At 45.1% G+C, this 71,920-nt stretch overlaps 1 protein-coding gene across 1 annotated transcript; it reads right to left on the bottom strand.

Moving 5' to 3' along the window:
* Positions 1–46,416: 46,416 nt before the first annotated feature.
* Positions 46,417–68,108, bottom strand: TGFBI (transforming growth factor beta induced). Its single transcript, XM_085073577.1, has 17 exons — positions 67,893–68,108; positions 63,565–63,663; positions 57,221–57,285; positions 56,064–56,221; positions 54,969–55,133; positions 54,128–54,274; positions 53,302–53,443; positions 52,521–52,733; positions 52,258–52,395; positions 51,873–52,018; positions 51,594–51,730; positions 50,950–51,080; positions 48,939–49,063; positions 47,939–48,041; positions 47,663–47,742; positions 47,268–47,292; positions 46,417–47,152 (listed from the first exon to the last, which is right to left on the bottom strand). The coding sequence occupies exons 1-17, from the start codon at positions 68,000–68,002 to the stop codon at positions 47,097–47,099; spliced, it is 2,040 nt and encodes a 679-aa protein (XP_084929703.1). The 5' UTR covers positions 68,003–68,108; the 3' UTR covers positions 46,417–47,096.
* Between the last annotated feature and the right edge of the window lie 3,812 nt (positions 68,109–71,920).

The following is a 71,920-nucleotide window of genomic DNA, read 5'->3' as shown; positions in this document are numbered from 1 at the left end:
GACTTACTCCCTTCCCTCCAATACACCCCATACCATTAGGCAAACATAGAGATTTCTGTGTGAATTCTTCAATGCTATCTCCTGCACAGTCCCAGTTTTTCCTAGGGGTTTTCAGTGCCCAGCCCGAGCACTCCCTTCCAAGCATGGTCCCTTCTGGTGGTCCCTGGCATTTGGGTGGGACAGATTCCCACTTCAGGTCAGTAAGCAGATCTGGCATGTGGCCTCACGCTCAACATAATCATCTGCTGACACAGTCATGAGCTGGAAATCCATTTCTTGCAGCAACAGTAGGGACCAACATCCACAATAACTGTGCACTGAAAACTTGTATTTGTGGCTCCATGGCCAAAACCACAGGAAAACTATTTTTAGCCCAACGGAGCTCTAAATAGTGGAAGCACTGAAAATTTAGCTCACATCATGGGCCAAATTCTTCTCCTGGTTACACCCACTCTATGGAGAAGCTTGAGTATAGTAAACAGAGACGCTCTGAAACAGAAATTAAATTTTTTAAAAAGTGAAGTTTTGCTTATGAGTCACGTAAGTATTTTAAACTTGAAATGAAGACGGCTACGCATCCTCCAGCGTTTCCCTTGGAAATAAATGACAGCAGAAAGGAACAGTTGGAATAGAAGCTCTCCATTACAATAACTGTACCTGTTGTGATAAAGGTAATTCTTCCCACTGTGTATGTGAGCCATACCCAGAGCTGCCATCTCTCCATTCATTACACAGCCACTTTTGGCTTAGACCAGTGAAAAGAACACTGACTTTATCTGTACCTTGAGAGAAGGCGACGCAGATGAGTGTAACCTATGAGTAACAAATCAGGTTTTAATAGCTAGACCTGCACTTAATTACTCACAGGCCAACTTTCTAACAGCCGTTTTATCACCTCAGGATTTCCCAACACAAAACAATTAGTGATGGCAGTGCAGAGCACTCAGGCTTTCTCATGTATGAACTGACAGGACCTGACTTTCTCCTTCTGGGTGTAATTCCAACGGAGTCACCAAGTTACAGGGTGCTGGGCCTTTATAACTTACATTTAAATTTTGTGGCACACTTAGGGACACAATTTTTTTTTTCCAGCCTCATGACCAAATAGTTGGGTTTAATAATTTCCTCTACCATATCAAGATCTGCATATACAACCATAACCATGTTTATTGTAAATTAAACTGCTTTTGAACACAGTGTAGTACAGGTTTGCAATTTGGACAATGGGTTGCAAACTATTTCCCTTCTCTTACCAAAATTTTCACAGAATTTTTTCGTTCCTTTTTTTTTGTTAAAGAGGGAACTGAATCATTTTCTAAAACAAAATTTTAAAGTTTTTTGAAAAGCCAGTAAAATGAGAAAATCACAAAATAGTAATATAGTAATGATAATGTTATTTCTCATTCACTATCTTATTGTTGATGAGTTTTCTTGCACTCTTTAGGCACTGCCCTATGACATATGCTTCAAAAGGAAGTACAGGAAGGAAAATCAAAAGGCAAACAACACATTTTCAATTTGGTTACATTTTTTGTAATCTGAAACAAATTAGGATTATTGTTATTGTCTAACTACCTTCATATGTAACACAGTAAAGGGCAAAAAATAAGTTCATAAATATTTCAGCTGCTTAGCTGGGCCCCGTGTAAGGCACTGCCACTAAAATAGTTCACAACCCTAATTACAATTCGCCACATCTTGGGAATGACATTTAGGATTCTCGAAGTGCGTTTAGATAATTTTTAGACTCCGTGTAGAAGTTCAGCTGTCACAAAGTCAGTTTTATTTTGTAACAGATTTTATCCTTTGGAATGTTATGTTTGGAGTGAGCTGAAGATATGGAAAAATACATGCAATATCGTTTGCTTACCCGACTGAAATATAACTCCTAAAACAAAGCTGAAACTTTTTTCCCCCTTAATGTTCATATTCCAGCCTGTGCTTGTCTACAGCTATTTAGATTTGGAAGTGGGGGCGGCAGGGAGGGCAGGAGAAAAAACTCTCCCCTTGTGTACTATTGCGACTCCATTAGTGTAGTCAACGAGAATTCCTGTTCTCTGTCCAGTAATTAAATAAATATTTGACATTGCGAGATTTAATTGGAATCCCAGAAGTTAACAATAGCCTGAGCTATCGGTGTCGCTATCTCAGGGGCTCTGTTTTCACAGGGGTATATTTAGATCTCGGCCGGATCGCCCACTTGCATTACGAACAGTACAACAACTCCCTCTCTTAAAAAAATTAAAAAAAAAAAAAAGGGAAAAAAAAGAAAACAAACAAGAAGCTCGGTAAAATCTGGAAACTTTTCGAAAGTGACGCCATCTCCGCGGATCTCCTTCCCCGGCTGCACAGCCAACTTCAAAGCGGAACAAATGCAGTGGCCGGTAGGCTCGCGTAAAAAACAAAAAAACAACCAAAAACCCCAACAAAAAAAGCAGTAAGGAATGAACACAGCATTACCTTCTAGCAATTACTGCAGCTGCATTTTCTCCCCCTTTATTTTTTCCCTAGCTCCCTTGCAAGGGATCCCCAGTGCCCCTCTCTCCGTGCCGGCGGGCAGGAGCCCTGCGGAGGGTCGCGGGGAGCAGGGACGGGCGGTGACACCCCGAGCTGCCGGCAGGCAATTCACAGCCCCGCTGCAGAAACTTGCTGCGAAACTCGTGTGTCAGGTCTATTTTTGCTTCCTTCTTTCATCCTGTAATACCGCTCTTCGCTCGATGCAACGCAGCCATCTTCTGAGCTGTGCCTCTCCTACAATCCCGAGATTTTGCCAGTGAAAATCCTGCCTTTGCCAGAGCAGGCTGATCCTTTTGGTGATTAATTTATCTGGTTTGCAAAATGGGAACAACAGCAGTCACGGTGTGTTGACTCTTTGCATCAATTCTCTGCACAAAAAGAATACAATCTTGAGTGCATTAATGGAGATTTAAATGTGTATATGCATGTACAATACATATAAACATCTATACACATATTGAAGTTATTCACATGCTATGTCTGTGCTCACATCCACACACACCTCTCAAAATTGGGAAGTTTAATTAGGATAATGGTGCTTTTCATGTAAAAATTATGATTGTGAAGTATGAATGATCTTTATACCAGGTCTTCTGGGTTTGTTTGCATTTTACTACTCTGTGTGTATAACTAAGATGGCAGAAATAGTAACATTTGTAAATGGTCTGCAAAAGACAGATCGTTCTCTGTGTGTCTACTGAGCTAAACACAATAAAAGCTGATTAGTTGTGTTGACAACAGAGCTCACAGAGGTTCCAAAGTCCAGTTAATAGGAACAGTCTGACAGCTGCACCACCTAGAAGAACCACTTAAAACAGAAAATGAAATTTGTGCAATTAGATGCTTGCAGAATCAAAGCATTTCTTATTAAAATAATGACATTATTATGTTTATGTCTAATCATTAGCCCTTGCTCTTCATGAAGATGACTAGAGCTGTGCATGAATGACCAGCTGAACTCTTTCAGGCCCTAGTTTGGGAGAAACCTTGCCAGAACACCAATGCTCTGACAAGATTTGAGCCAGCAGTAAAAAGGAGGGTTAAAGATGCCCTGTAAAGTGTTGGCTTGTCAAGGAAAAGTCAGACTTTGCAGAACACTGCTGGTTTTCTTTGAAGGACTCAGCCAGAGTGTGATGAAGATAATATTCTTCTTGATATATTCTACCTGGATTTCTAAAAGGCTCTTGGCAACATCTCCTACTTGTCTTAGGGAAGATCATCTGCCAGGAGGTAATGGTCTCCTAAAAAGTATAACTGCTCAAAAGAAAGGCAGCAAAGAGCAGCAGTTTCTGGTTCCTTTTCACAGCAGAGGGAAGTGAAATTTCACAGAGAAGAGTGTGCCCAGTGGTGCTGCTCAGTGTGTTACTGGGTGAGCTGGAAAAGGCACTAAGATGAGCTGTGAGTAACAAAGTCAGGTGTGAAAGTGAAGATGAGGACTTAGGGTGAAGAACTGAAGGATGAATTTCCCATGCTGAGTGGGAAGTAAAAGGTAGATGAAGTCCAGTCTAAGTATAAATGTAAAGTAGCACACATGGGATTGAAGTGACATCCAAGATTACATGATCTAATATATTATCACCCACTAACTATATTTTGTAATAGTTCAGTGCAGGTATTGAATGAATTTTTTATCACCGAGGAGTGCACTGAATATCAGGAATTGCTACAAAAGGAATTGCAATAAAGCAAAGATTGATTCCATGCTGGGAATTCCTGGTGCACCTGCATCACAGGTTGCAAGCCAGTTCTCCATCTCAAGAAAGAAATGCTATATCTGGTAGAGGTACAGACAAGGCCAAAAGGAATATCAGATGGGTCCCATGCAGAGCATACCTAAATAGTCTCTTCCATCTGGAAAAGAAACAGCTGAAAAGGGATATTAAAGACATCTGCGCAAAGCCCAAATTGAAAAGGTGAAAAAAGCCTTTATCTTCAAGTCCTGGAGGAAGATAGCTTAGCTGCAGGCTTTTGAGAAGAAAAAGGCAGTTCTTCACTCAAAGTGTAATAAGGCATTCAAATTTCTGCAACCAAACATTGTGGATACTAAAAGTTTACATGAATTCAAAAATCAAAACTGGTGCCAGAGCCAATTCACAAAAGAAAAACCTATTAAAAGTCATTAAATACACAACACTGGTCTCTGGCTCTGGAAGTCCCGTGGTTGCAAATCGCTGGGTGAGGATTCCATGCCATCACTGTTTTCCCAGAACATGTGTTCTTCCTCTGGGCATCCCTGTTGTGGCTGTTGGACAGGACACTGAGCTAGGCAGGGCTTTGATCCCACCTGCAAGGGTCATACTCGTGTTCTTCACATGCTGTCAGGAGAGCTGTTTTTCATCCTCGAGCTCATCTCTCACTGTTGTCATATTTTATTTTCTGTAATGTCACAGATTCTGGTCTGCATTTTTTCTAAATTGTGTGATACCCTAGTTCTACCTCTCCACCATTCTACAAATATTTTACATCTATATAAATTACACATATAAATGCATCTTTTAATAGAAATAAAAGTCTTCTGTTCAAAAATTGTGAATTTGTTTTTGTTTATGTACCACTCTGGCTTTCTCAATAGGCTCGGAAGCAAAGCTTCCAAAAAATCACTAGTGAGTTTACACTCTGAGTTTTGAGTTTACAACTCAAAAATGCATCAATTATTCTAATTTACATTAAGAAACTATTATTAAGAATTCCACATTAAAGGTAATATAAATAGAAACCTCAAATTAGTGAAGCTGCAGGATGGTAGAGCATGACTAGGAGAGCTCATAGCTCCGTGCAGATATGGACTGAATGAACCCTGTTGCATCTTTCCTTCCACATTTTTCTATCATTATGTACAACAATGAATGTTATGTTTTGGAACAGGCATCTGGACTCTTCCAGTGATACCAGGGCTGAGTAATAATGGGAAACTTCCCTTCATGCCAAACAGGAAAAAAAAAGGCCTTTTTGCATTTACTGTGAAGGGAAAATGGTAACAGGCAGAATGGTCATTTGGCATTTGAAACGTTTTGTTTGACAGGAAAAAAATCCTTTTGAAACAGTAGTGCCAGTGAGGAACATCTAATGGAAAAGCAACTTCCTAAACTTGAGTTTTGACAGTTATGAGATTGGGATTGCAGCTGAACTTTTCCTTTTGTCCATTCTGCTCCTTCTCTAAACTAGCAGTAAAATGCAATGTATGTCACAAGGTATTTTAACAAATTTATATAGGCCAGTGGAATTTAGGCCAGAGATTCTTTGGTCCAACTCAAAAAGATAGCAAAATACTGTATGAATATTTGATTACACTTCCTAAGAAAAAAGCATTTGCATTCCTATTAGAAATACAAGGGAAATTAAGTTCAGCTAGGAAATGCCACATGTCCAAAATCAGTCAGGTATAGCAGTGGCAACTTCAGAGCTCAAGCTTTTAATTCAACCCCCAGTTTTGCATTCCAAAGACTACTCTGATGCAGAGGGTCTTGGGTGTATGAACACAGAGCAGTTATAGTTGCTCTGCAATTCCCCCCATCCCCTAAATACTGACATTTGGGGGTTTTGTAGAGCAAGCAAGTTTTTCCATTCTAGATTGCCAAGGAGCTGTTTCTGAGAAAGCCACACAATTCGACTTGCACTAAGCTCTTTCCTGCCTTTCTTATATGTAACTCATCACACCCAGATTTTAATATTTGTGTCCTTGTTTCAAACCTACTCTCCTAATTTATTGTATGAGCAGCGCCTTGATTTTCATTCTGTTGAACAGATTTGTTGGAAAAATTCTGGTTGTAGTGCCAGGTATTATTAGTGGGATACCTGGAACTGCTGATAGAAGGCTATAAAATTCGGTTTTAGGAAAATACTGATTAGTGCTTACATTTAAGCATAAGGATAATCTCCCTTTTATTCAGTGAAGTATTTATGGCTGTGCTTTACTTTAAGCACACGTTGAAGTTCAATTAACTTCATTTTAATAATGGACTTAAGTGCTTTGCTCTCTCAGGATAATAAGACCATTGGCATTTCATTTAGCTGGCTGAGCTTGTTTTTAAGTAAATTTTGTACTCTCAAGCACAAACTGACAAACATGCAAATAAGAGTTACCTTTTTGCCTAAAGACAGAAAATGATAAACCAAGTAGTTTTCCAGTCCGTGAGGGGAAACACCTAGGCATGGAATAGATTTTCATTTCCCTGATACTATCATATTAATTGTCTGGAAGTAAAACGCTGTCTTGCAAGGAGGCTTTGTGCCATCTTTGATCTCCTTCTGTACTTGAGCAAGGAGAGACCTAAGTGTTGTTTTCCATTGAAATGAAGAACATTTGTTTGCTTGTTTTCTAGACAAAAGCAAATGTCTTTGAGACGTTGTGGGCCATAGCTCCACTTGATATAAACTGGCACGTCTCTTTCATTCCAGGGGAATTACACTAATTTTGCACCTCAGAGTCTATCTCGGAGACTTTCCACGTCATGTATAAACTTGAATAGAGAGATTCTGTATCATGAGGTGAGATCATAATATGCAAGTGTTTCACAGACAGAAAACTATGAGGTCTGGGAATGCTTGACGGTAGCTAGTAAATACAGTATGGTCTAGTCATTAAGTGGGACCAATTGTTTATAAGCAGAATAAACCAGTTGGTAGGCAGAGCCAAAAAGCAGTTTTCTTTACCATGGCACTCCTAATTAACAGCTTTTCCCCACTGAAGCAATAAAATGAAAAATTATGGTTTTATTAAGTCTTACGTGGCTCAAAGAAAAGCCCTTTCAAATGTCTTTAACACTTGATCCGTTCACCAGAGAAGCAACCATTTTAAAAAGAAGTAAAAGAATAATTGAAAAATCTGAGCATAAACCAGCTTACACCACTGGCAAGGTTATTTCTGATGCAAATTGTGAACTGGTTTAATACAATGCCAATTTTACCACCATTCAATGTTAAAGGAAATAAATTGTGTTATGTTGTCATAGTTACTTCAATTAATGGGACATAAAAGACTTTCAGTGTTTTCTAACACTGTTAGTATTTATGGAACCAGACCAAAAGCAAGCCCAACAAAATTGGAATTTATGTTTTTCATACAATTACTTCTATGAATAATGATATTAACAATGGCTAGGTATGAAAAAAAACCCTTGAACACATGTAGCATACTTCCACTTTTATATTGGGAACATTACTGCAATTATTTTCATTTACAGGAAAAAGTATCCCTAGCTAAAGAACAGCAATACTGAATGGATACTGGGAGAACTTCAGACAGAAAACTTGGTATCTTCAAAACCGAGTTTTTAGTGATTGGCAGCCAGTTTAGAGCAGCTCACCTCTGCAAGAACTGGCAGGTGGCTGTGGGTTCAACCACACCTGAGCTGCTACACATACCTTGAGCATACCCATGGTGTACCCCAGGGAGCTGGTCCAGAGCAGGGAGGTGGAAGTAGAGTGGGCTGTCCCTCCTCCAGGCCAGTAGTGCTACAGGAAATTCATAGTAATTATAATGAAGTGAGACTTTGAGAAGTTTGTGTGAGCACTTCGGGGTTTTCTCTCAAATTACTGGTACTTCTAGTGGCTCAAAAATTTACAGACAGCATAATGCTAAGTAGGATGGCTTCCCTACCTCCTACCCTTCATCTGACTGACAAATACCTTTCTCTAACTTGAAGAAATAGTGGGCTTGGTTTGAAGAGATCCCTCTGGCTGACTGCTCTCCCTTGCCTGTCTTTTGTCCTTTCCACTTACTTTCAGGCTCTGCGTAATGCTGTGTATAAGCCCTAAAGGTATTGTTTAGTCCTTTCTTCTAAAAGGTAAAAAAAGTCTGAGGACAGGATGATTTCAGGATGTTCAAATTCCTGACAGGGAAAACCCTGTGGTTAGTCAAAAATAATCCTGTTATTTCCACCAGTTTTACAACACTGTAACCATCACTTCCCGTTGGGTGGTTTTGAAGCTACATCAATGTGAAGGGAGAACAAAGCTAAATCATCCCATCTTCTGAGTACAGAAGGGATTTGGAGCCTCCATAAAAGTTCACTTCCTTGTTGTAAATGATAATAATTGAGGACAATTCTTCATAGGTTCTTTGCATTTAAACATCAAATGACACGCAAGGCTTCAGAAGCACTCACAATTGGTGCTGCAAATCAGAGAAAAAGAAAGCAGTAAGAGTTAGTAACTTCTTTGGAGCAAATCATCATTTACAGCTGGTTCACCATTAACGTGTACCTGAGCAACCACTCTGAGTTCATAAAGTTCAGTGAATTCAGTAAATTTAAATGAATTATTCCATATTCAAGGCCAAGTCATATATGTTCTTTTATGCAGGCAAAAGCCTTGGTGTTTCTTTCTGAATAGGGCCTGATTAACAACAGCAGAATTCAGCTCTGTGTTAATGCACCATTTAGTGCCACAAATTTGCACACTGCAATGCTGCATCTGTGCCCATTTCATGTTCTCAGCTAAGTTAGAAGCCAAAAAGAATAGATTAAAATGGTGCATTACAAGTATCTCGCACACAGACTTGCTCATAAGCTGAATGGCTTTTTTTGTAACGAAAAAAAGGCCTCCTTTCCCAACTGGAGGTCTTTTCTAAATCTGAATCTGGTTTTTAAAATTCTGGATGGTAGCAGAGAGATGTGCTTACAGATTGTCCTCCTTGCACGGGGCACAAAGCGCTGCCCTGGCTGGTGCGCGGTTGCGCGGGAATCATCCATTTTTATCACTTTCGGTTATTGTTTCCTTCCCTTGCCACAAATATTTCCCACAGTGCCTCTGTTTTCCCTTGGCCTCCTTACTCATCCAAGCTAATAGTTAGGGGCACACTGGGCATTTTGTTATGCTTGTTTTTTTTATGTTCTGGTAAGCATGAAAACACTCAGTAGGGATTCCATTATGTTCTAGCACTTGTGTTGAAGGGTGAAATAACTTCACCAGCCTGTCAGAGGAGTGATGCATCATGAATAGTTCTTTCCTTTATTCTACATATTTTTATTTAAACATTCTTAACCATGTTTTGTAACAAGCTGCTTTCACTGTACTAGACTGTCTGGAGGAGGAGGATCTGTTTTAACTTTCAAATGACCATGAAAGATTGGAGAGAAGCAAAAAACAAGAACATCTCTGTGTTAAGGTATCAAACTTTTTGCAGAGATCTGAGGCTGGAGAGACAAATGTTATAAAAAGAATTTTTACCTTTGTTCAGTGTTTTGCTGCCCTTGTTTTCAAAATTTTTATTGTTTTCACCTGGGTATTGATTTCATTCTCAAACTGTGACAACTTTGTCTCTTCTGTGATTTCTTTGAAGGCTGAGTGTGTCAGAATTTACATGGAGAGAGCAAAGGGCAAACCAGTGCCAAAACTCCATTGGCAACTTTTTGCTGATAATCTTCAAATTTTTGTCAGGAAATCCTGTTTCAAGCACTAGAAAATGTCAGCTTTGCCATTTTTTCTCTGTTCCAAGAATTCATCTCATTACTACATTCAGCTAAATAAGTGCAAATGGACATCTCTGATGAGTTAAACACCCAAACCTCTTTCCACAATATCAAATATGTGAAGGTCACTTAGCCTTAGCTTAGGTGGGCCTGCCTAGAAGGGACTGTGACATGGGTCAAAGTTGGAGCATCAAGGAGAAGAGGGAAGGGCATTTGCCTCCCCTCAAAGCTTCTCACAGTGCAGTTCAAGCCCAAAGTTACTGAGTGTCCCTGACTCTTCCTCACCACTTTAAAATAAGTACATTAACAATGGAAGGATTTTGTATATGCACAAGTTGAAGTCAAGTCACAAAAAGTTTGCAAAATCTTCTCCATCTGACAGTGTCCTTCTGGCTTACCCCAGCTCCCTTTTGAGTTTGCTTTTGGAAATTCTTAGGGGTTGACCAAAACCACCAACTCTTGATGGTACATGAAACCAGGACGACACATGAGCAGCAGTACAGCCTTCATTATCTTGCCTTATGCACTGTTAACATTTCTTAAATAAGCCACAACATTATATGTTCCTCCAGATGTTCACCTTTAAAAACAGTCTAGATATAAACTCTTGAATGCTAAGTTGGAAACACTAAGAGAAATTTCTTCGCAATACTTGAGTCAGGAATATCTGTTGTCACTTCACCCTAAAGCCCACTGACGGTGTGCACGACATGTGCTGCCCAGAGGCAGGCTGAGACTCAGGTCATGACTCAGAGTGTTGTTAATCTTCCTTCCTTAGGGTTTCCTTCCTCTCTGTGTCCAGGAAGTTGGTCCTACACCAGCTTTCTGCCTGGAACAAAGCGTGGCCTCGCAGCAGCATCTAGAGCTAACCTCTGGCAAAGGAAAGGAGTTCACTGCACACACAGCCCCATCAGTTCCTGTGACATCCAGGGGAGGGACAGAGCTGCCCTGCTGAGACTGCTCACTTTGATGCTACTCCTGGTAGTAGTATCAGGAGCATCAAGAGCATGGAGCTCATCCAGGGATGTGCTTAGCAAATCCAGACCTGGCCAGGTTTGAGCATTCTGTGCGAGTTCCTTCATTTCACTCAACATCCACAGCCCCCAGATGCTGGCAGCCAGCAGCTGTGAAAAGCAGCATCATGACATACAGACTGCAGACTGTGCTGGCTGTGCCTTGCCCAAAGTCACAGGGACTTAGAGATGGATCTGACAAAAAATCAGTGGCCTCATGTCCTCCCTCACACTGAAAGCACAGCTCTGCTCCTCAGCTGATGCACTGCAGGCTGCCCTGGATAGTGGACACCAAGGCACTTACATGCAATGTCAAGCTTCCCATCTCATCTTCTGCTCCTAAACTAAAAAACCGGGGGGTGTGGGGAAAGCAGTTTTTAAGTCAGTCTATTACTCTTTGGAAAAGATGGCAGTGAACTGGACATATGCATCCTGCACAGAAACAGGAGACTGAGAAACCCCTTCCTAAATCTCTGTAGTTCTGCACTGATTTGCAAGCCCTAAAGACAAAGTTCATTAACAATCTTCCCCTTATGACCTGAACTGGGAAAATTCTTTTTCACCCTTGGCTAGGAAGATAACCTCAGAATGGTCACACAATATAATTGAGCCCTGAAAACATTCAGGACCAATTAAAATAGATGGCTGCAGGGATTCAGTGGCATAGATGTAAAAACTAAAGAGTTAGCAGCAAAATAATACCAGAAAGCTTTAGAAAAGCAGTAAAACATTTTAGATCTGTCCTGAAGCTGAATTGTCATTGATTTACTATAATGGGAAGAGTTGAAAGGAATCTTTAGTCCCAAAACCCAAAGGAAGCAATAACAAGATCCCTAAAATATAATGGCAAATTTACATAAAATAAGGAGAAATTTTTGGGAAGTTTTTCACCATGTAACTAGGCTGCTCTTTTAAAGAATTTCACACAGTGGTTGGGGTTTGCAAAAGCAATTCAGTAAATTTAGCAGCATGAAGGTAAGAGTAACTTGGGGTTTTTTCAGTTCCACAATGTCGATAATAAATCTCTTTTCTTTCATTCTGTTTTCTGAGAATTTTTAGAAAAACCTTTTTTCCATTTTTTTTAAGTCAACTTTTTTTTCTGATCCATTTGTTATGGATATAACTGTGAACTGCAGGATAAAATTGCTGGCTGCATGCAGTGTGTGCTTAAACGACAGAGACCAGACTTTGGGCTCCCTCCTGCCTCACAGACATTTTATCAGTTGGAAGAAAATCCAGAACTGATTTGCATTTGCAAGCTCAGTAAAAGAGAGGGAATGCAGAAAAAGTATTCACATGGGAATGTACAGAACATTAAAACCAGCAGCAAAACATAGTGTATAGTCAAAACACAGGTGCTTCATCACCATATTTTCACTCAAGTACCCCTATCCTCAAATAACCTGCAAAAAAATCCCTGGAAGAGGTGATGGGAGGACTCTGGAGGATGAAGGAAACAGTCTGAGGAGAGCATGGAGCTGGTACTGGGGGATCATAGGCAGCAAGAAATTTTTGGGTTAAACTTCTTCACATCAATACAAAGCTGCCCAGTCACAGGCTGGGCTCTCTGCTGGGTGACCTGATTTTATCTTCCCAGAAGAGCAGACAGGACCTAATAAAGAAAATATATGACGTTTTAGATGTTCAGATCTTCAGATGTTCTTAGTTGTGAATTTTATAATTAAACACCAGGTTGAGAAGCAGACTCTTGCTGAAGAGGGGGAGAGGAGAGGGCAGGGCTGGACATCAGAGCTCAGCAGTGCCAGCTGCCATAACGAGTGGTGTTCTTCATGCTGAGTGTGCTGAAATGAATCACAATGAAGCAAATGCTGTAAGTCTGGACGTGTCTCAGTGGTGTCACTCTGGTCACACACTCCTCTCCTCGGGGAGGAAAGGTGCTTGGACAACCAGAGCTGTTGGAGAGATGTCTTGTAACACTTCTACCATCTCTGGTCAGAAGAAGGAAGGAGAGGAGCCATGTACGCCCACAGTTCCGAACCAGGGGCCTGATCCAGGGTCTGTTGAAGTCCATGGAAAGGTTTCCATTGACGTCAGCAGTGCTGGATGGGCCCCTAGAGCTTCAGTCGTGCTCACAACATCATGACTGATGTCAGCTGGAGCTTCGCTGGGCGAATTTCAGGACTGGCTCAGATGCCTGGCTTCCTCTCCTCTCATGATGGGTAAAAGGACAGCCTGCAAGGACAGGGCTGCAGGTTTTTAAACGGCTTCTAAACAAGGACCAAGATCCAGCGTATTGTGCAGCAGCCTTGGGCTGTGCTAAATTGATGCCATCTGCTCCTGGCCTTCCTCCCCTGGCCTCCTCCCACCTCCTCCCTCAGGGGGCTTCTGACAGTAGAGAATAGCTGGAGTACAGTCACAAGCATCACGCCTCTTCCTGTCCCTAACACACCCTTTACACCCTTTGTTTCTCTCTAAGTGTCATGGGTGGAGTAGGATCCCAGTATGCTGGCTTCAAACCAGCTGTCAGCATCTGGCCAGGCTCAGCCCCATTTCTCCCAGACTTAGAGGACCTGCAGCAGGCAGAGCCTCAGCTCTGCAATCTCCACGGGTTAATAAGGTTTTTTTTCACTGAGGAGTTATTTTCAGTGACGTCACGCGCGGCTGAAAGCTTATGAACTTTCCAAATTCAGAGGAGAATTGCAAATACTGTGTGAAATCTTTTCTCACCCGGGGTTGAAACCTTTGCCAAGAGCCCTCTCAGGGCAAGGATCCCACCACTAGTCTGAAAGTTCAAAAGGTAGGGGCCATTTCTCACTATCAGTGCTTGTGAAACCCCATTGAAAGGAAAGATCCTAATTACATTTGGCATTTCTAATAGTCAGTCTCCCGCTAAACAAATGACATCATTTGTGGCATTGGCAGTAAAAGAGCCCACTGTAAGGGACTGTAAACAACAGTCCATCCAGCCTCATTCTACTCCAACAATGGAAAGGGAAAGGGGGGGAATCTCGCTAAATGACCATGGTGTCCACAGTTTTTTCCAAAGATTAGACATGTCCTGATACCTCTGCAAAATGGTTTTCAAACGGTGGATGAAGCACACTCAGAAACTGGAACTGTTTGCAGCCCTGAGGAAATCCCTGCACTGAGCAATGTGCAGCAGCTCAGGCTGGAGGATTTCTGGATCTGAATTCTGTGGGTCTTAAAGACCTGTGAGGTTGGTTTGAACCTTCCCCGATCATGGAATGCCGTATTTGACACTTCTATGGGATGCATTTTTCAAAACAGTACTTATATTCACAATTCCTCTTGGGAAAATGCGTGCTCTTTCCTCTTCACCTGCGGCAGTCACAGCTCACCCCTGTGTAAAAGAGGAAGGGATGGTTGTATTTAAAGCTAGAGGGAGCTCCCCCTAGAGAGGAGCAAAGCAGCTCTTTCAGGGATGAACTCTAGGGATTTTTAGCAATGAATCAGCCTGGCCTTACCGAGGAAATACCACGGTGCAGGAGCTGTGCACCAAATCATAATCAAGGGAACAGACAAAAATCGCTCTATATAATATCTAAGACTGCTGAATTTCAGTATCAAGTTGTGTATTTTCTTTTCTATGCAGCAGCCTGTCCCATGGCTGTGCTGGGAATCAGGACAATGCCAGCTCAGAGTGACCTGTGCTGCCAACACAGGAGGATTCTTCAGAGCTCTCCTTTCCTTGTAATGATCCCGCTCGAGTCTGCTTAGTTTGTGATATTTGAGGGCATTGCAGCATGAGGTGGCATGAACACAGCCCATTAATGGTAACAGGATGCGGGTAGGGGTGGTTTGATATCTACATGCCCTTAACTGTAACCTGCATCCAGCTATTTTCAGCTCTTCATGCAAATAAAAGCAACATTTGCATTCAGATTGCCCTTAGTGCATAGATGTGATGGATGATAACTTAAAAGTGCAAGGGCAACACACATCTGTTTCACAGCAAAGAGATACTATTTCTTTCCTTGCCAGGTTCTGTATATGGATACCTTTTGCCAGATTTCTTTTTAGACAATTGCACTCGCCTCTGCAAATCAACTGTTCATTTCTGCTAGGAGTTGGAGTATTTTCCCACTACTCAATTTTTGAAATCTTCTTCCTAGCCGTGCTTCTGTAACCTTCTTTTTCCTAAGGAAATAGCTTCACTTTGCTCTTTTCTTTTTCCTTTGCAAAAGTATGGGATACATTCTTGATCCAAGCCTATGGGAAAATCCCCTCACTTGTGAAAGGAGATGCCTTCATAATGTTCCTTTCTCTTATTAATTTAGTTACAAGGCGCTCTCTGAATCCTGTGCAGTATCACCATGCAAACCCTTTCACGCTAGTTAGGCTCCATTCATAGGAGCATTCGCCTTGTGGAGTGTGAAAGAGGCCATTTATGCTTAATAATGATAATAACCAGTAGTTGGAGACTGGGAAAAGAAAGGAATATAAAACCCCGCAGAACTTTACAGGAAAGGACATTTAGTGTTGCCAGGAGGGTGAGGAGGTCAGACATCTGGTGGTTAGTCTCGCCCTGGATTACAGGCAGGAATGCTTGGCTGTGGAGGTGGGGCTGGGCTGGCCACTGTGGCAAAGGCACTTGTGTCTGATGGGATTTTGGGGTGCCCCAGTGCCCCCCAGTTGCACCAGACCTCTTTTGTTTGGGGGTGCAAAGCACAAAGTGAGCTCATTCTGCATAGTCAAACTCCCAGGGAATTCACGGCAAGGAGAAGTTAATGCCCTGGGAAAATTTAGGAGATTAAGTTGGGGTAAAGGCTTCCAAGGAAATATTAGGTTATGCCTCTGAAATCAAGTTGCATTCATCCTTATTAACCATGAGAATGCCCAACACACAGGATCACAGAGATCTGTGTGCCCTCACGGGGTGGTCCCAAGCTTTCTGGGCACAGAAACCAGTGACAAACCATCCTCCCACCTGTAGGTCCTTCCATAAGGAGCCCGAGGCATTGCTGCTCCATTCACTCCTGTAAGGAAGAGACACTGCAAGAGTGCTGCACTTGTGAGTATCAGAGCCCTGCAGAGTGCCCCTGAGGGAGCAGTGGTATGGAGAGCTCCTAGGGACAGCTCTCACTTGGCCAAGGTCATTGAAACAGGGAGAGCAAAGCCTGGAATAATGCTGAGCCCACAGGTTGTGTCTTAGTATCAAAGTGTAAGATCTTACAATGTTTTTCCTTTGGTGCTGCAATTTCAACACCCCCAGCATTTATTGTAAGTTATCTCAGACATAGACTGTGTTCAGTTTATGTTCATCTCCATCTATTTTTAACAAAAAGTAAACTCAAATGCACATTGGAGCAATACCATATTTCTCTGGAGTATCACGAGACTGCTTGATCACATCTTTTCCTGGCACTTAGTCCATCAGTTTATGAATTATTTTGTTACACTGAGTACATAGTTGATAGTTTAATGGGTGGGAGTGATTGTTCTCAAAATATGGATGGAGTTGTCATGAAAATACATAGCTAGGGTTGCTAAGGCATGGTTAAATTAAGGCATGCATTGAATTCTCAGTTGTTTTAGCTGCTCTTTCTTTGCCATGTTTGGAGAACATCCTATCTAGTGCAATCCTCCAGGACATCTCACTGGGTTCCCCATCAGGCAGTGACTAACCCAATGCTTTGAGTCACCAATTTGCCATCCCTGGGCTCAGGCCAGGCCTCTGCAGCAATGGAGGGACAGTGATTGGTCTCCAGCACTGCCTGTTTTGAGGTACCAGGAATTCCTTCCAGCCCCCTTAAACTAAATTCTGAACAGATTTGCACTTCAACAGAGCATTTGGCTCCATGATACACAGGAAGGTTTTCAAAAGCACAGAAAACTTCAGACAACAGTAAGAGCTGGTTTTCTATAATTTGATTTTTAAAGGTTTTAAAAGCACTGATAGCAACAGATGGGGTCTGAGGAGATTTTCAGGAACACGTATTGAAATCCTCACCCTGGGTTTGCCTCCCACATAGCTCAATGCAGCCGTTTGTTCAGAGAAGGGCACCACAGCAATTCCAATTAGAAACTCCAAAAAATGAGATTTTCATGGAGTATCTCAGTCCTTTTGATAGACCACAGCATTTCTGGCTTCTTGTGAGAGAACTCAGCTGACACCAGTTACAGCCCTGGTCACCTGTGACCTGTCACTGGGGATGTTTTTCATGCAGCTTTACTGACAGATCACGTGCATGGGTGCAATGTGGGAAGCATAATTACCCTAAAAGGGGCTCCCCATACCCAGCCCACTTCAATATTCTCAGTAGATTTAGTCTGTGCCTCCCCATCTACCAAATCCTTATGTACCAAATCCTCATTTTTGAGCAAATATCTATGGGGAAAGAGCTTTACTGGCAATTCCATGCAGGGTCTCAGATCCATGCCGGTGGTTGAAACATGAGCAAAGAGAAACCTTCAGACTGAAACTCAGGGAGAAAAAAAAAACCAACGAAAAAACCAACAACAAAAAACACAACCAAAAGATAATAAAAGGCCAGTCTTTGAACATGTGGAAATACAATTTTCAGACTTGCTAAGTGAAACAGAAGCCCTATATTTATCTCGGAACATCCTATTGCTCTGGACAAAGGAAATCCACAGCAATAAGAGCTAGAAAAGAGTATAGTTTATCATCAAATCCAGTGACATAGATGAATAACCATTCATTGCAACTGCAGTCAACACCTTTCTTGTAAATCCAGCAAATAAATACCCACTGCCCTGTACGTGATCTGCAGCCTGCTGCAAAGATGACCCCAAGTACATCCCAAGCACATGGGAAAAGGATCAAAACAAAAAGCACATGATGGTTCTGAACAGAAACGACATTATCCGTGGAAGGGACAAACACACATGGCCTTCAGATTTGTGTGAAACAATACCAGGGCTGCAGCAGGGCTGGGTCTGGGAAAAGCAGATGCTGCCCAAAGCAGGATCTGCTGGTGGAGTTTAACGTGCACAGCACACATCAGGAAATCAGAGCCCTTTCATGTGAGTCAGAAGAGCTCATGCAAAGTGCATTTCCAGAAAGCATCAATGAACCAAATCACAGAGTTGAGAGGCAGAATTCAGCCCAGTAACCCTAACTTCCCTCAGTTTGGTTGAGTTTGCCTGTGTGTTCAGCTTCTTGTGGAGACAGAAGCCAGCTATAGAAACAAGGCCTGGCTTAAGGTCAGGAGCTACTGAAAAATGTGGGAACAATTCTGCAGCATTTCGTCTTAGAGATGCTGTTACACACAGCAAGGAGCAGAACATTTCAGCTGGTGTTTGTTCCTGTAAAATTAAAAACTCACACAAAGCACAAAGGTCCCTGAGACACACAGTGAGGAGAGAAATCCCCCCCAAACCATATGTTTTTGACTCCTCCAAAGACAAATTCAGTTTAACCCTCAAACCTAGAGCTGCTTATGCAAATGTTAGAAAACTATCTCTAGCTTTAAATATGTGCCAAATCCATTGTTTTGGCTCAAGACTCAAGTTAGATTTGGGCCAATGTAACCGTCTAAGTGATTTACCAAAGTCACCTTCACAGTGCCTGCCACAATTTTATAAACCAATTACAAGATGCAAAGAGTTTTAGAAGCATCCAAAGGCAATGTTTGCCTCCTCATGCAGTACAAAGCTGTGCAGACTGCATGGAAGTTACCAGCATTGCTTCTGACAACTAAAACATCTTAATTCTTTTAGCATTAATGGGAGTTTGCAAAAACATTTTAATTCTTCTGCATTCAGAGTAACAGCCGTGGAAAATTTAAGCCATGTTTACAGCTGAGTTAGAGCTGAGACACGGCTCAACCATGAAAAAAAAGATAGAAAAATCTTTCTAGATAAAATAGACAAGTATTGGTGGTGTTTATGTTCATAGCATTCATGAGTATCTCCAGAGGGATTATCTCCATGAATGGTCCTGGTGGAAGACCATGGGGCTTCCTGTGTGTGTGGAGTTGGGAATTCACTGCTTTCTGTGCTTACAGCTGGGAGAGAAAGAAACCTCCACACTCAGCTACAGCTGCCTACAGGAATAGGAAAGGTCAGGTCATCACATTTCAGATCCTCCATTCTTTTTCCACAACAAGGTATTTGCAGTGAAATCCTGGAGCTCTAATAAGGCAGCAGAGACTGAAGCTTTTCCTCGTGTCATTACCAGGCACAAAGAGGTGATGCTCAGAGTCCCAGCGAGGAGGTGCAGGCAGCTGCCCACACCACCACAGCACTGCCAGCCTCCATGGATGTCCTGTGGGATCCTGCAGAGTCACTGCTGTGCCGTGTGAACAGGGTCAGGTAAACAGCAAAGCTCAGGCACAAGTGACCTGGGAAACAGCTGGGTCCTGTGCAGGGAGGTGAGCGCAGCTCTGGTGTTGCTGTTGGCTGCCTGCCCTGCCCAGGACATCCGAAGGGCTGGGGCATCCAGAGGGCGTGCAGGGAGTGCAGGGGCTGCAGCTGCCTGAGGTTTAGGGTGTGAATGAGGCTGTCAGGGTGAAGGAAGAGCAGCTTGTGCCCTAAAGCTGTTCTTCCCCTTCCTTTCTAAACAAAAAACCAACTTAATCAAGGCCCAAAATATTGTGAAGAGCGCATGGATGACATCTTCTCTAAAAGGATTTTTAAAAGAATCCTGTGCTTTTTCAGAGTGCTATCTTAGGGAGTGTTATCCCATGAGCATCACGTGAGGCTAAAACTCCCCTTGCTCTCAGTGAACCCAGCCCTGGCACTGGCACACGAGCTGCCAGCCAGGGAAACATGCAAAGCAGCCACTTGAAAAACAAAATTCCCCACTTTCTTGTGCATGTGGAATGAGCATGATTTATCTGGGAAGGAATTTGCCCTCAGTGTTGATCTCCTTAAAAGAGACTGTAACTAAAATAGCTACAGGCTGCTCGAAAATTAACCAGTTGTCGTGTGCAGTGGCCTCCCCATTATTTCCCCTCGTGCTAACCCCAGAGTCTCATCCCAGTATCCATGTCAGCATGTCCTTAGCCCCTTTCCCCAGCAGACAAGGCAGAGATGGGTATCCCTGCAGGGTGGTTGCTAATTCCACAGAGGAGCTGGAGCACCAGTGCCACTGGCAGCTGGAGCAGAAGAGCCATTCCCAGCCTGCCTGGGCAGAGGGCTTCCCAACAGTGGGAGAGTTATTTGGGAGGCAGGGAAGAAGCCAACTGACACAAATTGCTCACCCAGACAAACAATCAGGATTGCAAGTATCAGGAAGCAGGATTAGAATCACAAGTTGTTGGCACAGACATTATTGGCTTAATATTGTTTGTGAAACCTAAAATGAATTGATTTGGGGGAAGGAGGGGAATCAACCAGCCACCAAAAAAACCTTGCAAACAAAACAGTCTGTCCTTTGTAGGTTCGTGTACAAACTCTCCCACACAGCCTGGGCCCAAGATTTGGATCAAGGCCTCAGCTTGGCTTTCATTTACTGGCCAAAAACAACGGAGTGGATTTACAGGGGGGGCAGGGCTGGGCGATGTGAGGGAGGTTGTCATCTCCTTGTGTTGGCTGGGCTGGTTCATGTTTCCCTGTGTGCATCCCAGCTGTAGCAGCCTTTGCAAGGAGGAGGGAGAAAAATCCAACTCACTTTAAAAAGGTCCTCATTCCTATGAGTGGCCAGAGCTGTGTGGGATTTAACCCCTAACACCTACAGCTGTCTATCATCGAGAAGTGATGCCAACTCTGAAACGCCTGCAGTGATGGCACAGCTTGGGCAGGAGAGCTGCTGAAGGCAGTGAAAGCCTGGGGAAGCTCCAGGCAATTAGGTGCTGTCCCACATGGAGGCATCATCAGGATGTTCTTTCCAGCATCATAAGGATGATGAGGTACCGCACGATACAACAGTGGGTTTACAAAGTCTTTTAACTCAGGTCATTATTCACAGAAATCTTCGGTTTTGTCTTTTGTTTGGAAGAAAACAAGAGGTTTTAATGACCCTTTAAAGACATCAGTACAAGGACTGCCAGATTAACTTGCCAAAACAGCATTATTGAGCTCCTGGAAATTCATGGCAAGGAAATGTGGGTTTAATGTACCTCATTTATCTCCTCCTATTCAGAGGAGTCAGCAGGTGTATTTCTGTGAAGCACTCGAGATGCTAATGGAGACAGCATGCAGTCAACAGCCTGTGCCTAGCTGGAACTGGAGTAACACAGTCAGAAAGAAAAATACTCTTTTTATCTTCTCCCCAGAGCCCTCCAGAGGCAAAGGGATTTTTTCAGTTTCTCTTTCAAAATCCAGCATTTTTATTCCTCTTCAATGCTTCAGCATTTACCCCCACCTCGCTGTGCAATTCACACAGTTCAGATACCCCATTCCAGCAAACTTCCCTTGATGGACCAATGCCTAAATATAGAGGCACTTATTTATGTACTAGTCTTGCAGTGTCAAAGTAAATACTAAGTGGTTTTCTGGAACAGAGCTCGAATATCTGCCTTAAACAGCGGATTATTGCTCTTTGTGCAAAGCAGCACAGCCTGGCTCAATTGAACCAACATCCACAGGAGCAAAATCAGGATGTCACAGGTGAGACAGGACAGATCTGTGTTTGAGGCATGGAACAGGAGACCTGGATGCATCCCAAAATATGCCAGGGGCATCCCTGAGCCTATCTAATGCATACTCTGCTCTTGTTTTGTGACCAGGCTGTGACCCTGAAAATCCCTATTGCCCTGCTCACCACGGGAACTACTTGAACACCTCACCTGGAGCATCCCTGCGCAGTTTCTGCACTCACCCCAAGCTGTTGCAGTTCCCATGACCCAGCACAGCCTCTCTCCCCCATTTTCCTTCCTGCAGACCCAACTCCCCACGAGGTGCTGTCCCTGCCAAGCCCACACTCACAAAGCACTCAGTGCTCCATGCTGAATTCGTATTTTTTTGCAAGAAGAAACAGAAAGCTGCCTCTTGCACTTCCCAAGAGAGCACCAGGGCTACCAAACTACTGACAGTTGCTTGTGAACACACGGGTTTACCCCACAGATAAAGGCTCTCAAACAACTGAAGATTCAGTGATGCTGAGAATGGGATGCTATAGCACTGCTTATCCTGGCCGCAGGCAGAGTGAGAATTCTGGTGTTTGCTTCCAAAACTGCTCCATCTGATGGCGAATTGATGTAAAACATATCCATAACCCTAGAAGTGCCCTTTGCTCTAATCTTCCACCCCAAGCAGCAGCTCCTTTGGCAGCCTCGCAGCAGGCTGCCAATGCTCACACCCAGCAATTCAAACATCTCAGCACAGAGGCTCGAGTGCTCAGGAAGGAGGTGTTATGAAACTGCCCAGCACAGCTACCTGAGGAAGGGATCCTGCAAACCACCAACTCCAGTCCAGCATCTGCAGGGCAGCAGACTGGCACCTGTGGGAGAATTTAAAGGGCAGTGATATCTACCCTCTCCTCCCCAAACCCCGCAGTGCTCCCAGATGCAGCCTGGCCCCATCAGAGGTGCTGTTGGTGAGTGTGCAGAGAGCAGCACCATCCCCAGGTTTTGCCAGAGGGACATCCTGTGCTGCCAGGAACATAACAGCAAGGGAAGAACAACAGGAGAGGAAGAGACACATCTTACTACTTGACTTTGAGCACCCTAGGGAGAGCAGTGCTGGGGACCTCTCCCAGCTGGCCAGTGCTCATTTTCCCACTTGCTGCTGGTGCCAAGGGCATGGCAGCCAAAATCAGGTTTGCAAACAGTTGCTACTGGGCTGGGTGCATCTTAATGCAAGATGGGAGAGAGCTGGAGGAGATAAAAAGGAAATTATTCTGCTATTTCCCACAATGGAACTCTAGATTGTGCTCATGAGAGATGAGGCCACCTTCTGTAAGTAGAGCAGTTTGAAGCAGTGATGCTGTTTCCCTTGTTTCATTAGACCTTCCTGTGTGGTGCTGATGAACACAGCCCTTCCTGATGTCCTGTATCTGCTTTGTTCCATATCCACGTTCCTTTTTCCCCACTTATTTTCATCCCCATGCAGGTATTTGTGGAGCAGTGCAGCCAGCAGCTGATGGGCACGAGCTCCCCAGCCCCTCTGCCCTCCATTTCCCTCTGTGGGTTTCTGGAAACAATGTTGGATTGCTACTGCTTACTAAATCAGTCCTGGTTTTTACAGCACCATTTAAACTACTTCCTCAGGAAATTTCACAGGCACACTGGCAGGCATTGATTTCAAGCAGAAAATATCCCAGCAGGAAACTTTAAAAGGAAAGATGTGCTGTAATTATATCTGTTCTGGGCTCGCAAGACAGAGGGAGACGAGATATAAACTAACGCATGCACTGGAGCTATAAGGTGCAGTAATGCTTTTATTAATACAATCAAAGCACTCCAGAGGACAATTCAGAGCAGTTTTCTGGCAGACAAAGTTTTGAAGCCGAAGTGCACAGCTTTCTGTTTGGTCACACATGCAATTCCAGCAGCATCAATATTGAGTGTCACAGACCAGTCTCTCATCACTCCACAATTTGGTTAAATAGGCACAAAAATTTAAATACCTGTGACAGCTTCTGGTTCACAAAAAGAGTGGACATGCAAGTCCAGGCTTTCAGTCAATTTCTAGAAACAATAAATGCTTTAATAGAAGAAAGGAAACTGCACAGTGAAGGGGGTTAAAGGTGTTGGGAAGTATGAAACTACTTCACACATTCACAACAGACATTAATTCCACACAGCTTCTCTAAAACTGCCTTTTTCTCAGCCAATTTAGGATCTGCACATACAGTCTGTCCTTTATATAAACCAAAATTCATCTGTGGTGTCATGCATACGTGATTTACAAAGTATGTGTGGGTTTTAGGGTGATCCTCATTTCCAAGTGAAATTCCCAAATGAAGAAATGAGGGTTGGGATAGGAGAGGACTAGATTACAACTCCTTTTGTTTCAGATAGATTCATTTCAGGTCTCATCTCTGAAAGGAGAACCCTGTTAGTAAAAAAGGATATTCTGCTCTTCTAGTGTCCCAAAGGCAGCCTCTCATGCTGGGCGATAGTATAGAAAGTCCAGAGCCAGACAGGATCAGAAAAAGGTTTAGAGAGGGATTAACCCTGTTAGCCAAGATCATTGGGGATGAGATTGAAACCACAGACCACCCTGAACAGGCTGCAAGTGGGCACCAGGAGTCACTGAACAAGAATGTTTTCACTTTTAATGTCCTTGAACTTGCACTGGTGAAGCAGCCAGCCCTGCAGAGCCAGTCCTTCTCCAAAGTAGCAAAACCAATAACTTCAGTCAAGGGATTAATACAATGAGAATGTTTGCTGAGGTTTAGCCATACTATTGGAGAAAAACCCCAAAACCAAACTACTATGTCATTCTTGTATCTGAAAATTTCTCAAATATAAACTTTTTTTTTGTTTTTTTCCCTGAACCTGATTTTGAAGTAACATTGTCATTTGTGACATAAAAATACCCCATTTATTTTTAATGGGGAAAACACGCTTATTATTTTACATCTCGGCTCAGAGCAGATTTACCTCTTGTAGCTTGCAGGGAGGAAAAAATCTTATTATTGCTACAAACAGGAAATTCGGGCATAACTTTATAATGCTGTTCTATAGATCTGCTTTTGGGCAGGGCATTCCTGGAGACGCTCCTTTCTCTCCTGGTGACTTGTTCCACCTTCCTCACTTCGGAGCTAAAGCAGAAATCAAGTTTTCATTTCCAGGCTGGGTTTTGCGTTGTTCCAGCGCAGCTATTTATACTCGCTGGAACAATAGGTGACCTTGGCCCGGCGCGAGCAGCCCGTGCCTGCATTGTCCCGCAGCATTCCCACCCGCTCCGCGCTCCCTTCCCTCCCCCGCCTGCCAAGCCCTTGGACGCAGGGTGGGGACATCACAGAAATCATAAACAAAGCGAGGCGAGCCACCGCACTCAAGGCTCGACCGACAGCGTGTCCAAAGCCGGCGAGAGGTGATTTCTGCCTCCCACGGCAAACGCGGGGACAAACTTCCCTGCTGACCTCTGTCATGGGATCGTTTCTGTTCTACCAACAGTGCAAGCAAACTTGCACTGTTCTTCCAGTGCAAGCAAATTTTCCCTGGTGGATTCTTTCCTTTCTTCCCGGCAAACAAGGCAGGTGTCCTGGTTTTCCTGCTGCGCTCTTCTCGCACTGAGGAAGCTGCAGTTGGAGCGGCGCAGGGCAGACCTTGCTGCCTTCCCCTGCTGTCCGCTTGCTCCTGGGGCAATCAGTCCCTGTGCTGCAAGGCAGGGAGATGCTGCCAGCCCTCCCTGCCCTCGGACAGAGCCTGGATCCTCCCTGGGACACCCGGGGCAGCCTGGCAGGGCTCTGGGGCAGATCCCCGGCGCCTTTGGGAAAGCGGAGCCGGGATGTGCCGAGGCCAGCGAGCGGCTCAAGGAGCAGGGAAGGAAGGGGTGTCAGGAATCCTTCCCGCAGCAGGGTTTGCCCCACGGTCAGAGGGACGCACTGGGTGCAGCCGTGCCCGGGGCAGCCCCGGGAATCAGCGGTGGCGGTGCCGCTCCGGGCTGGCTGCGGAGCCCAGATCATCCCCAGCAGAGGGACCTCTTGCTCAGAGCTGGGAGCTCTCCGGGCTGAGGCCACCCTGCTGCGGCTGGACACAGCGGCTCGGGGCTGTCCTGGTGCCCCCGGGGCAACACCCGCGGCCAGCTCTTGCAGAGGAGACGCCAGGGGTTTGTGGGGAGGGTGGGAGGCTCACGCTGGCAGAGTCCCAGCTCCCGCAGGTACAGGGGATGGAGAAAGAGGGCAGCCCCAGCTTGGCTGAGCCCCCTCAGCTCGAGGCTGTCCCCTGAAATGGGACTGTTGGATGGCGAGGACCAGCAGCCCTCGCTCTGAGCCCAGGCTTGGATGAATAGCTCAGGATACAACTAGCAATCTCCCAGGAGAGCAAAGCCCTGTTCTCATTTTCAAAGACACATCCTCCTGTTCCAGCAGCAGCTGCCACCGGTGCACACGAGGGAGGTGCAGCAGTGACAAGGTTCTTCAGGCCTCACAGCTTGGCAAAGCTGCTCAGGAGCCACCACTGCCAGAGCACGGGGACTAAAACATGTCAGCAACTTCTACCCTTCCACACGAAACCTTGGTGAACAAGAGAAAGTGCACATCACATCAGACAGACCAAGATCCAGTAACCATTCACCAGGAATCACGGTCCTTTTCTACCTCGTTTAGACCAGAAACTTGTATTTGCAGTTTAAATCCAAGGAGGGAGAGAACATTTCATGCCCCACAGTAACGTTTGCGTAGGGATTTAATTCTGATTTTTGAATTTCCCAAGCAGAGTGGAAGTGAATCAGTACATTTACATACAAGACTTTAAGTAAATGGATTCTTCATCTCCCATTAAAAACCACTTTCTTATGGGATCTTCCCATCCACACCCTGGAGGAGAGATGGAACACCCATCAATGCGCAAAACCAAGAAGCCACGTAAAATTAACCTCTCCATGGGTAGACTGGAGGCTGCATGGACCAAGTGGACATTATCAGAGGGGCTATTTAAGCCTGAACATTTTTCTCCTCCCTCTCCTAACAGGATCCTCAGCTGGCAGGGTGCCCAGGGGCAGCAGGAGCCTCTCAAGGAAGCAGTCCTGAACCCCAGCTGCTCTGGTGGGAGACTTTTTTCTCTCTAGCATGGATCTGAGCATAATTAGGCTCCTACAACAATTGGATTAGAGGTTAGATTGCCTCCCAAAATCCCCAGGAGAGCTGCAAGAACAAGGAGAGGATATGGAGCTGCAGTTTGTGCCAGCACACACCTGCAGCAAACCCCAAGGAGCCTCACAAACAGCACCCAGCAGGTCATGTAACAGGAATGTGTGACCCAGGAGCACCCACAGCAGCCACTGCCTCCCCTTTCCCCTGAGCCTGGCTTAGCAGGAGCAGCCTCAGAGCAGGAATGCTGGGATGGGGTTTAATTGCTGACAATATTTGCAGAAGAGGTTCAGGGGTGAGTAAACACACACAAACATTTATGAGTAGAAGTCTGTGATTAAGCCCAGTTTCCAGATGGCTTCCTTGGAAAGGCTCTGGGATTGCTGCTCTGTTGCAGCATGTGTGGTGCTATCAGGAATAACACTTTAAAACCTTTCTCTGGAACTGCTCAAAGCACAGAGGTTTCCTTCCAGACCCACATTCCCAGCACCACCTGGTTCCTCCATCCAAACTGCATCTCCCAACCACATCACCAAATTTTCAGAATTTCATTTTAAAAGCCCCTTCTTCCTCACATCATCACCAAAGAGATGTTTGGCAGTTTCAAATTTTATTTCTGCTGTTAAAACATCCATCAATTGTTGGGAGTTTTTTCTCAAATCTGATGGCAGCACAATTCAAACATACTCTGAATGCACCACAAATCAGATATAGGTTTTTAAATATATGAATCATTTTGCTGTGGAACAATTTTCAGTGGTGATAGAAATGATAGTTCTAAATGGTACCTCAGAAAAGTGGTAGTCACCTAAATGCACAACTCTGCCTGTTGAATAATAAACTTTGTACTGTTTAATAGGGAGATGGCAAAACTCCAATCTCCAAATTGCCCCCAGCCTTCCCAAACATCTTGTACTTTCTTGCCTGAATAATAAGGTTCAAAATGAGCAGCCTTTCCATGAGTGGGAAACAATGGCTGCAAGCAAGAATCACCAGGGCTCTGAATTATGTGCAGATTAATTCTCATATTGATGTTAAGGGGGTTTCCTCTCCTGATATGATAATTTCCTTTAACTGCTGAACTTGGAAGGGAGCCATCCCTGTGCAGCTGGGCAGGGCTGCACCGTACTGGCCATGGAGATGGTGTTTTTGGAGTGGGGGGGCTGCTCCCAGCTCTCTGCTCCCCAAATTTTGTAGTGCTGCTGCTCTGTGAACACAGCAGCCCCATGCCAGCTCCAGAATTTTTCACTAAAACGCTCAGGTGCTGTTTACTTTTAGTTTTCAATTTTTGGGCAAAGGGTATCTCCTGCCCAGCAGTGCCTGGTGTCCTCAAAACACCCCATCCTTTCCTGGCCCTTTGATAGTTTAAAACCAGTTTAGGACCCTTTGATAGTTTAAAACCAGTTTAGTACCCTTTGTCCTAAAAAAGGGTCGATTTAGGTTAGATGTAAGGAAGATTTTTACAGTGAGGATAGTAAAACACTGGCACAGGTTCTCCACGGAGGTGGTGGATGCCCTATCCCTGGAAATATTCAAGGTGAGATTGGATGAGGCTCTGAGCAATTTGGTCTAAAAGGTGTCCTTGCTCATTACAGGAATGTTGGACAAGATGACTTTTACAAGATCCCTTCCAAGCCACACAACTCTATGATTCTATGATCTGTCACTCATTGCCTGTTCCAGCCTTTTACCTTTCCTCCTTGGCACCTTCCAGGTCCCTCTCCAGCCCCACAGCTTTCACTCAGTGGCACACATGTGCAGATGCTGTTTTGATGGGTGATTGAGCAACATCTCCCTGCAGCAATCTCCAGGCAGCCCTGCACCAACATCTGCTTCAGACCCTGTTTCCCCAGTGCCCCAGAAGTGATTTCAGCACAAAGTTGTGTTTCATTAGTAGCTGAAGCAGCAATGCTCTAAGGATTATGTGTCTGCCTCATCACACTGCTGCCCATTAGCACTCCACAGGCTTGAAAGAAACAATTCAACAAAAACCAAAGAGCTACAAAGGGGAAAATATTCCCTATGGCCAAGTTGAACTCCCACTGAAATCCTGTAAGTGTTTCCACTGACTGCAGGGTGAATTTGCTCCAGGGCCAGTCACTATCCGGGAGACAACTATAAATGGATGATATTTCTGTGTGAGTCATCTATATGTACAGCCAAATTTAGCTCCTTTCTCCACTAGGGCTTTTGTCTTGTCATTGCTGTTTGTGTGAGGAGCTCTGCCCTTCTGTCACCTCACCACTTGAATGACCAGACACTTGGCATCACACACAGGGTGGTGACCGTAGGCTGCAGAACATGAAGCATCACCTCCCAGCTTTCTGTTTGAACATGAATTAATTTCTTCCTTCATAGAATCATAGAGTTATTTTGGTTGGAAAAGACATTTAAGATGATCAGGTCCAACCCAACACTGCCAAGTTCACCACTAAACCACATCCCCAAGTGCCACATGTCTTTTAAATCCTTGCAGGGGTGGTGACTCTACCACCCTGCATAGGCTCTTGCAATGCTTTACAACATTTTCAGTGAAGAATTTTTTCCTAATATCCAATCTAATCCTCCCCTGGCACAACTTGAGACCATTTCCTCTCATCCTGTCACTTGTCACCTGGGAGAAGAGACTGACCCCCACCTGGCTACAACTTCTTTTCAGGGAGTTGTAAAGAGCAATAAGATTGCCCTGATGTCATTATTTCCTTATGAGCATCACCTTGTACAATAAAAATGTAAATAAAAAATAAAAATCCCTCCATTCTGAAACAGCACATTGCCATGAAAAAGAAATGGGTTCAGAAGGGTTTCAGAAGACCACACTAGTTTGTAAAGGCATTTTTTTAGATGGCATCGAAATAATTTCTTGCCCAGACTGACTTCCCAGGGAGCACACCCGGGAAGAATGGTGCTCCCCTGGCATCTCCAGCAGTGCTGTGGTTGCACCAGCTGCAGTAGTTGTCAGTTATTGCATCCTCCCCTGCTGATAACTTTGTCTAACCAACAACATAAAAGCATGGAGTCTGGAAAAAGATGTCTGGAAATCATGCTGGGAAATGGCTTTCAAAGCCATAACACAGCACTCAGCCGTTACCTGAAATCTGATGAGCAGCAAGGGAGCAGGGAAGGAGCTACACCACCAGCTTTGTAGATCCAGACACCAGAAAGTCATTAACCAGTACATTGTGTGGCTGGAAATCTTCAAAATGTTTGAAAGAAATAAGCAGCCTTATCTGTTAAAAGGGTTTAAGCAAAGTGAGACCAAGACAGCTCTTCAAAAACACCCAGAAAAAACAATCAAACATAGGAAGTAGATCTTTGTCTCTTTCACCAAACTACCACTCAAGTCAGTTTAAAGGGATTTAGAAGCACCTGATGTGTTTTGAGAGGGGATTGCTGAAGACACTGGCAGGGACGAGTAATGTAGAAGAGAGAGAAACCCCTAAGAAGCAGTGAAGCCTCCCTCAGACCATGGGTTTGAGACAGACGAAGAAAAGAGAGCTGTAATTACTCAAAGGAAACATTTCCAGAGCCAAGAATTATCCAATTAGAATAAAGGCAGATAAATACGGGACGAGCCTGAAGACAAGAACCAACTCCATATTCCCAGACTGGCTCTCTTATAAACAATGTTTTCTGCCACAAACTGGGCTTTCTGGCAAGACACAGCCAACCCCACTTTGAGGGATCTTTCTGGACAAACAATCTGTGCCCTGAAAATACCATCCTCTCATCTGTCTACCTGTGTACTGCTGACCTGTACCTCAAGCACATCAGATCAAAGCCAAGGCTTTTACCAGCCATGTCCCTCCCCTCTCTGGGGCTCCAAGAGGACCTCAAAGACTCACAGATCCAATGCAGAGTGGGAGGATGTTGGGGATACTTCAGGCAGTGGAACAGGATCACATTCAGAAGAAATGCAGAAGGTTCATCTGCTCAGTGTGTGTTTTTCCTGCAGGAGCCAGGAGAGATGGGCTCGGCTGGCTGCCTGCCATGCCTGGAACACAAACCCTGCCCCTCTGGACCTGCCCAAACTCCACTGGCTGCACCACACTCCCACATGACTTGGCTTAGAATCCTAGAATTGTTAAGGTTGGAAAAGACCTCCAAGATCATCAAGTCCAGCCTTTGGCCTAATTCCCCTGAGCTCACTAATCCACGTCACAAAGTGGGTTACTTTGAAAAACTTGTTTATTGGACACATCCAGGGATGGTGACTCTGCCACTCCACCTAACAGCATCATTGCCCAAGTGTAATCCTAGGTAGTGTTAACTCCCATATTTTTTATAGGCTACAGCCAGTGGCTCAATATTAATGTCAGAGATGGTCAAAGTAATTTTTTCAAGCTGTGGAAACTGGGTGTGTAATGGCTCCTTCCTGTCACCTTCCTGGATCAGCTTCCCTACACATATCAGTGCTTTTGTTCTACATCTCATTTCTTGGTGTTAGAAGTTAAAGTGTCCTCACCTTGAAGAAGAGAGCTTAGATTTTCTCTGCAGGTAGAAGGAAAACATATTAATACATAAATATTAATGTAATATTACCTCTAAAAGTGTGGTTGAACGACAGTTCATTTTTCCCCCTTAAATGTAATTTTCAGCTTTGAAAAATTCCACTTAATTAAATTAATTTATAGCAGCAAAATTAGAATCTAGATAGCTGGGGAGATTTCCTTTCATTTACAATTTTTCCGCTTTTATAATTGCTTGGCTCAAAAGCAAGCAGAGCTTTTCTTATCAGTCTTCCATGTTTATTGTTAATTTTCTTCTATAAACGAAACTCCAGACATCTTCCTTGTGAAAGCATGCCAGAATTTACAGTGGCACCAAACTAAAGCAATAATTCCTGCAGAAACAGAGCAGGTTTCATTATTGTCAACGTGTTTTTCACATCACAGGAAAAGGTTGGACAATTCAAATGTCATATAAAAGGTGGGATCATTTTACTAGAAAAGACTGGAGGATCTCAATCCCTTGATATTTTAACAGTTCTAATTCTTCCTACAAGGCAGAAATCAAAACCACAGAAATACATGGAAACAAAATACTGAAACATTGTAAAATAATTTTAATTTCAGCAGAATTTGGACCAGCACAGGTATGCAGAAATAAGCTTATTTTGCATCTCTTTCAGCTCTTACAGAAGGTTTTTGCATCACATTTAGCTGGAGAGACTATTGCTGCATAAGACAGGTCTGCAAGGAGGTTTTTTAAACTGGGGGAGAAGCCAGAAGACCTTCAAGAGAGAAATCCATCCTGTAGGCCAATATCTAAATTCATCTTTAATTCTCTGTTCACCTTGTGCAGCCCCCATGAACTCCAAGAGCACCGGGGAATTTGGCATTTATCTTTAAATCCTCTCAGCATCCCATTGATTTTATTTTTATTTTTTAAGGAAGTGTCATTTGTTTGTCTCTCCTTCCTTTCTCCTGCTATAAATTCGTGTTTGAAAGTTTAGGGACAACGAGGTCAGGTCCTGGCAATGGACAGTTCCTCACTCTGTGCAGAAGATTGCAGCAAAAGAATAGCAGATGTCAAGGGTCCTTCTTTCTTTAACCCTGAAATACATTGTGATTTGGAGGATCTGCAGGGCACAAAACCCAAGAGGTTATGGGAGAAACTGCGTTACACAGGGGAACACTGAAATGAGTGTTTTACCTTCACACAAGAACAGAGGCACTTTCAACCTGCAATCATTTATGTCAGGACAGGCAAGTTCCAGAGCAGCCCTTAAAGCTAAAAGCCCACTGTTAAAATGTGAAAGGGTCCAGAGGAGAAGCAGCAGCCCCAAAAAAACCCCAGAAAAACTTGAAGAGCCTCATACCTTTGGGCTGTTTTCCTCCAAGAAGAGACAGAGAGGGTGATGCCCAGAGACCTACATGTGCCCACACCAGGACTCGATTTGTTTATGTGCATGGATGGTGCTGCTGAACTGGTGGCAGAGGAAGGATTTAAGAGAATATTTTTTCCATTTACCAGCCCACACCCAGGTTGTTCCACTTTTCAGCAGAGTAACAGAAAGTCCACCAAGTCCTGACACTGTTACATAAATTAAAATAATCCTAATTACATGGCAACAGACACGTATTTGTGCTGATGTTTAACAGATGATAAAGAAATTGAAACTTGAGATTTGTAGTTGATTTTTGAAGGAATTCTTGACGAGACCATCAGTGCTGACTCCAGAAGAGGCCCAGTCCCAGAGAGACTAAGGCTCCAGTGTGCCTTAACATCACTACCAGTGATTGCTAGAAATGTTAAATCAGGATCCAGCTGGTGGGTGCATGGGGCATGCCTGGCTCTCCGTCAGCATCAGCATTCCAGATTGCATAGTGGAATAACAGAACCACACAGAGAGCCACAGCCTTGGAAAACCCAGCCAAAGACCTGAGCTTTTTGGTTGCAATAGAAACAAAATATTTTGTGAATAAAATGAGAGATGAATGTTTTCTTCAAGACCTTAGGGTCATGCTTAGAATTTAACATGTTGACTACGACCAAGGAGAAAAAAAATGACACTTGGTAGAGCAATAGTCAGGAATCCTAATGGCTTTGGTACCTAATGGTGCTATACTGGTTTTGTTTTCCATGAATTACTAATCAAGTAGTGCTCCATCAATTTATGTTTTTTAATTAAAAATTAGCCACATCTGAAGGGAGAGGACTGACAGCTCTGGGGTTGAGGCTCAGTGAAATGAGCCCTGACTCCCCACGGCAGAGCAAAGGCACTTCTACTTACAATGAAACATTGGCTATTGAGAAAATGCATCACAGTACAGTAGCATATCTAAAACAACTTTGTGGATGGTGAGTAGGCTGCAAAGGCAAACCCTGGACACACAATATTATAGACAGAATGAAAGCTAGAAACAGCAATAAATTTAAGGAAATGATTTCTGAAATCCCTGGGCTGTCTGTGTTCAGTCTGACCATATTAAAACTACTGTGCTCTTTCCACAACTGAAATACTTGACGTGCCTGAAGGAGCCCTATGTAAATAGGCAAATCACTTGCTTATATTTCCTTTGGTAAAGCTGTCATTTTTTGTGGCACTGTGAGCATTGACGTTTTTGACTGTCATTTTTGTGTGCTGTGAGCATTGGCACAGCAAGGTGTTTTCATTTTCAAAATGGAAAAGAGGAACAGGTAGTGTGAGAGATCATCCCAGGAAAACAACACAAAACTATGCAAAACCCCCTGACAAGCAACATTCTGCAACACCTACCTCCCTGCCCTGCTTCTATAGGAGAAACTTTAATGTCTGGAAAGAACAGTCAGTGCAAAGCAATAGGCATTTCCAATTAGGAATTCCAGTTTCTTTACCTGCCACTAAAATTTTCACTTTTGTGTGAAGTACCTTCCTGACCTCTTTTTCCAAGTGCTTCAAAAGAACATTCTTTTTCCATTAGCTGCTTACCCTTTGCAGGAGATGGTCACTTTGAAGAAACCAGCCAGAAGCTTATCCAAAATGCTACAGTTTGGACATGAGTGCAAGAAGGAAATAACTTTCAGTATTAAAAAGACATTTTCCATTAAAATTTAGATGTCAAGTGAGTAATTCAGCATGTGGAAGCTACTGCTGGGAAGAGATGTTCGTGTGGTAGTTAATGAGCAAAGGTCGTCCAGCCCTTAGAGCCTCTGGAACAGCCTGGCTGTTGGAGATGGGACAAGCAGAGCTTGACTCCAAACCATGGCCTCAGCCCAGCCTCTGCTAATGAGTCATTCTGATCTGGGAACAGCTCTTCAGCACAGCTGCCTTCAGATCTGAGTGCTGACATGCATGGATGAAGCCTTTGGAGACACAGGAGAGTCAGACTCTGTTTCCAACATCCCCTCCAGAGCAGGGAGTTCAAATGCTCCAAGCTCCACTTACAGAACCTTCTTATTCAAGTCATACAAGTGCTGAAAATGGACAAATCATCTCTACGAGTTTTTTCTCCTTAAAAACAACCACAGATACAGAGCAGCAGATCAGCTTGAGGGAATCCCAGAACAGCCACTTGGGCAAGTCTGTCTGTAGGCTCTCTTGGGGGACAGGAATACCAGACACCTTGACTAGTGCCAGCTCTTTGCACCAGGGACAGAAGGGAGACTGAGGACTTGCTGCCGAGCGGCAAGAGGCTCTTGGAGACCAGCATGACCTGTTTTAAGAAAGTTTTGCAGCTACACAACAGTTCTCAGCTGCCCTGTGGCAGACCAAGGCTTGTTCTACCAAGCATGACTTAAATAACTTTACCTTTATTCCCGTGATTTAATGAATTCAGGACAAGCAGGGAAAAATCTAAGTAGCTCCTATATTCAGCTAAACCTTCCATTTGCTTCTGACATTCCTTATTTCCCTTCTCCCCTTGGCCTCCCAGGGCCAATAACATTTTCATGCCATAAGCTGGAAACAATTAAGGCAGAGACAACAGAAAAACATCCTTTACAGATTAGTTCACGTAAGTAATTGCATTAGCCTTTTCAGCAAACTGTGTTAAAGCCAAAAGGCTCCTGGCTTCAGTGGCTGCAGGAGGTTCCAATTATAGTCACCCTTGAACAAATAAAAACACAGGCTTGCTGCAAGTGACAGCAATTCTGTTCCTACAGTAATGGTGTGACACAGTTTGGATATATCTGACTGCCAGAGGCATGGATATCTATTCTCCAGAAACAAATTACTAGAACCAGAAGAATGTGGATGGAGTTAATAGTAAATATCATTACACTACAACCTTACCCTGGTGGTAGGTTTTCTACATAAGGCTCATAAAACGCAAGGCATCTGTCTGTGCAAAATGTAGAGTGATGGAGAAAAAAAATCCTCATTAAAATCCAACAGATGAAACACAGAACAAATTCCAGAGTCTTTGCCAGTCTGAGCTAGCAGCAATTGCAGTCACTGGAGAGCAAGTCTTTATAGATGTCTGCATCCCATCAGTATGGTTGTGAGAGGATGAGTGATCATTCCCAAATAGATCTTGTGCCATGCTTTGGAAGGCCACACCAATGTGAACATGCACTTATTACATGGATGGAGCTGCTGCTGGAGGTATTACAGTACTGCATTATATACCAAACAACATAGATTATCTGTCTATTTATTTAAAGTTTATTTGAGTGGAGGAGCAGATTGCCCAGGGAAGCTGTGGCTGCCCCATCCCTGGAGGCATTCAGGGCAGGGTTGGACAGGGCTTTGAGCAGCCTGGTCCAGTGGAAGATGTCCAGGTTGTTTGCAACCAGATGACCTTGAAGATTCCATCCAACCCAAGCCATTCTGTGATTTGCTGGTCTGGCAGCAGTAGCCAAAGTACATAGGGCTGAGCTGCAGCACCATGGGGCTTCAGCTAGGTGATCTTCAAAGGTTCCTTCCAACCCAAACTCTTCTGTGATCATTCCAGAACAGTAGGGGTAGGGAGGGGCTAAACCAGGAGCTGTCTCACACCCACAAGTGGCAGGCAGGTGTCCAGGGCTGTCACAGAAAGGCTGTGAGCAGGTGCTGCACCATCTCATCTAAATTCTGGACATGGTTGAAAATAACAAGGGAAACAGAAGGTTTCCAGAAAGATGTGGGCTGAAGGAGACAACTCAAGGGTACATCTATGAATAGATCCCTGGTGGGTGAAGCTCTTTTAGAACAGGAATACAAGTATTTGCTTTTGGATGAACGTGTGGCACATATAAGTCACCAAAGGGCATGACTGCCAGGGATAAGTCAGCCCAGCAGGATATATGTGCTCCAATCCATGGGTGAGCAAACCCAGAATTACTCAAGCATGGGTGCCCAGGCTGCTGGTCACTGTGCTCATCTCTGAGCCTGACCTTGTGCTGCAGCCTGAGCTGTGTTGTTGTTGCATGGATGTGCATATATTCAGTCACAGCTTACAGATACAGCAGGGTCTCCATCCTTCTGAAATATCCAGTTTTAAGGGTCTGATGGGAATTTTGAGGTAATAGTCATAACTTTTGTGATGGAGTATCAGAAGCAGGATGTAAACAGACAAAGTACATTTTAATGCATGGGAGGATTTAATCAAGCTATTCCACTATTGCAGCCAGGACTGTAAGAGATGTCAGATGCCTAGGCCTGACAAGTTAATTCTCTACATTTTGGAGCCAAGAACAGATGTGAAGTCATTCACTTCCTCCTAAATCCCCAACAAGTTCTGTGTGCTCAAAGGATACCTCATGACCAGCCCACGGAGCATTGGGTGGCTGCTTTGGGTACATCCTCTCCTCCAAACTCCAAAAGTCATCCTGGGCTTTGTGAGGAGCCAGCCAGCTCAAGAACTGTCCAACATTAGTTCACAGTACTGCCTGGGTCCGTACAAGGCTCTGGGAGAAAAGAAGTGAGCTGCACCTGAGGGATGGGGCAAAGTTTCCTCTTGCCTAAATACATCCCAAAATACCAACCTCAGTTTCTCAAGTTCAGGTGTGAGCTGTGCTGTGGTTGTCTCCATCTATCTCTTACCAAAAGTCCCACCCAGGTTAGAATAGGGAAGCTTTCATAGTGCCAAAGTTCAGTGAATCAACATTTCCCAGCAAAGAAGGGTTTCACTGGAAAATTCCTAAACCAGACCTAATTTGCTCCTAAATGCAATAAAAATTCCAGACTAGATCCTCAAGTGCTGCAGCTCCAGTGCCCGAGGCAAGGTGGAGGGATGCCACCTCAGCAGTGACCTGGCACACAGTACCTTGGCCAGCTGTTTTATTTCTGCTCTTTAGGGACTTCCCAGTTTTCCTTTACCTTAAACAACCCAATCTGCAGTGCTTGCTCCTTTTTTCCCTGTCCTGTTGTTCCAGCTGTTGTGGTGATCTCTCTCTCTGGACCATCTGTAATCCTGTGTTTGGTTGTGGCTGGTGGAGACCAAGATGTTCATGATTCACTGTTTGCCTTGGTCTGCAGTGAGTCAGCTTTGCCTTCCAGGACATGGTATTCTACTCCCATGTGGTGTTCTCCACGAAACCCTGCAAAGGAGACTTGCCATTGTTCTCATCCTGCCATTCCCTGTAAATCCCTTGGAGGCTGGGAGAAGAATATCAGAATAGCACTGATTTATGTTAAGATAGAATTACAAAGAATGGGGAAGAATCAGGAAATGCACATCCAAGCTAATGGGCAGAGACTGAGAAGTAACTACAGCCCAAAGCCATAGATCACCTTGTTCTGGGAAGCATCAAGTCCTTTCTAAACCATGTTCTTGTTTAAAACTTAGTGGTAGGCAGCCAGAATTTTCTCATCAATTATGCAGAAAATGGATTTAATTGCTGGCCTTTCCAAACTGGAATTGTAAATAGAGCTCCTTGTCACAGCCATGGCATCTGACCGCAGCTCGGTTGCTTTGTCTTGCTCTTGTCTGCGTGTTTGGGATGTTGCTGAATCCCTGTGGCCAGAGGGAGACACTGACCATGGAGACATCTGGATCTAAACAGGAGTCACAGGACAGCAGGCAGGAAAGAGCTGAGGCTGTTCCAGCAGTGCTGATGCACAAAGGCACAGAGCCAACCTCAGGTCTGTGTTTCCTTGTTTCCATGTGCAAGATCCACATCAAGGCTTTGACCAACCCTTGGATAAAGCCATCACTGAGGGTTATGAAAAGCCATACCTGGGGGGAAGGCTGAGGGCTGTTAGATCTGTATCTAGGAGTGCATCAAAGAGCTCAGAGACTTAGGACTTACCTGAGGGCAGGGAAATGCCTTTTCAAGCCTCAACTGGTGACACTTGGGGCTCCTGGGTTCTTAGGGAGGGTTCCTAATACTTAACTCCCAGTTAAACTAGGAGTTAACTCCCAGTTTACTCGTAGTTAAGTATTAACTAGGAACGAGACACAACATTTCCCTTTGCTAAGAGATGCCCCTCCTGAGTGCCTACCCATCTGCAGAGGCTCAGAGCCATGTTTCTTTTGCACCAAGTGTCTGGTTTAAATTAGACTCAGGAACTTGTTCCAAATACCAAAACATGGAGAATTCATGACTCATGCTCTGTCATGCCTATCCTGGTCCCTCCTGTCAAGCAGGGAAAGGAAAACCCAGTGACACTTTAAAGGGTATGGCAGGAGGGTGCTGCAGCTCCAGGGAGCTGCTATGGAGTCTGTACATCATGTGTGTACTCAGCCAGGATTTGAGAGCAGAAGTCACCTGCTTCTCACCTGCTGCAGGTGATTTAAGGTTTAGGATAGATATTTTCCACAACAGGACAAACACTTCTGAACAATTCCCAAGGGAAACGTCACTGAAGCATGACAAACTATAGCTTGGCAAACCTCTGCCCTGAGAGAGATATAGCATTCAAGGGAGCTTGAGGATTGCCTCTGTGGTGGCAAGTGAATGAGGTGTCCTGTTGAAAACCCTTGTGATTGAGAACATTTCTGGGGATTCTGTCCAAAGGTCTCCACCTTTCCAGCTGAAGAAAAATTCCACTTTGTTTTCTCCATAGTATCTGTATGTGACAGCATGGAAGAGTAATGGCAAAGGGATGTTTTCAGTCATGCATGGGGAAAGCACAGGCAGGGTTACTGCTGATACCACCTGCCTGCAAGGATGGAGACTGAGCCTTCCTTTGGCCCCATGTGCATCCTTCAGGGTGCCTGGGTAACAAGCAAGAAAGACCAACCCTAAAAGCTGAACAGTCAACCAGGATTTTAGCTATGAAACAACTCCTGCAGTTTTCTCATGTCATGAATTTCTGCATGGTGAGCTGGGAATGTAGCACACCACATTCCCAAGGAAGCTGGCAGGGACCTCTGAGCACCTTCGATGTCTCTGCTCAGCCAGCAACACTCCCCTTCATCCCACACCAGGCTGAGACCTTCCTTCATCACAGTTCCAACATAAACTCAAGTGCTCACAGGGATGCCCATCTGGGTGCTTTATTTCCCACCCAGAATTACAACAAGTCCATTCAAGTAGAAAAGCCATGAATAAATTTGCTGCTGAACTCCACACTTTAAATTGCAATAAAGGCTTCCTGAGATCTTACTACTATTAGTCTCTAAAATTTACAAGAATCCTTAAAACTTCATTTCCTTGTGCAATCTTTTCGCCTCTTAAATGGATTCTGCTCATCAAAACCCATCCAGAGGGTGCAATGCAATTCAGCCTATGCTCCAGAGCTCACCATGCACCATTGACCTGCTTCTAAGAAAATTAACACACAGAGAAAGTGAATAAGGATTTGCTACCAACAGTCAGAAGTTAAAACCAAACAAACAAATTCTCAGCATCTGAAAGCTCTTCTCTTTCCACTGAGGTACTCCAGTGAACAGAATTTAATTGAAAAAAAAAGATTAAAAATAACTGTATATGGAGGCAATAGTGGGGTGTAGCAACTGTGTTATTTGGATGATTTATTCTTCAGAAGACTCAAGGTTTTTGATCTGCACTTCATTTAGAAGATACTTGAACTGAAGAATACAATTTCAGATTTTATAGGCACACTGAGGACATTTACTTTATTCCAACTCTATTTCAATATCATTGACTAGGAAATGACATGAATCAGGTTTTAAAAGCCTAATAAGGCTTTTTGCCTGAAGTTATGTTTAATGAATTCATAAATGGCAGAAGTTGTTTAAAACAGATAATTCCACAAAGATTTAGTGTTACATTTTTTCCATGTTTTACTGCTCAAAAATATTGTCTCAACACCAAGTAATGAATGAGCAGGAAGAAGAAAGTCCTAGAAAAGGAGTTGAGGTGGGGAGGGGGGAAAGAAGGGAAAGCCCAAGCACAAAGTGCAAGATAACACAGGGCTCTATTCCCTCATGTGGGCACTGCCCCCACCAGCCCCATCCCTGGCTCACTGGTTTTCTTTAAAGTTTTGCATTCTTATTTTTTTCCCTTGAAATTATTTTATCCACATCTTTGTTGAAATATAATCTAATTTTCTTCTTTAAAGCCACCTCCTATATCACTGTGCAGACATACTGCTTCTATGCAGATAGAAAATGGTCTGGCTGAAAGAACTGAGACTTCAAGAAACCATGAACTTCCCTCAGGATATGGAACACTGGAAGCCTGTTGCTATTTAGACTTTTTTTTTCTCTTTAAATACTGATCTTAGCTACAGTTTACTTTCCCCACTTAGAAACGTGGAAAAGTTTGTTCAGCTTAAAATTTCCTGTTTGGCATCAGCAGCTGCTGGCTATAATATTTATAAATATTTCAGCAGACATTTCTAGGGAAATCTGGTTACAATTAAGCAGTGAGTGATGGGGCTGTGCAGTCCCTCAGTCCCAGGCAGGATCCAAGGTGACCCCTGGGAGGAGAGGGGCTGCTCTGGGTGAGCTGTGTGTGCTGCAAGGAGAGTGTTAGCAGCCAGCAGCCCAGCTTCAGGGGGTCTGTTTTCAAACAGGAAAGTGAAATCACTTGCTTGTGCTATCCAAATGCAGTAGCTAGGGAGGAACATTTGGTCAGCAGGCCTGGGACCACCTACTCTGAGCACTGCTCATTGTGCTTCCCTCACCCCAGTGCCCTCAGGCATCCCCAGGTTGGGCAGTGCAGAAAATTCTCCAAGCAAAGCATCCCTCCCTGCCTGTCAGAACCAAAAATCCCAGCATGGCATCCTCTCCCTGGCACACCAACCTCAGTTCTCCCAGGTTTTCATTAATATGAGCTAAAGATCAGCAAGTCAGAGTGAAGGGCAGAAGGAAAAGCCCAGGTGAAGACAAGGCTTTGGTTTCTCAGGTAGGTCTGACCACAGCTGTCTGAAGCATTCAGCTCTGCTGAACCACAGGCAGGTTACTGTTCCTTACTTCAGGGCTTCCCAAGGCAAATTTCTTCCCATCTATTTTAAATAGCCTCGAATATGATCTGATCTGATCCTTAACAAAATAAAGCCTCCAAACGTCTCAACATCTCCTTAGACTCAGGATTTTTGTGCTGATTAAGCTCAGTGTCCCATCTTTTGGGTCCTTAACTCAAGGTCTCTGTAGCTTCAAAAAACTTTGGGGCACAGGTCATTTTATTACAGTTCACCTACATTTCAGGATTAACACCAGCAGGAATGTAAGGTAGGGGCAGCCCAGAAGAAGAAAGCCCATAAACAATTCTGCAGTAAAAAGCTTTTATGGGAGAAGTGACTTTAAGTTCCTCATTTGCTGATTTTACGTAAAAAGAGGCAAAATGTGCTGAGCAAATAAAAGGCAGAATGGCACAGCCTCACCCCCAGCCTGTTTCCGGTGCAGCAGCACCACGAACTCCTTAAAGAGCAGCATTTCCTGAGCCTCAAGTGCTCACAGATGGTGCAGTGCTGCAGCACTTTCTGCTGATGCTCCTCAGTTCCCCTTGCTTTGCGTGACAACTCTGCAGCTTGGCTTTGTTTATTCCACTTTGTCCTGCTCTTTAGTTACGAGCTGAGGGAAGGAACCAGCCACTTGTGCTCTTTAGTCCCTCACTGGTGCCAGCGCACGTCCGCGGGGCGATGCCGGGGTGTGGCACTGCCACTAATGTGAGCCACGATTGCAAAACCTGGTCCCTTCAGCTTCCAGGGCAGGAATCACTGAATGGTTTGGGTTGGAAGGGACCTTCAAGATCATGCAGTTCCAAACCCCCTGTCACAGGCAGGGACACCTCCCCTAGGCCACGATGGGTGTGCCATTGTCAGGGACAAGCTGTCAATATTTCTGTCTGAGAACTTTGTGCTCTGGGTGGTAGGAAGGGCAAGGATTTGTTGTCTGGCTATGGGTAGGGCCAGGTGTAGTCAGGCTTGGTCCAGTCACACATCCTGAACTTGGAGATGCCAACTGCAAGCTGGAAGCCACATCACCACATGAGCCTGTGTGGTGCCCAGAGCACAAACACATTGGTAGGAAACACACTTGTGCTGAGCACAGGGGTTAGGATGCCTACAGCTTCCAGCAAATGGATGTGTCTCCAGACTCTTGTTAAAAAAACAGCCTAAATTACAAATTCATCACTGCTGTCATGGTCATCATGATACTTGACCTTTCTTCAGAGTAATCCTCTGTCTCTTCCTTCATGGAGGTTGGTAGCTTCCCAAGTGCTACATGTACAAAGACAGTACTGTAATACTTGGGGATTATCTGGGATTTCCACTGAAAGATCACTGAGAAAGGTCATTTATCCCAGTTGCAAGTTTGAAACAAAGGTAGAGAGCTGGAAAAGCGACACAACAACACTGGTAGAAATCCTGGAATCCAGGAATTCATCCTCCTGCCTCTACAAAATTTAACAAATGCCATGAGAAGGCCTCCAGCTCCTGCAAAATTATTTTCCAAATGGGAGATTCTTCTCCCAGAAGTTGCAATTAAAGTAAAATGAGTTTTGCATTTGCAAGCTAATAGGGCTTGATGCACAAGCTGCATGTGAAAGAAATGTGTGACTTCCGAAGTCAGATGAAGTCCCCTTGGAAAAGCTGAACAGAGAAAGAAGAGAGGTCAAAAGCCAGAGGCAGCCAAGCCCCCTGAAAAGCTGCAGAAAAGTCAAGGGTGATTGTAGTAGGACAGATGTGCCCAGGCCAGCCCATGGCCATTCTGTAAAGAACTTTTCAGTGTATCATGAATGGCATCACCCAGCAAACCAACCTTTCCTGTCACCTTCCTTTCCAGGAGGTGAAAACAAATCCTTAGATTTTCTCCCTTAGCAGGTGATGCCTTCATGTGGCACAGTGCATAGCTCACCAGACACTGACAACCCTCTGCTCCTGCACCAAATGACTTCTCCTAGGAAAAGTGCTGAGCTTTTGAGTGTTTGATCATAAAAGTATTATAAAACAGTAAGGGATCATTCACTGTTGGAAAGAAAGTCTTCCTAAGTATTTTTCTTTGGAGAATTTACAGGTTTCTGCAAAATCTCTTAAATGTGTCTCCAAAAAGGACTCAAAAGAAAAACAAAATAATGCAAGAATTGCCTGAGCCACAGCTGAATACCTCTAATCCCAACTGCTCCTTCAAGACCATCTTTCACCAGCACTAATATTACCCTTAGTTTTTCCTTTGCTCCGCCTGGGACAGCAGCTAACAACTTTCCAATAAATCACGTGTGGAAACAGGAATTTCCCTACAGCAGAAAAACAGCAGTAGACTTTTTCAGTGACGGCCTGTGGGTGGCTTCACCCAGCTCAGGTGACCCTTCCAGGGGTCATCCTCCTGCAGCACATCTGGCTGTGATGCCTTGGCTCGTTCAAGCCTCTGCCTGGCCTTTGACACAGGACTGTGTCTGTTCTCACACCCAGGCACAGGGAGCTGCCCCAGCCCACCCCACAGCCCTCCCAGCCTGGCTCTCCCACCAGCCCTGGGCAGCTCAGCTCCAGAGCTCCTCTATCAGCCAAGCACACTGAGATCCCCATGGCACTGGGGCAGCACGTGTTCTCCACTACAGCCCTGCATGTGAGATCTCCCTTGGGACAAAGCTCTGCGCTGCTTTTCCTCTTCCCTTAAATATCTTTGCACAAGGCAGGCAGAAAGTAAAAGAATTCTCTAGAAGAAGAGCACCTCTGGTTCATGTGTCAAGATGTAAATGAGCAAAACCACCACATGAAGCTTCCCAAAACAGCATTTTGCAGTCAACATTTGCTTTTCCAGCCCTGCAGAGGCACTACTTTCTGTTCTCTGCTCCAGCCCCAGAGAGCATTGGGTCTCCACTGGCACAGGAGTGGCCCACGAGCAGCAGCCCAGCCATGGTGGCATCATTTCAGGACTTGCAGCATGCACTTAAAAGCTGTATTTTTCCTAAATGGATTTCTGCATGAATTTAATTATTTTGCTGAACTGGAGCTGCTGCGAATGAAGGAATCAGTATTCTACAAAAGTAAACAAGGGCAGCTGCACATGCCTGCAAATTTTCAATAGAAAAACACTCTTGACTCCTAAGGAGGGAAAAAGCAAGATTCTCCTCTAAAGGCTTTTATCTGCTCTCAGTTTACTCTTTTTGCCCCAGTCCTGAAGGAGTTCCTGTGGAGCACAGACCTGGTTCAAGCTCATGGTGCTGCAGAACCACACGCTGGGTTTCATGTGGAAATTCTCTGACAACACTGAGAAACCAGAACCCCCCAGTGTAATATGGCTCTGTGCTGAACACCCCAGTGCTGTTTGCCACAAGAAGGCTTATCCTAAATGCTGCTCATCCCAAGGCTGCCCCAGGGACTCTGCAGCTGCCCAGACCCTCACTCAGCAGTTTCTGAATCAGGTTTTGCTTCTTGCCTTCGCTGAGTGCTGCTGACTGAAGACTCCTGCAGCTGTGGGATGGAATAGATACCCAGTGGTGCTCCAACTCCTCCATCCCACCACAGCCCTTGGCTGGAACATCCCTCAGGTTACCACACCCAGCTGGGCTCATGGGAGATCTCTGCCCCTCAGCCAGCACTTCCCCAGGGAAGTTATGTTTTGCCTCATCACCAGCAACTTCCTTCTTCCTTTCAGTTCCACCTTTTGTCATTAAAAAAATACTCAGAAATATTTCTATAGAAAATGACAGATAAGTTTTTATTCCTATCATCTCAGCACTCCTCATTTCCCCATCTTTCAGCTGCTCTCTTCTTGCTTCATCCCTGGGCACCCCTTGAAGGCTGAAGCATTTTACATCTTGCTCCCCTTGGTGGAATGGCAGGCAGCACCCACCCTCACTCCATGGGATAAGGCACAGTGATGAACATGCATGGGGAAAAACATCCCCAGAGCTGAATCAGAGCAAGGGATACAGTTCCTGCTGATCAACTCAAGCTCAACCAGTGCCACTGATCAAACCCATCTGTGCACCCCTCCCTGAACAGAGGGGTGAGAAACCAACTCAGAGCCGGGAAAGGGAGGGAATTAGGAACTCTAGAGTTTCCATCAACATGAGCTGTAATCTGGAGACACCAAAACCCTGGGGGGCTGCCAAGCAGCCAGCCTGTGGGAAGGCACCCTGTGATGGCTTCCCAGGGTGTAGGATCCCAGGGAAATGACAGAGCCAACACAACAGGGACAGCAGCCTCCCCATGCAGAGCCCTGTGGGGAGCTGCTGGCACCCCACAGCAGCTCAGATTGTGCAGCAGGCAGCAGGAGGAGTGAGGGAGGGAGCATTGCCAAAGGACCAGGGAGAATGAGGAATGGGAGAGAGCCAAGAGGGATTTGGATTGGAAGGATAATGCACTTCTATCCACTGCTGGGACTCATAAACCTGGTGACCCCCCTCAGAGCAAGCCTAGCTAAGCCAGGCCAGGTGGAAAGCACAAAGGAGACCATCACCACCTGTCCAAATACCTGCCCTGGAACCATGCAGTGAAAAGCCAGGGCTGTATTCCCAAGAGATGAAAACTGCTTTCTCAGCAGATGAGACTACTCATGGTTTTTAAGCTCATCGAAGCAGTTTCCCCTACCCTTGTCTGCTCAAGTGGCTTCATTTTGCAACAAAAGAATTAATTAATCATCAGGCCAAACCCCCAAGAATGTATAAGCAAGGGGCACTCGCCTAGATGAGAAACAGATCTATTTTACACTTTTGAAAATTGTAAGTGAACTATTTTATATCCCTTGACTATGAAGCATTAAGGAAAAGAAAAAAAACCAAACAGCAAAGCAAAAAAAAAAGTCCTTACACTTGTGCATGCTACAAGAGAGCAAGATTTATGGTAGCTTTCCCTCTTTCTCAGGCTTTTGAGGGAATTTGAGGCTTTTCAGCCTCCCCCAGAAGCCAATCCCCCAATACAATTATTCTGCTGGGAATAGGTGGCTCAAAATGTTCCCCTTCACCTCCTCAGGCTTAAATACCAGGACTGCACCATGCCAGAAAAATAATAAAGAAATAGGAGATGGAAGGGGGGTGAGGAAGAGAAATAAAAGTAGATCTGGATATTTTTCACACGTTTGAGTTATGCAGATGACTCCGAGCATGTGGGATTTCAGGTTTGACAACCTGGTGCCATCAGGGAATTCTAACCAAACAAAAGCCCAACCAAGCATTGTCATCACTTTTCATATTTATATTTTTGATTTTATTTTTAATTTTTATTAAAAAACAACCATTATTAAAAATGAATCTTTTTTTTTTACTGGAAGGCTTCAGCCAGGGAGAAATCTCATTTCAAATCTCATGAACAAAACACAGCACAGTTATAAACCATAGGCATTAAAAAAAAAAGTTAAAAAAAAGAGAACATTTCAAACCATAGCTTATAACTATGCAATTTTCTCAATGTCAAAAAGGAGAATTTTGTTAAAAGCCTTTGATTCAGAATTTCATGGATGACTTTTAAAATCCAAGGGAAGAAGGACATGTTTTTTTTACAAAAAAAGGCACCAGCCCTTGGATGTACTTATCAAGCCCAAAATGGGGTATGTTTAAAACCGAAAATCAGTGAATAATTTTTATTAAAAAAGAAACAAACCAAAAATGAAACAAAACAAACAAAAAAACCTCAAAACATTTCCTCAGTCTGGGAACTTGTGGGTCAAAACCAAATAAAAATGGTCTTAAAAATATATACACATATATATATGGCTTTTCATTTTTCCTATCCATTTTGTTGCAAACAAAAATAAATTTAAGGGTGATATTTGGTTTTTAAAAATGATTCTGTCCTTCTCTTTAGCTGTCAGCTGGAGCAGATGGGCTGGAGGCCCTGGTTGGTGGTTGCTCACGATGGGCTCAGAATCCACCTGAGTTCTCCTTCATCCTCGCCAGTATCCGGGAGTAGACAGGCGCTGCCAAGGACAAGAGCAAGGTGGGTGGGCAAGAGCAAGAGAACAGGAGAAACCCCTCTTTAGGGGTCAGGGATGCACAATGGGAATTAGAAATGAGCTGGAGGAGTTGTTTTACCTAGTCGAGGATTCCTCTGAGAAACCTGCATGGAAAGAAAGCACAGGGTTTGCATGAATGCAAAAAAACTCAACAGCCATGAGAACAGTTTGCATGTCAATATATTTATCCTTATTCTCCAAAAACTAGGGATGAGTGACTCTTCATTAATGGAAGCTGACATATCTATAGGACCATGCCAAGGTTACATTTAGTGTGCTGCAAACTGAGGCTTTGTGTTGCAAAGTGTATTTCTTATATAATTAAATCATGCAAGAAGAGAGGATGGATTGTTCCATGAAACACATATGCTCACTTTTCTTGGGAGTCACCATGTGAATGTGACATTATCTTCCAATCATTATGACCAAAATGTGATTTTGGCAGTTTTACAGTGAGAATTTTTTCCCTTTTACCTTGGATAACGCAGATGCCTGTTTGAAGATTTCTAACGCGGGATCTGCAGGCTCATCACCTCTTTCTTGTGGCCTTGAAGCTAAGGGTGGAACATTGAGAGCATTGAAATACTCATCAGAGCAGGCAGGCTGCTTCCTTCCACTATTTTCTGTTGAAAATCCCACAACAGACTAGTCATCCTCCCCAAAGTGAAGCCATTGCCCTGTATTCCCAGTCCCTACCAAAGCAGTTTGCTGTAACAAGGTTGTTCTGGACATTTCTCACCATGGACCTACCCTGTGGCTGTAAGACAGAGTTCACAGCATAAATGACACCATTTGTGGCCATGATATCGCTTTCTGCTACAGGCTCCTTGTTGACATGTATTACATTGTTTTTCTGCCCAGTAAAAAAAAAAAAAAAAAAAAAAAGTAGAGGATGAGAAACTTCTGTAATTTCCAATGTTATTAAAAAAAAGCCCTGACTTAGCATTCATTCATTTACTTGATGGCTGAAGGCATTTTCATTCCTCTTGCCAATTAAGGAGAATATAAAAACAAATTACAGTCTGAGCAGTTTGTCCTGGAATAGCTGGCAGGCTTTGTACTTCCTTGGTGCACTGGCTGGGAACGCTGGCTGTCCACAGCAGCAGAACATCCACCAGCAACTGCCAGGGGGATGGCTGTGGGCATGGGATCAGGAGAGGGCAGAGCAGGACTGGACACAGGAATGGTCTAGCCTGCACATTGACCAATTCAGTGCATCTGGAAACACTGTCTCTTCCACTTTTGTCCTGTGTTTTCTTATGCATAGAGTGGGCCATGGTTACTTCTTCTCAGAAATGTTTTTTTTCCCCTCAATATGGGATCCAACATTCTCTTAATGTAGTGTAGAGTTTGTGAAATGAAATAATATATCTAAATAAATCCTGCTGTGCCAAGGGAGCCCATGCAGAGATCATTTTCTTTTCACAAAAAGAGATATGTTAGCTGAACAAGCTATTCATTTCATTTATTTATGCTTTCCCCTCCATGACTCAGGGTTAAATTTATAGCAGCTCCTGGAAATCATTCACAACTGGTCTTCTGGGGAGAAAGCTGAAGCAAACCACATTTCATTCTTCCAGCTTGTTGGATTGAACACATGGCAACAGTCCCTCTGCTACAGCCCAGAGAACACTGGTGGGACTGTGCAGACCTTCAGGAGATGTTGCCACATCCACATGAGCACAGACAAGCTTTAATCCTTGACTTGGACAGCCCTGCTGACCACAGAACCCTGTTGGATGTGACTCACCATGCTGACTTCCAGTTTATCTCCCTGCATGGACTTGAGCCTCACCAGGGCAGTGACAGCGCCGCTCACCAGGATCTCGTCAGCCACGTGGAACTTGAGGATGTTGGCAAGCTCCTTGGCATTACCTGGGGGAAGAAAATGTTTACATTTGCAAAACCAGCATCAGCACTCACTTCCCATATTCCATGTGCTGGAATGGAAATGCATGGAAAATGCCATAATTTCCTGAAAGTGCAAAGAAACAATGGACAATTGAAAAAACAAACAAATAAACAAAAAGAAAAAAAACCCCAAAAACAGGCAGAAAGGCCTGGTTAGGGCATTGAGGCCATTCCTGCCCATACAGGTCAGGATCCCAACGAGTACAGAAGGACACTCTCCCAATGTCCCACCTTGGTACCTGCCAAGCCTGTCCTACACATGAATTCTCTCTTTCCTGGGTTTCCATCCCTCATTCTCTCTCTGTGCACAGCCTGAACCTGCTTCTCTTGCTGCTTTCACTTCCCAAGGAAGTCTGGGATGGGGTGGGGAAAGACCCATGTGAAATAAGGAAGCAGACAGGGCATTCTGGTATTTTCAAATGTCACCAAGGACACTGTCATTTGGCAATAATCCTCACAGCTGCGTCAGAAGGGGAAAAGCGCAGGAGAAATGACACTAATGTCCCACAGATTGATGCCCTGATCCCACCCCACTGAGTCTCTACTCATACAGCTGTGCTTTGAAACAGATTTTAGGACAGTAAAGTGCTTTCCCTGCACCATCTCTTTTCCAGAAGAGGTGGTGATGTGCCCAGTGCAGGCCAACAGCACTTCTCCACCTTCTTCTGAGGCAGGGTGACTGACAAGCCCCACAGACAGACAGGCTCATTGACAAGCCCTACAGACAGCCAGTGCAAAGGTGACCTCCATCTACAACACCAGAATAGCTCCCTCAGCAAAGAGAACACTTCAATTCTTTCAATCACTGTATGCAGACTTTTTTCCATTTTGGTTTCCCCAGGGTGGCCACAGTTCACTCTGCACATCCTCACCAGCACAATCCACTTCTTCATCAGAGGCATAAGCTAAACATTTGTGTGAGAAAAGAACATCTGAAGTGTCTGCATCTGGGAATCTTCATTCCTGCAGCCATTTACAATGGCTGCAACACACTTCTGAAATATTTATATATGAAGTGTAAGACTGGACTGATACTACTGGTTCCTCATCCCTGCACTTAAAAGGATAACTAGCTACCATGGGCAGATGCTTCCCAGATTATGATGTCAATGCTTGGCTAGGTTTTAACGACAAGAAGACAGTACATTCAAATACCTGACATTGTTTCCAACCACAAGCAGTTTTCAACATGAACAAAATAAAAGATCATGCTACTTATCCAGAAGGGAGTTGTTAAACATTCCCATGCTTTTTTCCACACCCAGCCTGCATGCCTTTGCTTTTCAGGATACTGGTCTTTGTCTGAGCTAGAATGGAACATTTGTTGCCTTCCCAGGATTAGACTGGACCTCCTGCTTTGTCCGTGTACATGTAGGAGAAACAGCCCCAGCCTTTTATTACTTAAATTTCATACTGTGTAACTTGAGGCTGTGTGTGGATCATGCCTTCTCTTTGCAAAACTTACTTAAGACACCCTGATCCTGTGTGGTCAAGAGTCACATTCTCACTTCTTTCATCCTCAAAAAAGGCAGAGACCTCATTGGTTCCTTTAGAAACATCTGGGAGTTATTTTGCTTACACCACCAGCACAGCCAAATTAAAAGCCATAGTGAGCTTGTGACACACTACACACATGTCTTCCAGGAACAAAGGCAGTATAAACCCCACCTGGGGAATTCAGTACCACTATGTGCATCCTCAGCTTTCTGCTTATGCAAACCCATTGGATAGGAAGCTTTCAACAGACAGAACCAAAGAATGAGATAGAGCAGAGAAAGCTGGCCATTCCTCCCATTATCACAGCAGTCACACCCAGCAGCTGGACACCTAAATGCTCTAGAGATGCTCACCCATCAGTTTGTTGAGCTCCCCCTGGGGCATGGCTCGGAAAGCTTCGTTTGTCGGAGCAAACACCGTGAAGGTTCCCGGCCTGTTCAGGTTCTCTGTCAGACCTGCAGACTGGATTGCAGCCACCAACGTGCTGCAAAACAAACATGCATCAAATGCTCCACTGCTGGACTGCTTCACTGGTCAGCTGCATACTGGGCTCAGGAGAGAGATGGGAAGTTCTAATTGTGAAATCTTGCTGAGGTCCAGCAAATAAAATAACCAAAATGTTGATTAGGGAGGAAATGAGCCTGTGAGGTCCAACCAGAACATCTGGGAAATGGCAAAGGAACCTGGGAGTGCTGACTCCGTGGGGACCAAATGGTGTGGGGAGACAGAGAGCTCTGGACACAGTGGATCTGATGGGCAGAGATGGCTTCAGAGTCAGATTCTTATGGTATTAAGAGAACCACACACTCTTGGCCCACAGTTGAGTGAGGGTTATTTGAAGTTTCACTCCCTGTAATTTAGGGAGACCATGGTTTTGGATGATCTTTCTATACTAAAAAAACATATACATTGTTATGACTACAACCCATAACAAATAGAAACTGCCTTGGCAGCTCCTCTGCTCCTATCTGGCACTTGGGAAGAGCAGAAAGGTCACCTGAAGCGATGGTCTGCCTTGAGAACATCCATCACTGAGCCCGTTGGGGGAGTCAGCATTTTGTCCACGCTGAACAGGGTCCCAAACCTTCCCTTCTTATCATGGGCAGCAATGCAGGCGTTTTCAATGCAAAGGTTCTGCAAACACAATCACAGAACAAAAGACTTCATTAGGGTATGCTTCAAAAGAGAGATTTTGATGCTTTCCATGTTGCTCATGTCCACTTTTTACTCTGAGCATCATTCAGCAACATGGAGCACAGCGCCAGGAAGGACTCACATTGCGGTACACAAAAACCCTCAGTTCCTTGTCCCCCAGGGTCTGCAGTTTCTGTCCATGATACAGATATTTAGAGGAGAGCTGGTCTTTAACAATGTGGTTCAGAAGCAAGTTTCTCATGTTGCTGTCAATAACAGGCAGTCCATCTGCAGCAAGAGGTAAGGAAAGAACCAGTGATTCATTTAGAATGATGATTGAGGCACTAAAAACCATTCAAATACAGAGTATTACCCACATCAGTTTTAAGGTGTAAAGCTAGATGTAACTGCCTTGAGGCATTTGAGAGAGGATTTGCATACTTGTGCACTGAAACATAGCTGAAGGCTGTTTGAAAGAGATCTGTGGCCCAAACTTATGGCAGAAGGGGGTTTAATCCCTGGTTTACCTTTGAACACATCATTCACTGGGGCAAGGAGGGTCACTTGCTCACTGCCAGTTAGATGAGAACTGAGACCAGCTTGTCTGAAAAGGTCTGTAGACTTGGAAACTTCAGATTCTTGTGCCAACTCAAACAGAGTCTTAGCTGAAAAGAAAAGCACCACATAGTAATCTTGCATTAAAGGCTACCCACTCATCACTGTGCCCTCTAAATCCAGTATTTCCTTGGCAAAATAGACCAAAGGAAGGCAGCAGAAGGACAGGCAGTACCTGAGTCTGGGATCAGCAGCTCATTAACAAAATGTACAACGCCATTGGTTGCCAGGACATCCTTGTTGGCAATGATGGGTTTCCCGTTGAGGGTCAGCTCTTCCCCACTGCAGCCCACATCCAAGGTGGTTCCTTCCAGAGTCTCCATGGTCAGCCCAGCAATGATGGCCTCAGCACACATGGCTGACTTCAGGATGTGATGGTTCAGCAGGTCTGTGAGAGAGGCAAGTGTCTCAGTGAGCTGCAAAAACCAGCTGTGAAAGTATTGCAGCTTTCAGGGATCCTGATCAATGGCCAGGGTGTACTCGTAACATACAGTCATTTTAAATTGTGCTGATTTTAATTCCACAGCCTGGGAAACAAAATGCCTAAAAAGAGTCATTTTTTATACACCTTTACCAACTTCAAAAGGCTTCATATGGGTATTCGACTCATTTGTCAGGGGAAGTTATACTAATTAGATGCTGCTTTTCTTGCATCTTGCTGGATCAATAGAAATCACCACCACATAAAGTGCTAAAAGAAAACCCAGAAGAGGGACTGCTTCAGCTCCCTTCTCCATATCTGGATGTCACTCTCTCTGCCACATCTACACATCTACAACCAAAGGGCTCTGGGCTGTCCAGTCAAGAAAGATGGACTCTGTCACCTCTGTTTACTGTAGCTGTTGTCAGAGTATATCAAGGAGATGTTGAGATGTCGAGATGTCCTTGAGAAAAAATTTAGAAGAACTGGAAAATACTCCCCAGCCTCCCAGTGGACTGACTAAACAAGCACTTACCCCTCAGGGCTTCTGGGTCTCCCAGGATCCTGTTCAGTGTTTCTCGTGGGATCTTCTCAAAGGCTTCGTTGGTCGGAGCCAGGAGGGTGTATTGCCCTTCGCTTTCCAGCAAGCTGTTGAGGTCAGATGCAGCCACAGCAGCCTTCGGAGAAACAGGGAGAGAGGATAAAACACATTCAGCCAGGATACAAAGGTCAGAAACTTTGTCCAGGCACACACTAAGAGCCAGACTTAAGGCTTTTATAATTTCAGAGGACTTACAAAAAAATAGCTTCTTTCAGCACTTTGGTCCCTTTATAAAACTGACCCAACCCCATGATTCTCTGCTGTTCCAGAAATTTGAGTACAAGAGCCCTTTTTTTTTGGCAAGACTGAGAGCTAGTTTGAATAGCCAGATATGCCTGGAAAGGGTCACAGTAGTTCCAGTGAATAACTCAGATCAGAACCCACAGCTGGCTAACTGCAAACCCCCTGTACACTTTGAGCTGTGCCTTAACTTGGCAAATAAATCAGGACACATCAAATTGGAACAGTTAATATCTCCTAAGGCTAAGACTCCCTTACAAGAGTGAGGAGACAGACTCAGTCTACCTTTTTTCTGAGCAGCCACAGAAGGGGGACAATTATTGCCATAAAACCCTATTTGCATTGATAGCAAACATTTCTCTTCCTAAAGCAAAAGGAGCCACGTTGGTAGAAACATTTCATCAGCAGCTCTAAGATCACAGCCCCTAGAGACACTGGCAAAGCTCTTCAGGACAATTCCCTGGGATTGGGATGTCTGAGCATCCTTAAGGAGACCTGCAGCACCCGTGTGTTGACTCACCCTCAGGGTTTCCAGGCTGTCCTCAGTCTCGATGATCTGCTGGATGGTGTTGGTAGTGGTGGCAATGACTTTGTCGATGACATGGACCACCCCATTGGTGGCATGATGGTCAGCTTTCAGCAGCCTGGCACAGTTCACAGTCACAATCTGCACAGGGGAAGAGCCACAGGGTGGTACATGCATGAAAACCAGAAGGAAAAGCAGCCTCTGCTACTTTTCTATTTCTATTTCAAACACAGTGAGCATTTTATTGAATCAGCAAGAGCAGAAATGTGATTTCCTTAAAAACACACCAAAAGGAGAGATCATTCTATCAAGACTGTTGGAAACATTCCATATTTAGAGAGCTTTGAAAATCATCAGTGGTTTTGTCTACCCTCAATCATCAAGACTAAGAAAATAAGCCAGAACGAATACTTGGGCAAGCAAAGTTACACAGCAACATGGGCAACTGCCTTGAAACAGCATTGAGGAAACCATCTACTCATAAATATTATTTTCAAACTCCTTCAAAATATGTATCTTAAATCAATAGTTGTCAACCTAAGCATTACAGAGTCCTGGAGGTCCAAGGACAGTGTAGGAGCTGCAAGGCAGACAAAAATCAAGCCTGTTCTGGGTAAGTTTAATATGAGGAAGAACTTCTGTACTGCAGGTGACCAAGCACTGGAACAGGCTGCCCAGAGAGGGTGTGGGGTCTCCCTCCCTGGAAATATCTCAGAACCATCTGGACACAACCCATGTGCTCTGGGACAACCCTGCTTGAGCAGGGAGGTTGGACCAGAGGACCCCACTGGGATCCCTTCCAACCTGACCCACCGTGGCTCTGTGAATGCCTTACCCCATTGGGATAGTGGTGAATCTGGATGGGCAGGTTCTGGTACATGGAGTTCAGTGTGGTGCCATGTTTCAGATCATCTGTGAGGACCCTTTTGTCCACCATGTGGTAGCGCAGGGCATTGAGCAGCTCAATGTTCACGTTACTGACTAAGGAATCCAGAGTTTCCTGAAAAGCAGAAAAATCAGTCTTTCAGTACTGAGTGCAATTAAGCAGCTGTTGGAGAAGGCCAGGAGGTCTGGCTGCACCCAGGGTGAATCCAAGGTGGGGGTGTGGGCATGAATATTAAATGATTCATTCAACCTCATGCCATCTGTGCCAATTAAGAGCTCAACTTTCTTATCTCTTTATCTTTTGCCTTGCAAAAGCAGCTAACAGCTCTGACACCCTTGATCCTTGGCAGACAGAGGGATCATTGCATTGAGATGAGCAGTAAGGCAACAGGGACACTGACAAATACACCAAAAGACCTTTCCCAACAGCATCATCCCTGCAAGGGGCTCTGCTGGGGCAGATTTGGGACACAGGCACTCCACAGTGGGGAGACCCAAAAATATTCCCCCTCCCTGCCCAGGTAGTTTCCTTGTTTTTGTTCGCAGGGATGCTCAGCTGGGATGGGAGCACCAGCAGTGACCACTTCAGGAGTGGAAATATCACAAGACACAGAGTGAGAAAATCCAAAGGAATGTAAAGGAAATGTACATCTAATTGAGCGTGGGACACACTCCTGTGGGAATTACTGAGGCTCCAGTTCGGAGTTGCTATTGGTGCAAATTGAGAACAACCAGAATGACAATGTAATGGTCAACAAAAAATCTAGAAAGGGATGGGAAGCTTCTTGCTGCAGGTCTCACTGCAATCTCTAATGGGAACATGCAGGGAAAACTGAATGAGGGGATTTCTACACCCACATCTCTCTAGTGCTGGGATCCTTCAGAAGCAAAGCTCCAGAGCTGATGGACTAATAAAGTGATAACCATCTTGGAGATCCACAGTCCTTTTCTATCAGGACTATGTCTATTCTGCCAGACCCCTACAGAGCTGGATCACCACTAGGGAAAATCAGAGGAAGAGGAGAAAGCAGAGGAATTATCTTACAGCAGACAAGGATGCCCAGGCCTCATTACTGGGAGCAAAAATTGTAAAACTTCCAGGTCCTTCGATTTCTGGCCTTAGGTTGGAGCGGTCAGAGTAGAGCTGTGTGGTGGCAGACCCAACCACTCCCAGGGTTTCATAGATGTTTGAAAGTGGCAGAGCTGAAAGAAGAGAAGGTTAAGTTCCCAAAAAACATCATTTATCTTTCTGGCTGAATTAGAGGATTGCTGCTGGTGAAGAACACTCAGGGAAATGCACATCAGGGGATTGGTATCTGTTCATTAATCAGATAATAAATAATCACAGCCTGACAGCCTCACCCTCAATTACAGCAGCATAATCCAGCATCTACTGCATTTCTGCAAGTTTGAATGGACTTATTCTGGATTAATACAGATGGGATTTGAGACAAGCAGAGATGTTGATTGCTTTCACACAATCCTGTTTGTACTCAGGCTTTTGGGACTTGGTGTTGGACACTGCTGGTCTCAGTCTCCACTGACCACCTGCACCAGCCCACAAGGTTAACTGGGAGCCATCAGACTATTGTGGAAGAAGGAAGTGTTCCAAAAGCAAAAGCAGAATATTACTTCCTTCAATAAACCCAGTTAATTCCCCCCCAGTATCAACTGCATTTTCTCCTAAATGCAATTTTGCTAACCCCCTGCTTGTCAAAATGTTCGAGGCCAGGCAGGAAGGGGCTTGGAGAAACCTGATCTAGTGGAACGTGTTCCTGCCCATGGCAGGGGGGTGGAACCAGATGATCTTTAAGGTTCCTTCCAACCCAAACCGTTCTGTGACTCTATAAAAATAAAAATGAGCAGAGATTGGTAGAGCTGTCTATTACTCTATCATTCCTTTGCATTCCATTTCCAATACAGCTATATTACTTGCTGGAATAAGTAGTTCCCTATGGCCCTCCCATGCTTGATTAAGTTCAATTATATCCAAGGTTCTAAGTTGTCTGGAACATTTAGCATGCTTTGGAGCTGATCTGACCCTTGGCTGGTGCTCCACTGAGTCCATTTTGGACTTGTTCATGGCAATATTGCGCACAAATTGCAAAAATCAAATCCACTTTGAGCAGTTTTCTAACATTTCCCTTTACTAGGCAGCTGTATAATTTTAAGAAGTGTAAAAGATGTCAAACATATTTTTACCAGCTGGACAGCCTTTTTCTCCAGGAACTTTTTCATATCCAGGACAGCACTCGTAACTGATTACCCTGGAATAAGAGATGGATATAGCAGATTAACCAACAGTGTCTCACTGCTTTTTTCTCTATATGCTATAGTTCTGGGTCCATCCATATCTGGGGATATTTCCAAGCAGACTCTTCATTAGAAATACAGACAACATTAGAAATACAGACAAATACAGTTCAATAAAAGACAAACCACACTTTTTATCTCCTTCAGGGCTGCATGTTGCCAATTTCTCCACAGAACAAAAGCAGACACAATTTCTTTTCAAAACCACGCTTTCCAAGAGCCTTTGTACAAACAGTGGATGGAAACTGATTCCACAGTCCCAGCGAGACTGCCAGTGCTGGTTCATCTGGGCACATTCCTGCAGGATTTGGGGATCTCCTCGGCTGGCTGCTGCTGTCACATCTCATCACTGCTTAGGCAACACCCTGCAACTCCACTCTGGCTGTTTGACCAAGCCAGCCAAGCATGTCCCGCTCATTTCACCCAGTTTTTGTCCATTGCCAGAAATTATTTGCTCACTTATGGCAAAATCGACAAGACAGACCTGGAGGGAAAGGAGAACCCTGTTTTCAGATATGTGCACTGGCAAGGAGAAAAGCCCTGCAAGGAGAAACTTCCCCAGTGGTGAGATGTGCACCACAGGCACCCCGGGCAGCACCACAGCACAGCTGTGTTCTCATGAGCATCCTCAGAGCAGAATTTCCTTCCGACTGGCAACACTTTCCCTCTTTGGTAAAGCCAAAGGGGTCAGAGACATCATCCTGGGCTGTCCTGCAGATTTGCAGACCCTAAATAAGCAAGAGCTTCCTGAAAACTGCATCCATCGTCTGCAGCTCAATGGGAAACAAATAATCTGATTCTCAAAGTTGGCCATTTGAGGGAACATGGCTTGGTATTAACAGGGAAAAGAAAGAAAAGTAACAAGGAAAAGAGAAAAAAAATATCAATCCAGAAGTTGCCTGTTTATTTTTCCCAGGAGATTCTTTCACCTATTGCTCTGTGCTTGGTGTGAAAGGAGCAAGGCCACCTGATGGATGGGCTGAGAGAGCCAGGGAATAGGTGTTCCTCCCAAAGACAAGCATTTCCTCTGTGCTCCCAGCTGGATTGGAGACAAGTAGGATGCTGTATCGCCGAGGCTCAGCACACTCACTGAGAGAGAGAGGAAAATCCTCCAGCTTCAGATATTTGTCATCATTTTAAAACTGTTAACAAACAGTGGAAATGCCTGGGGTTTTATAGGGAATTCTTCAGGGTAATTAAGAGCCAGAAAGTGAAACAAATACCTGCTTTTCTGTGACAGAAGCAAATAAATTCTGTGTCACGGTTTCCTAAGAGAATTACCAAGCAAACCCAGACTGATTGTCTAGACATTATATATTCCATGTGGGAAAGAGTTTGCCTAAAGCAATCCCTTCCTTTGACTACTGGAGATCTTAACACCCTGCTGCTCAGCTTTCCCAGCCCCCCTGCCTCCTGCTCATTGGAAACACACATTTTCTTCCCCAACCACTTCCCTCCCCTACCTCAAATTTTTCTTTTTTTCACCCTAGAAACTAAATCCAGTCTAGACAGTTCCCTTGGTTCAGACCCGTAATCAAAGATGAAGAGCTGATTAAAGAGAAATCATTCCAGAGTTCAGCATAAATAATTCCTGAGTGCTGACGAAGGCTTTAAAAGCCTTGCTTATGGATCAGTTGGAGATTGATGAGCTGCTCCAAAGGGGCAGGATGTGGATGCACACAGCCTGTGGAACATTGGCTCCGGGCTGCCCCAGTTTCCTGCATGAGGGGAGAGCACTGGGAAGGGATGCAGGGACCTGGTCTAGTGGAAGGTGTCCCTGCCCATGGCAGGGGGGTGGAACTGGATTGTGTCTGAAGTCCCTTTCCAGCCAAACCACTCTGTGATTCCATGCCTGCAGCTCCTGCTTTCCAGTGGGTTTGTGGGCATCCCCAGCAGGAAGGGAAGCTCATGGCAAGAAGCACCGAGGTGTTTGGCACATCACCATTCCAAGGACTAGCAAACTGCTGCAAAGAGCCAGGGGAACACAGAGGGGATCAGCCAAGGGTTGGCACCTACAAGGAGCCAGAGATGAGGGTTATAAAACACAGCTTCAGCTTCAGGCATTCAGCCTCCCATGGCTGGTGGACCTGGTGGGAGCACAAGACCACCCAGCCCACCCAAAGGCACCACTGCTCAGGGGTGAGCCCAGGGCATCTTCCCAGCTCCTGCAGCCCTTGGAGAGGAGCAGAGAGCTATGGCTGAGGATGCTCTGTATCTCCACACTGCTGTGCCCTACACATCCATGGGGAGGAAGGCTGCTCCAGGCATGTCCTGCTCCAGCTGGGTTGGAGCCACAGTCTGCTGCCCAGGGAGGAATATTCCCCTCCCAGCCACTGCTCCACACTGCAGGTTCTACACAAAACCCTTTGGAATCGCCCAGTCCATCCCTGTTTCTGCTGCCTGCTCAGTGGCCGCAGACATCCACCAGGACCCAGTGCTGGGGGTTAGATCAGCACTGCCCTCACACAAAGAACATTTGTCATCCACTCTGCAATGCCCTGACCACAATTTCCTGACCTCCACATTGAGTAACCTCAAGTCAAATCTATAGTTTTTTAACCTCTGGTTTTGAAACACTGTGTTTCTTTAATGTCTATCTTTGTCTGCCTGCAGAAGCAAGCTCCTTTAGTTTAGCCTTTTATTAGTCATTGTTCCACTGCTGTTGCATTCTTAGGAGCTGAAATTAAATTTTAAGTGCATTTTTCAAGGTAATAAAAATAAGCTTAGGCATATATTAGTGAAAAAGATCCATTTGTAATAATTTCCTGTAATAAAGCCCATATGTTTTGTTTTTGTAAAGTAAGTGCCAGAATTTTTTTTCTAAACTGAGGAAAGTACATCAAACATGAAAAAAGGAAAGTTAATTGAAAAGGGGGGGGGGAGGAATGCATTGATGGATTATTTCTCAAAAAATAATCAAAACCAAAATTTATGAGTTGTCTTTTCATTCTCAAGACAAAACAGTGTGTGGGGATGTATTCCATTGCACCCCCAGTTCTGGAAGAATGAGTCCAGTGCAAAAGAGAGGAAGAAAAATATAAAATACACGTGCAAAATGATGAAAATATACTCTAAATAAACTATTTCTCTGGCTCTGGGATAACCAACAGTGGAAAATTACCTAATTACTAAAACAATTTTGTCTCAGAGCTTATTAAAATCAAAGCAGTGTCAGACTGCCTGCCAACTGTCTTATCTCAGTTCATCAGCAATGATGAAAACTGTACATAAATCCTCTACCTAATTTCTCTATAACTGTGTGAGCCAATAATTCAATGGAGAAAAACAAACTAGAAAAAAAAAGCAGATAAAGAGGTAGGAGTCTTCTTCTGCTGCTTGAGTTAAAATTTCCACTGTCCGCATCCAGCCCCAGTGGAGTTAGCACATTTGTGTTTTTCAGGCTGCCTTTCCTTGCTGCTCCACTCACTCTGAGCCTCTCAATGCAGGCTGTGATCATTCCATAAGGAGTGAAGTTATGCTCCAAGCTTGCAGCAACTTCCCTGGCTTCCTTGCTCAGGGATGAATTTCTCTGCTCTGTGCCAGCTCTGCAGGAGCTCAGCTTTGCTCCTTGGCAGGTCCTGGTCTCTCACTGATCTCCCTCCCCTCCACCTGCTTGAAACAGTGCTCAGAGCAGGGAAAGGAAAGAAACCAAAGCAGTTAAAACTATCATCCTAGAGCCAGGCATTTTCACCTGCAGCACACATACAGCTTGTGGCACCACTGACCCTCTAAGCAAACAGGGAGGATAACTGACGGGCAAATGTGGAGTAGATGAGAGGGGTCAAGTGTCTCCTCCCCAGGACTGCAGTTCTCAGGTGGGAAATACCTTTTAGGAGGAGGAGAAAACGACCATGATTAGGCAGCTCCAGCATGCCCTGGGGCTGACAGAGGGGATCACCCTGCCAACGGGAGGACTTTGCACACAGCTTTAGGAGAGAACTGCTGACTACAGATCCCCAGCAAAGGCTGGATCCACCCAGTTATGATGGCAAACATGCCAAATCCTGACTTTCTCTGGGATTTAAGGGCATGTGGTATTCTCAAAACCTCTCATGGATCAGAAGAGGCCAGTTTGGAGGTCCCTGCTGAGCACCATCAGCTGTGCCCACCTACTCCTGTGGGCTCTGACACCTGAGCACGGCACAGCACCACACTCCTGACACTGCTGTAAGAATCTGACTGCTACAGCAGAATGCAGCATGTCCTTTACAGCCCAAATGACTCCTGATTGCTTCCATATGCCAGGCACTCCACGTCCAGTGGGAGCCATCACAAGCAAACATTTGTAATCAGAGCTGTCCCAGGGTCCTCCGGAAAATCTGAGTCAAGGCACGTGTGTTTTGTTCTGCAGCAGCACTGCTCAAGGAGAAAGCAGGGCCCAGGCTCAAGAGTGACTGGGAGGAGAGAAGACAATAACATCCATTGTGGAGATGATGTAAAGCAAAGAATAGTGAGGAAATTCCGTGGATAATGGAAAGATTACCTCATAGGTTAACAGGCAGGTTAATGCTCTGTGTGCTTTTCCCTCAGTGGTGCATCATTGGGTGAGACACTTGGGTAAATGCATGAGAAAATGAGGTAGAAGAGATCACCCCATCCCCTCAAATGAAATCATGAAATACTACCAGATGCTGGTTATTCCACCTTCTTCTGGAGATAAGTGGATGAGTTTGTCTGTGCCAAATACAGCTGCACGCTTGGGTTACGTAAGGTTAGTTTCTCATTTGCTTCAGAGCTAAAGAAATCCATGGCTGGACTGCTTTGCCTTTCAGTGATCACAGCAGCAAAACTCTCCCACATCCACAACTGAGTCGTGTTTTCTTTGGAGAAATACTAAGCTGCTCTGTTATCAGAACTGGCAATGATGTGACCATATTGCCATGCCATAAATATGTCCATTTTGTGTCAAGAAGCACCATTATTCAGCCAAGATGACAGCCTGAACTCTGATCACCCACGTTAAGCCTTCCCAAATCTTTGGATTTGTAGAATTAAGGGGAGGGGGGACGGTTGCTTGTTTTTACAATATTGCCTCTCCTTTTTATTCTTTTATGGTTGCTTTCTGTAAAGACAACTGGACACAAGGAAAACCATGGTAAATCCAGCAATGCATAGTACTGAAGTACACAATCTTTCTTCTTAGGACAAATTTATGGTAAGTACAAAGAAAGGCCAAAATCTGTGGACAGTGATGCCTCCTGGTTTGCCTCCCTCCTCCCCACACCAACACCAGACACCTGACATGAATCCCCATGGCCAGGTGTCACAGCTAAACCAATGATGGCAACCCAAACCTGCAGTAAAGAGCAGCATCTTCCTAGAGATCTAATTACAATTTACGTTGGGCCATAAGGGAAACACATGAGAGGATTTTCTTCTCTCTGTTCTTGATGCTGCAGATCCAGGAAGAGACCTGACCCACAACTCTGATCCCACAGCCAGGAGTGCTCAGGCAATCTCTGCACTGACCCTGGATGTTGTGATGGTCCTTGGGCCAGCAAGTATGTCCAAAAGCTCAGCCTGGAACTACAGCAAGGAAAAAGATTCCCTGCTCCTGCTCTACAGCCTGGCAGATAGTCAAGCATGCATAGCCTTAATTATCTGCTGACTGCATCTTTCAAAAGAATGTCCTGAGGCTGCTCACACAGATTCTTCATGCAACAGCTACTTGAATATTATTGTTTGCAATTTTAGATGTGGAATTGGCCTGCAAGTCTGATTAACTTTCCTGGTGGAGTCATCAGAGAGTGTTGGCTAAAGCTGACACCTCTTTCCTTTTATTTCTGTTTTCCCTTCCAAAGCAAACAGATGGAGATGAATTTTACGTTCTCTCCAATATCCATCAGCTCTGGGCTGCCTTTTTTCCACTTTTTTATTTCTTAACTCTAGGCAGCATTGAGCCTGTCAAGAGACAGACAGGGCTAAGTGCTAGAAAACATCTGGTACACACTTCATTACAGCACCAAGAGCTATATAAGTATATATAGAAATGCAATTATAATAAACAATCAGGGTTTATATTTACATGGCACTTTTCATTCTTAACATCAAAGTGTTTCAGAAAAACAAGTATTTCTTAGGGAGCAAAAAGCTAAAAGAATTCTTAATGCATACACACAAGAAACCCACACCATGGGCTCTGCCATCCCACATCTGCTGTCTGCTTCTCCCACCCAGCACCCACCTCCACAGTGGGGTCTTTGGGGAGACCCTGTCTGGCATCAGCAACTTACGTGGATTTCCCGCAGATCTTCCTCTGGTACCACTGCTTGCAGTTGGTGAAATATTTCCTGTTGGTGCCGATCAGCTTCTGCACTGCGCACACGTTGGGGCTGCAGGGAACAACAGAGCAGAAGAGGGTCCTGTAAGCCTCACTCCTTCCAGTGCTGACCCCCAACAGGGAGCCAGACCCCACCTGACAGTGCCCAAAAAGCCCTGCTGGGGTTGCGAGGGAGCAAACTTTGACAGCTGCAAGTCAAGTTGCTCAATTTAGGCCTATAATGATTGCCATGAAGTGGGGGAGCAGTGAAAGAGATCTCTCTTGACTCTGCCAGAGCATCTCTTTCTTCATTGAGTGCAAATTCTTGACTTTTTTCCACATTCCACCTCCCATCAAAATATAAAGAAATCTAGTAAAAATACTTTGGTCAGTATTTCCATGGCAAACAGCTACTTAATATTTGGGATCACAGCTAAAACTTGAGAAAGTCATGCAATAATACAAATCCTTCCAAAAGAAACCATTATTTTATTTTCTAGCACATTAAAAAAAAAGACAGATATTTATCAGCCTACAGACTTGCACCAAAACCAGAACTTTTGCTGTATGATAGACTCAGCAAATTCTGGACATGGATGCTGAGCTGAGTGAGGGGAAAAGGAGCAGTGGCACTGCCCTCCCCTGTTCCAAGTCACCAGATATGACAGCACAGATCAGGAGTGGCTGTATCAGCCCATAAGGTACCAAGAGCTCCTGCTCAGCCAAAAAACCTGGTGCTTGGTGCTCTGTGTGTGAGTAATCCTGCTGAGAGCTGACTGCAGCCTTTCAGCTTTCTAAGAAGTGGTATCACCATGAGCAGAGATGTGGTCAAGCAGGAGCTGGGAGTTTCCCAGCTGCTGGTTTGGCCAGCACGGCATTTCCCTGCTCTGCCTGGCTCACCATCTCTGTGGTTTGTGGCCAGCAGCCCTGGCCACGGGCGTAGGCAAAGCATGGTCAGCACAAAAGATATGATTTATGGATCTGGGTAGCAAGGCCATCAGCTGCCTCTGGGCTTGACCAGAGAGGTGTAGCCAATGCCCAAGCAAGCAGAGGATGCTCAGCCCAGCTGAGGCTGGATTCCCACCACCACCATGTCCCAGTTGCAGCAGCATCAGCAAGAGTATGTGCAGTTCTGGCTGCCAAGCAGATGAAGGGAAAACAAATAATTAAGCAAAACACATAAATCATCACTTCAGCCTGTCAGAAGTTCTCTGTGCCGTCCAAGGCAGGGTTTTCATTTGCACAAATGAAACTCCGAATGGGGCCTGGAGATGCTCTTGTGAAGGTCTTGTTGATCTGCTCAGGAGAACAGGCAGCATCCTGTGTCCTGCTGGGTTTGACCGAGGCGCTGCCCGCTTGCCCCCCAAAATGAACAAAAGCAGAGTTTGCAGCCCAACCACCAAGTCCTCCTGCGGCCGTGCTGCTTTTCACCGGCATCCCAAAACGGGCCAGGCTGGCCATCATTAGCATGAATTAACCTGAGGGTCTCCTATACGCTGGCTGGCTGCGGTGCCAACCTCCGCGGGAGCCTGGCTTGCCTTCAATGAGCCTTTGTTGGGGCTGCTGCTGCAGGGCAGTGCAGCCAGGACCCGACCCTGCGTGTCCCAGGCACCTTCATCCTGCCCCGAGGGCAAACACAGGACCTGCGGGACAGGGGGGCACTCAGCTCATCGTTTCCCTCATTACTGCCACATCCACTAATGGGAGTTGGTTTCTTCATGAAAGGATTTCATTCAGTTTCTGTATATAAGGCAGGGAACAAGGAGCGAGAACCTACTGAAAAAAAAGTTAGAAATCACAAAACCAAACTTTCAGCTGGTGCAAACTGGCCCAGACTCAGCAACTTCCAAGCCAAATCATCACTTAGAGAGACGTCTGTGCTCTCTGACTCAGCCCACCTTGGCCACCCGGCCCCGCCGTGCCGAAATATGGTTCCAATTACATCGAAATTCCAAACCTTGCCTCGATTTCAGCGTCTGGCTGACGGCAGTGGACAATCCCTCTAATATTCATCTTGACAAGCCTGGCTACTGAAGGACTTGTTTGATCACTTCCCCCGTATCCCCAGGAGCAGCCTGCCAAAAAAACCCTTGTGCCTCCAGGACGGTATTGAACTGCCTTGCTCCCCCCTCCCTGCCTGGGACTGCAGCTCTGTGGCGCTGCTCCTCCCTCCCTGACTTATGGGGGAAAACTTCTTTCCAGTTTTCCCTCAGTGTGGAAAAACCCCTGCTCAGGACCACGTTATCAATGATTCCCGCAGGCACGCTGTAGTAGCGGCTCCCCGCATTGCATGTTCTGGTTCCTTGCCCAGTCTGGCTTAAAATGAATTTGTCAACACTCTTCCCTCTCCTCGTTGGAGTTCATCACCTCTGCCATGCCGTTCCCAGCCAGCCGCGCTGACTCCAGGATAAAACTGCCTATTGTTCCCCTGCAGCCAAAGCCTTTGGCTTGGCAGCAGCAGCTGGGAGCTGCTGGGACAGGGGCTGCCCTGGGGAAGAGGCTGAGAAGAGCAGAAATTAATGTACAGCCTCAGATACCTGCAATGGCCATGGCCAGGAAGCTCCCCAGCATCACGTTGTGCCCACACAGCTGGGTGGGTTTGGGGAGAGCACTCCTACATTTTCATCTTCAAATGTTAATGTTCCTTATACACTTTTTAATTCCTCTCACTGACTTGAGCTAGTTCATTTAAAAAAAAAAAAAAAAAGTTAATTAAGACATACAAGTTTTGCTGTAGAGCCAAGCTCTGCCTCCCAACTTGCTCTCAGCTCAATAGGGGCATTGATGGTGTGGGGGATGCTCACGGCAAAGGGTGGCAGTCCTGCTTGCACATCCCTCTGGGGCTGGTTCCTGGAGCAGCACAACACGCCTCACATCCAGGACGGTTTTGGCTGGTTTTGTGTTGCTGTATCTCTTTGGCACATCATTAATCAATGCTCAAAGTTCTGTGTGTGTTCAAAAATTAGCTTGGTGTAAATCACTCTTTCCATCAGAATGGGAGCAGTGAGCAAAGAGCTGTGGTCAGCCACGCTGGGTTTATCTCAACTCAGATGGAAGCTCTGGCATTCCAGTTCCTTGTGTCTTCCAAAGATCTCAGGCAGCAGAGTGAACCTCAGTCACATCTCACCCTGTGCCTCTGTTAATTGTACAGTGAGTAACAAAAGCTTCTCTCTGCAGAGATGAGTGCACTGATTTACACCAGGACTGCCCTAACTTATCCAGCCCAAGCAAACTCCCCTCTCAGGGCTATCAGCAGAACTGGGTATTCACTTAGTATCACATCACAGAGAGATGGTGAACAAGGTTCACTGTATTTGTAGGTAAATCACTGCAGTTCTGGCATTATTGATCTACTACAACTAGACATCAGCTCAGAATTTGCCTGTTGGACTGTGTACCTGATCAGACATACAAACAGCACACCCCTTGTCATAAACTCTGACCTGGATCCCTGCCAGAGAATGTATCAAATAGCAATATTTAAGTCTTGGGATTTTTTTTAATATAATGTATTTCATGACCCTGCTTCCAGCAATGCACTTAAACAGAAACTTCAACTCAATCACTGTCATGATCCTGAGAGATGGAAGCCAGCTGAAATGTCTGTCATCTTTTCACCGTTCCTAATTCGTAATAAATTTTAAAAACAGGGGAAACTATTAACATTGGGTTAGTTTTCTGCCTGTTAATGAATATTCAAAATACTCCATAACACACTGTGTATCAAGCAAGAGAGGTCTACATGCATTCTTTCAATAGGCTTTATCTGCTAAGGTTTGTGAGTAAATAAGTGATTCTTTTTGTCAAGAAAACTTCCAAGACTGACCAAGGTTTCCACTCAAAGAGTAAATTGACGCTGACTCCACAGAGACGTTGAAGAGATTTTCTCTTTTTTTCTATAAATTCATGAAAACGAGAATTCTTTCCACAAAACCTTTAGTGGCTCGAAATCTAGAGGTTTTTATCCCCCTTTTCCTTAGCGAGGATAAACTGATAGATATTAAAATTGATACATATAGAAATGCTTATATAGACACAAGTATTGAGAGGTCTGAACTGACATCTGCAATAGTAAGTTTCGTGATGGAAAAGGGGAAAAGTTATGGGAAGAAAGAAGTCATCCGAGGATGAAAGAGAAAGAAATGCAAGCAGTGGTTCCCGAGGGAGCTCCCCGCGCTGCGCGGCTCGGCGCCGCACAAAGAGCGCAGCACGGGCACCGGGCATCCCGCGGGGCTCGGGCACACGGAGCGGGAAAAAGGGCTGGAAAGAGGTTTCCCCTCCCCGCCCTGCCTCCCCTCTTACCCGTGCTGCCGGCCGCGGAGCCGGCTGTGCTGCAGGACCTGCTGGTACGGAGACTTGGCGGCGGCGGCGAGGCCGAGCGCCAGCAGCAGCAGCGGCAGCGGGCGAGCCATGGCCGGAGCGGGACGGGACGGGACGGGAGCGACGGGCCGGGACGGGCCGGGCCGGCGGCAGGGAGCCCCGTTAAATGCGGCGGCGGAGCGGGGGCGGGAGCGGGAGCGGCCGCGGGGGGAGCGGAGCAGCCCGGCCCGGCCCGGCCCGGCGGGAGGGAGGGAGGGAGGGGATGGAAGGAAGGAGGGGAGAGGGGCCGTCCCCCGCCAGGGGTATCCATCCATCCATCCATCCATCCGTCCGTCCGTCCCTCCGTCCGCCCACCCGCCCTTCATCCCTGCGGCTTCCCACCCATCGCTCCGTCCGTGCCCCGCAGCCCCACCGCGGCGGGGCAGAAAGCAGCCAGGGATGTCCTGTATCTCCCTTCCCAGACCAGCGCTTCATCCTCAGTTTCTTCCCCATCCGGATTGTTTCCCTCTTTCCTCCCCCCAGTCGGCACTCAGAGCGGGTGTTTGCACTGCCAAGCTCCGGGTGTCCCACTGACTCCATCCCCCCGTGCTCCCCCTGCCCGGGGCTCTCCTGGCTCCAGCCCAGCCCTGCCCACCCCGGGGGAATGTCAAATGTCACCCACGCTGCCTCCCCAGGTCCCCTCAGTGCCTGCTGGTGTCAACCCCCTCTCAGCCACTGCCAGCACTGGCAGGGGTCACCCTTGGCAAGAGGTTTCCTGTTGCTTTTATACCAAACCAAACGAAAGCAGGAGCACTTAGACAGGCTGAGAAAGTTGGGGGTGTTCAGTCAGGAGAAGAGAAGCTTCAGGGAGATCTTAAAGACCCTTCCAGTACCTAAATGGAGCTTATAAAAGGAAAGAGAGCAACTTTTTATATGGGCAGATAGTGTTAGGACAAAGGAGAATGGTTTTAAACTAAAAGAAGAGAGATTTAGATTGGATTTAAGTAAGAACTTCTTCCCTGTGAGGGTGGTGAGGCACTGGCACAGGTTTCCCAGAGAAACTGTGGCTGCCTCACCCCTTGGAAGTGTCCAAGGCCAGGCTGGACAGGGCTTGGAGCAACCTGGGGTGGTGGAAGGCATCCCTGCTCATGGCAGGGGGTTGGAACGAGATGAGCTTTAAGGTTCCTTCCAAACCAAACCTTTGTGTGATTCTATGACTCACTGCAGCATCCCAGTGTTTGTAAAAGATTTGCTCTCATTGGACTGACATCAAAGTTGAAGGGCTCTTCCCTCCCTAAATCTGCCTGGGAAGCAGAAGGGGTCCTTTGGGGCCACTTGCCCTTAGGGACAGATGTCTGCAAAATCCTCCTGTGACTTTGCAAACTGGGCACTGGCCAGCAAGGGCAGCTGCTCACCAAAGGATGGGAATTGAAATGTGTCCAGTGAGCAGCCACTGAGCCAAAGAGAAAAAGTCTTTAGCAATAATAAGCACTTTAAATTTACAAAGACTTTTCTCCCCACAGTAAATAATTCTGATCTGCATAAAAACCATTACTGCTTATTGGATAAAATACATAAAACCATTCTTCAGTCAGGTTTCCTCTCCCCAGGGAGTGTTTCATTACTTCCTCCATCTAAGTAGGTAAATCATGAAATCTTACCTGCTAAGGATCATAACTCCAGCTTAAAAGATAAGAAATAGAGGTCTCAGATCGTTCTGAGGAAAGGTGATGTTTTAAACCCTCTCAGGTATTGCCTGAGAGCCTCAGCTGCACCTCTATAAAATGGATGCAATTTTATGAGCCTCCAGTGCTCTGTTTAAAAGAGAGGCGTGATCTACACTCTGCCCAGAAAGGGGTGACTTGTTTCCATAGCTCTGGGCAAAGATTTAGAGCTGTGAAGCCTGATCTGATGGTCGTGCATTTTTCCAGGCCAGAGTTAGACCCCTTGGTCTAACTCCTCCTCCACCAGCTCTTGCAAATTTTTTGCCAGGGAAAGACTTAAAGCTCTTTAAAAATGGAATAGAAAGAGGAGAGAAATCAAGCACAGGCATTGCCAACTGCTGAGTCCTCTGAGAACAGCAGGCAGTTGCAATTTCACTGTGAAGAAGAGCAGCAAAGATCCCACATGGTGGCAGAGCCAAGCCCCTGGGTGTGGGCTCCTGCCTTGCCTCCATGTGCTAGGGTACTGTTTTGGGAATGGCAAGGTCCCTTTCACTCACACAGCTGATTTATAGATACCTGAGCTTCTCTCCTGGACACCTCCAAGGAGCAGGAACTCCAGATCCTCGAAGAGCATCTTCCCCCAGGAGCACGGGGCTGCCCGTTCTGGGATGAGCTCACTGGGATCACCATGTCCCTGTTACAACCTTCCAGAACAAGGGTTGATGGCCTTGAGACACCAAACCCCACGCTGGATCCAGCAGAAGTTTGTTGAACCCAAAATGTTGGAAATTATTAACTTGATAAAGTTCCTTCCCAGTGAAATGTTCCCATGGAGACTAAGCAAACAGGGAGTGAGGAGGGACAAGCAGCTGTGAGGGGTCAGGGCTGGGAGTGGGGAGGGATGGGGCAGCCCCACTGCCATGCTGTGCCCAGCACTGACACATCCTGGGTCCCCCGAGTCACATGCAGGCAAACTCACTGGTTTTATCTGCCACTGCTGCTTTACTTCCTCCCCATCCCTCCCTCCCTGTCCAGCTGCCTCCTCGTTCTTCTTCAGTGCATCTTTATTCATTACTCCTCTCCAGCAGGACTTTCTGTACTGACTAAGCCTTCAATTAGCTTCTAGAATCTGTTTGAGAGCAGTTCAAGTGTTGCAAAGAAATATTTAAATATACTTGGCTATCAGACTGTGACAATCCTATTTGTGAATAACCACTGCTTTGATTTGCACTTGTTTTAACCTCTGCTTCCGGACGGATGTTTAGTTTGAAATGAAATCCACGGGCAGTGGACTCTCTGCACACTCATACAAATACTCTAAAATCAATCACGTGGAAAATTGCACTTACACAAATAGACCCTTCTGTACACATTTCAGACATAACAGCTGCTCCACCAAAAGGGAGGAACCGAAAGACATTCCCTGAGCCAAACGAAGAAATCTTCAGCAATAATAAACATCTATTATTTAAAATGCTTTTTCCAGTATAAACAAAACTGAAGACTGAAATTACTGAATCATTAAGACCATAAATATTTTTCACTTTGTTCTTTGAGCTGCACAGAAAGGCCAGAAGGAGAGCTTCTGGAGAAAAACCACCTTTCCACTTCTCCAGTAATAATTTCAAGGCAAATAATCAACAGTGTAGAACTAAAAGTGGTTTCTTGGTATTTGTCTTCCATATTAAATTTCTACTATCCTTACAATAGTATAATTTCTGATTCCCAAAATAAAAGGTTATAGGGATGGTTGGTAACCCTCACATTCCTGCACAAGGCTGAATCTCCATTTCATTTGGAGATCTACTTAATGATGATTTCAGGTTGAATTATTTTTCCCCAAGTCTAGGTTCTGCTCTTGTTTTCCCAGACTGAGAAAAAGCACTGAAAATCACTCTGAGCATCTTTGTTGTGCTTTTGTTTGAAACTCAGCAGAATTTATTCAGAAGAATAAACAGGTGATCCTCCATTCAACTGACTCCTGGGTGTTTCTGAAATGCCAGGAGGAGAGATTGTTGCCACAGCTGGAGGAGCAGTGCTGCACAGGACACAGCAGGATCAGAGCAGCTCCAGCACAAATGGGGCTGAAGCAAACAACAAATAGTCCAGAGAGGTGGATTCAGAATATCACAGAGCAATATTCCCTGGTGACTGCAGTGCTGACAGCAGCAGCTCGTGCCTGGCTTGGGCTGGGAGTTCAGAGGAGTCACTTACTCATGGGAAGTGACTTTAACCACAAGCCTGTCCATACACTGGGATTAAATACATCCCATCTCATCCCACACTCTCACTGTGTTCCCTGGTTTTGCTATCCATACTAACATCAGGGGAATATATTTCCCTCCTGTGTCTTTTTAGTTCTGTTGG

This window comes from Lichenostomus cassidix, chromosome 13, assembly GCF_008360975.1.
Source record: "Lichenostomus cassidix isolate B80296 chromosome 13, HeHo_3.0, whole genome shotgun sequence".
Classification (NCBI taxonomy): Eukaryota; Metazoa; Chordata; class Aves; order Passeriformes; family Meliphagidae; genus Lichenostomus; species Lichenostomus cassidix.
This window is presented reverse-complemented; position numbering and strand designations above follow the sequence as displayed.

Coding starts and splice junctions, on each gene's coding strand:
- TGFBI (XM_085073577.1), bottom strand. CDS start 68,002: ATGGCTCGCCCGCTGCCGCTGCTGCTGCTGGCGCTCGGCCTCGCCGCC. Junction 52,019..52,257: donor AGTGAATGATGTGTTCAAAG/GTAAACCAGGGA, acceptor CTCTTGCTGCAG/ATGGACTGCCTGTTATTGAC. Junction 49,064..50,949: donor GGAGCTCAACAAACTGATGG/GTGAGCATCTCT, acceptor TTCTTCCCCCAG/GTAATGCCAAGGAGCTTGCC.